At 31.1% G+C, this 72,089-nt stretch overlaps 8 protein-coding genes across 10 annotated transcripts; 3 read left to right on the top strand and 5 right to left on the bottom strand.

The window, feature by feature from the left end:
• Positions 1-10,300: 10,300 nt before the first annotated feature.
• Positions 10,301-12,839, top strand: LOC109810412 (NAC domain-containing protein 73). Its single transcript, XM_020373871.3, has 3 exons — positions 10,301-10,786; positions 10,954-11,146; positions 11,898-12,839. Exons 1-3 carry the CDS (start codon positions 10,673-10,675, stop codon positions 12,428-12,430), a joined length of 840 nt encoding a protein of 279 aa, XP_020229460.1. The 5' UTR covers positions 10,301-10,672; the 3' UTR covers positions 12,431-12,839.
• Positions 12,840-13,284: 445 nt separating this feature from the next.
• On the bottom strand, positions 13,285-16,460 carry LOC109810365 (S-adenosyl-L-methionine-dependent methyltransferases superfamily protein). Its single transcript, XM_020373809.3, has 2 exons — positions 15,709-16,460; positions 13,285-13,995 (listed from the first exon to the last, which is right to left on the bottom strand). Exon 1 carries the CDS (start codon positions 16,392-16,394, stop codon positions 15,726-15,728), a length of 669 nt encoding a protein of 222 aa, XP_020229398.1. The 5' UTR covers positions 16,395-16,460; the 3' UTR covers positions 13,285-13,995; positions 15,709-15,725.
• A 3,348-nt stretch (positions 16,461-19,808) lies between these two features.
• Positions 19,809-22,952, bottom strand: NUC (C2H2-like zinc finger protein). Its single transcript, XM_020373852.3, has 3 exons — positions 22,464-22,952; positions 21,815-22,211; positions 19,809-20,846 (listed from the first exon to the last, which is right to left on the bottom strand). The coding sequence occupies exons 1-3, from the start codon at positions 22,585-22,587 to the stop codon at positions 19,970-19,972; spliced, it is 1,398 nt and encodes a 465-aa protein (XP_020229441.1). The 5' UTR covers positions 22,588-22,952; the 3' UTR covers positions 19,809-19,969.
• Positions 22,953-32,857: 9,905 nt separating this feature from the next.
• LOC109810424 (glutaredoxin-C9) lies at positions 32,858-33,650 on the bottom strand. Its single transcript, XM_020373891.3, has one exon. It carries the CDS (start codon positions 33,563-33,565, stop codon positions 33,092-33,094), a length of 474 nt encoding a protein of 157 aa, XP_020229480.1. The 5' UTR covers positions 33,566-33,650; the 3' UTR covers positions 32,858-33,091.
• A 12,076-nt stretch (positions 33,651-45,726) lies between these two features.
• Positions 45,727-52,506, bottom strand: LOC109810422 (prohibitin-1, mitochondrial). 3 transcript variants are annotated; one of them, XM_083065296.1, is made up of 8 exons: positions 52,355-52,489; positions 51,883-52,023; positions 49,671-49,717; positions 48,821-49,010; positions 48,205-48,321; positions 47,114-47,284; positions 46,490-46,702; positions 45,727-46,104 (listed from the first exon to the last, which is right to left on the bottom strand). In XM_083065296.1, exons 4-8 carry the CDS (start codon positions 49,001-49,003, stop codon positions 45,913-45,915), a joined length of 876 nt encoding a protein of 291 aa, XP_082921422.1. In that variant the 5' UTR covers positions 49,004-49,010; positions 49,671-49,717; positions 51,883-52,023; positions 52,355-52,489; the 3' UTR covers positions 45,727-45,912. The 3 variants fall into 3 exon arrangements, with proteins under 3 accessions (XP_082921422.1, XP_020229476.1, XP_020229475.1); XM_020373887.3 differs by lacking the exon at positions 49,671-49,717 and having other exon boundaries at positions 52,355-52,488; XM_020373886.3 differs by lacking the exons at positions 49,671-49,717; positions 51,883-52,023 and having other exon boundaries at positions 52,355-52,506.
• A 6,517-nt stretch (positions 52,507-59,023) lies between these two features.
• On the top strand, positions 59,024-62,019 carry LOC145952505 (uncharacterized). Its single transcript, XM_083064876.1, has 3 exons — positions 59,024-59,141; positions 59,241-60,210; positions 61,179-62,019. Exons 1-3 carry the CDS (start codon positions 59,024-59,026, stop codon positions 62,017-62,019), a joined length of 1,929 nt encoding a protein of 642 aa, XP_082921002.1.
• A 5,072-nt stretch (positions 62,020-67,091) lies between these two features.
• On the bottom strand, positions 67,092-68,234 carry FLA13 (FASCICLIN-like arabinogalactan protein 13 precursor). The gene has a single exon (XM_020373869.3). The coding sequence runs from the start codon at positions 68,113-68,115 to the stop codon at positions 67,372-67,374; it is 744 nt and encodes a 247-aa protein (XP_020229458.1). The 5' UTR covers positions 68,116-68,234; the 3' UTR covers positions 67,092-67,371.
• A 1,084-nt stretch (positions 68,235-69,318) lies between these two features.
• On the top strand, positions 69,319-71,507 carry LOC109810368 (proteophosphoglycan-like protein). The gene is made up of 2 exons (XM_020373811.3): positions 69,319-70,000; positions 71,037-71,507. Coding segments are annotated over exons 1-2 (564 nt in total). The 5' UTR covers positions 69,319-69,437; the 3' UTR covers positions 71,038-71,507.
• Positions 71,508-72,089: the final 582 nt, after the last annotated feature.

Below are 72,089 nucleotides of genomic sequence, written 5' to 3'. Positions count from 1 at the left end.
TCCCACGTCTTTAGTCATGTGAATGTGGTAGTCATCTTTTTTTTTTGTAAGGCTTATACAAAAGTTATATTAGTATTGTTTCAATAATAAAGAAGCTTTGAACTTCAATCTTTGTGCATCACATTTAGAGCTTGGGAGTTCAACAAATGGTATCAGCCCAAGATTAAAAGGGACCTGGTCAAGTAAAGTTAGGAACTACAATCTTCTCACGAAAGAAAAAAGTGTGAAAGAGCAACACATTGTAAGATCAAAAAGGGAGGAGAGATGGCAATGGAAGGAAGCAGTTTTGTGCAACCTGCCATACCCAAGTTTGATAAACATTATGATCATTGGGCTATGCTCATGGAGAATCTTCTTTGATCTAAAAAGTATTGGCATTTGGTGGAGACAAGAATTTTTATAGTAGCAGATGGGGTTGAGCCAACAGAACACAAAACTAATTGAGGAACAACGACTAAAAGATCTAATGGTAAAAAATTACCTTTTTCTAGGTCATTGATCAAAGTATCTTGGAAACTATCTATGATAAGGGGAGTTCGAAGAGCATATGGGACTCAATGAGACAAAAGTATTAGGGTTCAACATGAGTAAAAAGGGCTAAATTGCATGCTTATAAGAAGAGAATTTGAAGTACTTCAGATGAAAGAAGGAGAGATGGTGGATAAGTATTTTGCTCGGATGTTAAGAATTACAAACAAGGTGAAAGCTCATGGAGAAAAGATGGGGAAAATTGTAATTATTGAGAATATTTTACGATCAATGACTTCCAAATTCAATTATGTTGTATGCTCAGTGGAAGAGTCAAATGATCTTGATAAGATAACAGTAAATGAACTCTAAAGCAGCCTACTTGTACATGAGCAGAGAATGAACAATCACAATAGAGGAGATGAGCAAGCCTTGAAGATCACTCATGAGGAAGGGATAAGAGGAAGAGACAAAGGTGGTCGAAGTATAGTATGAGATTATGGAAGAGGTAGAGGCAGACACGCTTTCAACAACTATAGAGTGCTACAAGTGCCACAAGCTAGGACACTTCCAAAATGAGTCTCCAAGTTGGGAGAAATGTTCTTATTTAGTAGAACTTGATGAAGAAGAGATGTTGTTGATGGCTCAAGTGGTTCCTCAAATTTCTGAAAAGAAAAAATAAAGCAATGTGGTTCCTCGACTTAGGTTGTAGTAGTCACATGATTGAGAATATACATTGGATGCTGCATTTAGATCAAACCTTTAGGAAAATTGTAAAGCTTGGGAACAACACCAAAATGGTAGTCATGGGGAAAGGAAGTATCAAGTTACCAGTTAGAGGAGCAAATATGGTAATCAATGATGTGTTTTATATACTAAAGCTTAAAAATAACGTATTAAGTATTGGTCAACTGCAAGAATGAAACTTAACTTTTCTAATACAGTGTGGAGTATGCAAGATTTATCACTGAAAAGGGGTTAATTGTACAAACTCACATGTCTAATAATAGGATGTTTATATTACTTGCCTCAATGTCAACTCAAGCATCAACTCCTACATGCTTTCAAACTACCTTTGAAGATAAAACTGATCTATGGCACCATAGATTTGGACATTTAAATTTCAAGGGTTTGCAAACTTTACCGTACAAGAAGATGGTGAAAGGCATCCCCTCCCTCAAAGCTCCCTCAAAATTATGCAATGTTTGCATAGTCGGCAAGCAACATTGAGAGTCTATTTCAAAAATGGGTTTGTAGAGAGTTTCTAAAAGGTTGCAACTTGTATATGTGGACATTTTTGGCCCCATCTCACTTGAGTCTAACAGACATAAGAGGTACATAATTACATTCATAGATGATTATAGCAGGAAATTATGGACTTATTTCTTGAATGCTAAGTCATAAGCCTTTATTGTGTTCAAAAGGTTTAAATCTTTGGTAGAAAAGGAGTTTGGAGATGCTATTTGTTGTCTTTGTACTGATCAAGGTAGGGAGGTCACCTCACTTGAATTTAATAAGTTTTGCAGCACAAATGGAATTCGAAGGCAACTCACTGCTGCCTATACCTCATAACAAAATGGAGTTGTAGAGCAAAAGGACCAGGCAATCATGAATATAGTATTTGCGTGCTTTTGGAGAAACAAACCCCTAAGGAATTCTGGCCAAAAAATGTTAATTGGATTTCTCATTTAATCAATCGATGCCCCACACTCACAGTAAAAGACAAGACCCCAAAGGAAGCATGGTGTGGCTTCAAACCATCAGTGGATCATTTAAAGGTGTTTGGTTGCATTGGGCATATGCATATCCGAGACAATAAAAGAAAGAAGCTTGATGATAAGAGTTCAGGTATGTGTTCTTAGGCTTAAGTGAGGAATCCAAAACTTATACATTATTTAATCCTGTTATAGAAAAAAATAATTATAAGTAAGGATGTGGTGTTTTAGGAGGACAAGAAATGAGATTGGGATAAAATAGTTAAAGGAGTTGAGTATGAAAGTCTCGAGTAGGGAGATGATGATAGGCAACAAGAGAATGCAGAAGAAAAGGCTTGTGAAAATGAAGAATAAGTTGAAGATGGTGCTACCAGTTCATCATCAAATATTCCAACTGAAGGCAACTATCTATTTCTAGTTTAAGGTAGGATAAGAATGTAGCCAGCTTGAATGGAGAATTACATTAGAGGTGAAGGAATATTTAAAGATAAAAAAGTAATTTTATGATGTTTACTACCTCTAGTGATCCTGTGTGCTTTGAAGAAGCTATTAAGAGTCCAAGATGGAGGGAAGCTATGAAATTAGATATTAAATCCATCAAGAAGAATGGGACATAGGAATTAATTACCCTACCAATTTAAGTAGAAAAAAAAGAGTGAAATAGATATTTAAGACCAAGTTAAATGAAAAAGGGGAGGTGGATAAATATAAAGCTTGACTTATGGTGAAAGGATACACATATAGGTTTGGGATAGATTACATTGAGGTATTTGCACCAATAGCCTATTGGGGTACTATTAGAATGATTATATCTTTTGCTGATTATAAAGGTTGGAATGTTTATCATCTTGATGTGAAGAGTGCCTTTTTGAAGCAAATGGGTCGGGGAGGAAGACAAGGTCTATAAACTAAAAAAAAGCCCTTTACGAACTCAAATAAGCTCAACGAGCTTGGCACAACAAAATTGAGTCCTACTTCATCAAATAGGATTTTGAAAGGTGTCCTTCTAAACATACATTGTTTACAAAGGTAAAACAAGGAGGGAAATTTCTTATAGTAGGTGTGTATGTTGATGATCTGACTTTTTCTAGGAATGATGAAACATTGTTCGAATGGTTCAAAAATTCTATGAAACAAGAGTTTGACATGTTTGATCTTGGGAGGGTAAAGTACTTTCTTGGCATGGAAGTGATTCAAGGCAATGAGGAAGTCTCATAAATAAATAAAAATATGTTGATGAAGTTCTTAAGAGATTTGGCATGAAGTAATGCAATCCTGTTAAAAATCCCATTGTTCCTGATTTTAAAATTGGAAGAGATGAAGGTAGTACTAATGTTGATGCAACTACCTATAAACAAATGGTGTGCAACCTCATGTACTTCACAACCATAAAACCCGATTTAGCATATGTGATAAGCTTATTCAGTAAAGGGTTCATTCTCTGCTCATGTACAAGTAGGCTGCTTTAGAGTTCATTTGTTGTTAGCTTATCAAGATCATTTGACTCTTCCACCGAGCATACAACATAATTGAATTTGGAAGTCATTGATCGCAAAATATTCTCAATAATTACAATTTGCCCCATCTTTTCTCCATGAGCTTTCACCTTGTTTGCAATTCTTAACATTCGAGCAAAATACTTATCCACCATCTCTCCTTCTTTCATCTAAAGTATTTCAAATTCTCTTCTTAAAGCATGCAATTGAGCCCTTTTTACTCATTTTGAACCTTAATATGGAGAAGAGAAGTTGATGGCCTACTCAAATAACAACTATGTAACGGATGTTGAGGATCAAAAAGTACATCCGGATATATGTTCTTACTTAGATCAAGGGTATCCGCTTGGTCCTCAAAGAAGTATCTAGTAGTTACACTTTCCACCACTAAAGTTGAATTTATAGTTGTAGCCTCTTTTGCATGTCAAGGTGTATGGATGCGTAGGATATTAGAAAAGCTTGGTCATGAACAAAGTAAATGCACTATTTTGTTTTGTGACAATAGTTCAACCATTAAACTATCAAAGAATCATGTTATGCATGGAAAGAGTAAACACATTGATGTTGGGTCCACTTTCTTCATGATTTAACAAAAGATGGACTAATTAAGTTGAAGCATTGTGGCTCAAAGGATCATATTGCAGACATCATGACCAAATCGATTGGGAAGCAAGCTTTTATTAGATTAAGAGAGTTGCTTAAAGTTTGCTCAAAACTAGAAATAAACAGATAACAAGTCACATTTTAGTTTAAGAGGGGATTTGTTAGGATTGTTTGCTATTTTTGGTGACTTAGTCAATTACAGTTGTTTATTACTAGTTGTTGCTTACGTTTTCTTGCATTATAGGGGCTCTAGTTTATGTTGGGTTTTGTTACTAGAATAAACTCTCCATGTCTTCAGTCATGTGAACGTGCTAGTTATCTTTTCTATTTTGTAAGACTTATAAACAAGCTATATCAATATTGTTTCAGTAATAGAAAAACTTTGAACTTCAATCATTGTGAATCATGTTTAGATCTTGAGAGCTCAACATCTCAATCATCACTTCCCGAGTCCCCACAACTTTTTTATGCAACTTATCCTCCTTACTTGTGTCTTCCCACCATCTATCCCTCTTTCCTTATTTGTCTTCTACAACCATCTCTAAGTCCAATTGAAAGTATTGTAGATGATAAGATAAATGCAGTGCTATAGATGGAAATTTAATGGAATTCTTGTATCTTATTTTGTGTATTGCTTATCAAAGAATATATTATCATAAATTGTCCCATTTTATAACCAAAAATTTTAAGTAACATAGGCTATATGGTGTTGCTCACAATAACATGCTTTTCATTATTGTGAAATTTAAGGGAGAGAAAAGTGTTAGATTCTAAGATTATAAACATCAATTAATAATGAAGAAAAGCTCAATGTGTATGGTTAATAACTCACTATTCCTTAGATCTTGGGAATCTCTCAAAGTATTACATGCAAAAGGGATGATTTTTCAGCTCCAAATGACTCACAAATTACATTTTTTTCCCTATTTGATTTCTACATTCACTTTTCTTAAAGTTGGGGCCATTGATTCATGATACCAAATGAAGTTGCATCTCTAAACCAAAATGAAAGTGTTGTAGTGTTGTAGATGAGATAAGGGGCGATGACGGAGGCAATAATTGTAGAAAAATAGTAAAAAAAAATTAAAATAATGAAGAGAGTTGAAAGTGATTATACTTAGAAAGTGTATGTTAAAATCCCATGCACTCACTTGATCTAACAATGAATTGAATTTGATCATGGTAGACCACCTAATAGAGTTGTTAGCCCTAGAATTTGTCTTGAAAAAAATATCTCATTTAAAAAGTAAAACGCATCAAAAGTTTATATTTTTTTAGTTAATAGGGGGTCTAAGAAGTCCAAACTAGTACAAACACTCATAGAAATTTTATTGCACACAGTGGCTCAAAAGTAGTTTAAAATGATTACATTTTATCACTCAATTTTGGATTTTTTTTTTTTACTAAAGTACTATTTTTGTTTCCAATTATAAGACATTTTCAACTAAATTATACCATTTAAGAAAATTAGTTAATTTAGTTAATAACATTAAATTTCTCAATAATTTAAACTACTTTTTCAAAATTAACATTCTCTCTCCAATTAATCATTTTCTAATCAGTTAATTAATATTTAGAAGAAAAATATGTCTATATGTCTATTTATTTTTTCTAATCCTAATAAGAGAGAATTTTTTTTATCTAATTAATTTTAAGCATTTATTATATTTTGTCTAGTTCAATTTTAGTTGGTTTAAGAGATCAAATTATATATTGTTACAAGTTACTCTAAAGTTACACTAGAAAAAGTACGATATCAATAATGATTTACAGAATAAATTTAATATAAAAGTCCATTGATGAATTGAAAGTTTTTATGATACTAATAATGTATACAGAGTTATATATTAATTTATGAAATTTATCAATTCATTAATATATATACAAATTGATAATATATTCTTTTAAAATATTTAACAATAAAAATTATTTAATTATTATTTTTTATTTGATAAAAAAATATAACTCATTTCAAAAATTCAAATGAATTGAATGAGTAAAGTGATATTTTCAATCGTAACTTTATGACTAACACGAAAATAAACTTTTAATTAGTTTATAATTAATAAACTTAAACTAGTGACTTTTGATATTTGTTTAGTTATATATTTATAATTTTTAAGCTTTGATAAATTTTGATAAAATACAATGGTCGTAATAAATAATTATAATTTAATAATTGGATTCATAAAAAAATCATATTCAGCATGTATAATCAAAATCATATTCATAAAAAATTTAATAATTATAATTTAATAGTTGAATTTGAATGTATTAAATAATCACCATAAATATTTGTAATTTTTAACATAAAAATTTAATCTTATTATTAGTGGGAAAATGATATATTAAATAATATTTATTTCTGTAATATAATTTTATAATTTAATAATATTAAACATCAAAACGGTATTTTTTATTATTGCAAGATAGAGTATAAAAAATAAAATATAAAATTAATATTACATGTTGTGATGTAGAAATTAACACATATTGATAGAGTATGTACATGAATCAATTTTATGTAATCTTATAATAGAATATTTCTTATAAAAGGTTTGGTGTAAAAGATAATATTATTATTAATATATTGCATATATTAATTTATGAATATTATATAAACAAAATTTTCTATTCTTATAAAATAAAGATAATAATTTTAAAATATAAATTAGAATATACTTTAAAATATGTAACCAATAAAAATAATTTATTTTTTAAAATATATTTATTATTATATAAAATATATATTAAATCAATTATCCATACATCGCACCTAGTTATTAATAATTAGATAATAACATACTAGTTACACCTAAAAAAAAAATTTGTAAATTTTTTTTCATAGTGTTATATATATGCCAATTTGTAGCCTGAGATTTGCCACATTCACGCAATCAGTCGTTCAAAATTGTTGAATAAAGATAAAAACATCTCAAATTTATCTCAATAAACCCAAATTAAAACATGTATTAAATCATTTGATACTCATGCAACAGTGGTCATTTGCAATTAAAGCAAATATTAACAATGTATAAAAATTAAAACATTCATGATAAACTTACCAATTATATGGATTAGTAACATTAATCATTTTTTCTTTTTTATATTACATTAGACATTTCAGTGGATACTCCAGGAACGAAAAAAAAAAAAAAAAAAAGACATTGGAGACATTTGTTTTAAATTATCAACTTTCATTTCTGAAAATAATATTTTTAAGAGTATAATAATGTGAATGACACTTCTGGATATATTTAAAAATGTGTTTAATTAGTGATGAGAATATTTTTATGAAAGGGGTATGATAAAAATTAAAACTTTAATTATCATGTCATGAGAATCAACATATATTTACCTCTTCTCTTAGAATAAAAATATAAAAAAAAAATATATATATATATATATAAGTTATTTGATTTTTGGGAATACTCTATGTCCGAAAATAAAATTTATAACTGTAACAAATATGAAAACACATACATTCTTTACTTATGTATTTTAAAAAATATCATAAGATAACTTCAAATAAACACTCATTAGTTTTACTTTTTACACATATAAATTTTTTTAAAAAAAAGTTCTTGAGCATGACCTCCCTCAAACACAAAATATTCCCCATGTCTAGCTTTGCTTCAGCAAGTATCTATGGGTTTAGGGCTTCATATCATTAGCCTGACTAAAAGCCGGAAAGATAGAACAAATAAAATCGAAGTGATGTGCTAATCATTGAGGTCTTGTATCACTTGTAAATAATTAACAAAAGATAATAAAGGTAAAAGAAAAAAGGAACTCAATCAAAAAGATCCTCAACTGAATTAAGAGTATTCGAATTGTCCAATCCTTTTACCCTTTCCAGTTTGATAAATGATGTAATCCCACATAATATGTAGGGCAGGGCTGTCGTACAGCTGCAAGTTTATGCATCCATCACAATTTTTTTAAGACCCTTACTGCAAATTCATTTGCACGAAAGTCGTATACAATTTTTTTATAGGTACGATACTTATATTATCCAGGAAATATTATTATTAATAATATTATTGCTAAAAATATTTATGAATGTGTTTAGTACGTAGAATTTTAACATTCTTAGGAAAATTTTTAAAATTTAAATTACTTAAAATAATTAAATAAAAAATAAGAATAGAATAAGTGAGTTAAAATATATAATTTCTTACATTTTTATGTGAATACAACTTTTTCATCATCTACATGAGAAATAAAAATGAAGTAAATTATCTTGTAACTACTTTTGAAATGAATGATACCAAATAATATTTATTTAAAACCCAAATGAACATGGGAATATGATATTTTTATATTCATATTTTCAAGAATGAGTTTTTATATAATTTGGGAAACAAACGCTTCTGATTCAAAGGGAAAAAAGAAATGTGGTTGTAAGCGAAAATGTCACCGAAAGTAATTAGACTTCTCAATAGAGATTAATTATGATCAAGGTTAATAGAAGTTTTATACTAATAAGTTAATTAAAAATAATAGTAATAATAATAATGAAATATAAACAGGTCTATTCATAGTTTTTGTATGAAAAGTTTTGATATTACATGGCAGTGCTATATATATATATATATATATATATATATATATATATATATATATATATATTATTTTTTTATCACCAAGTATGACAAACTTTTGTAATTAATTAAAGCCAAATATTAATAATAAGAGATTCTTATATTTTGTACATAGGTCCCATTTGGCATGATACACGTTCTTTTGATACTTGTACCTATAGTGTGCAATGGCCCATGCAGAATAAGTTCTCTTGTACTAGCGTATGGTCTAATGTTGTCGTAAAAAAAATTATGATTAAATATTACTATTGCTAAATGCTGAAAATTCGTTCTACTTATGAAATAATATTTTTTTTGGAAATTTAAATTTATTAGTCATTTAAATATATTAATCATGCAGTATGAATAAATCTAGTCATCAACTAATCAAATTTAAATATTGTGTATGAAAAAAAAGTATATTTGAGATGAAAGGTGCAACCTAAGATGATTAGTTTTAATTTTTTAATAGAAATTAATCATCGATGAAATTAATAAATATTAATGACATAATTAAAAAAAATAAGTCTTTTTAAGCTTCAACAAATGCTAATTCTATTATAAGTCAATAGTATGTACGATTAAGTATGTTTAAAGAGTTGAGTTGTTGAGTATTAAACTATAAAAAGGTTATCGGAAATTTAGTAACGGTTGAAAAGGTTTAGTATGTTAAGTTGCTGAGTTATGCATATGCTGAGTATTAATATATTCTTTCAATATATTAAGATCTCTCATCTTGGTAAGTGAAGAGATCAAGAAGAGAGATTACAGTTTGAACAAATTAGAATATATATCACATATGTTGAGATAGTCAGATAGAAGATACTTATCCAAACGTGTCATATAAATAATATAACAACTTCTATATGTGAACACTGTTTCCAATATATTTCTTATTTTCCCTTTCCTTCACCTAGTACATAAATATTGACATACGGTGGCGTTTGCTTTTGCCACGTGGCAATAGATAGTGTGCTGCAACTATCAATGATGTTGAAGGCCAAGCCTGTCTAGTTACATTGAAAGAGAGAGAGAGAGGAAGAGTTTCTTGCTATGCATGAGAAGTCTACGTGAAGGAATGAAGTTATGGTTGGCTCAAAAATGTTTTCTTCAATTTTCTTCTTAGTTTTCTGCTATTAATATTTTTAACTTTATCTATACTCCAGGGTGACACCAGACCTAAGTTCTTACATTAGGTTGCCCCAATCCCACTCAACTAACCCTTCAATCCTTATATTAATTGTTTCTTTCCATCTTAAAACTGGTTTTATTTTATTTTTAATTAAATTCAAAGCTACCTTTAGTCAGACTATAAAGGACAAAAATCTACATTTATTCCTCTACAAGTTTTCATACAAATATACAAAGCAAAGCAAAACTTGAGATCAAAGCAATCTTATATCTTATTTCTTTTCATCCTGTTCAACTAACCCCATCACTTGTTATGAATTCCACTCTCTATATTTAGAATTTTTAGGTATCGCTCTCTCCTCTTCCTAAGAGGGAGGTTGGGAAAGACTTCCATATTCACTCATGCAAAAGAATAAAGCACCAAAAAAAGTGAGGGAGAATTTAATTCCTTCCCACCCCTCAACAAAAACTAACATGAGGGGAGCAAACTTTAGAAGAGACAACATTTTCTTTTCCCCTTCTATTTAATTATTACTACTTTAAATTCATCTCTTAGCTCAACCCTATCTCTCAGTCTTCCTTGGTCCTTCTTGTTTCCATTTCTTTTATAGCAGCATACGAAGACACTAGAGAAGAAGATATCCAGAAATGGAATGAGGGATAAAAGAGAATAACAATGACTCAGTGCAGTTACCCTGAAAACAACCATAGCATCATTGTGGAGAGGCACAAGGATAGCTTAATCAGAACATGTCCTACATGTGGTCATCATATCAAATGCCAAGAACAGGTTCACATAAACTCCATAGTTGGTCAATGAATATTTATCATTATCCTTTTTGATTTTTTTCCATTTAAGTTTGAAGTTAATGATATTAGGATGTTTATTTTTACTATTTTATTGGGGTGCTCATTCAAGAACAAATATAAGTATCGTGGTATTGATTATATTATTAGGCTGCTGGAATTCATGACTTGCCTGGTTTGCCTGCTGGAGTGAAGTTTGATCCTACTGATCAGGAGATTCTTGAACATTTGGAAGCAAAGGTGCGTTCTGATATTCACAAGCTTCATCCGTTAATCGATGAGTTCATCCCTACTCTTGAAGGAGAGAATGGAATCTGCTGTACCCATCCAGAGAAGTTGCCAGGTCAATTATACACAAGCCACGTTGATTTTCATTTTCTTTTACTCTTTCTAACGAGGAATATCATCTCAGGTCTAATAAATTGCATTTCAGTTTTCATTATCATATGCTATTTTCCAAACATACCCTACATTTGAGTATTGAGAACATTATTGGATAAATTTAAAAGAGTTTAAGAGAATTTCTCTATCGAAAATATAGAATATTTTTTAGTAAAAATATTCATCTAAACTGTATTTAAACATGTTTTAAATAATTATCATGTATACGTTGGATTTTTATAGTGTCATTAATGATAAACTTATGTGTATGTTTAATTTATTGATTTTATAATAATTATTTGAAGAGTGATAACAACTATTTCATTGATTGACGATATATTTTTTTTACAATGTCTGTCGATACATAGAAATTAAAGCTTATACGTATAATTTCTGCAAATATATGGTCAGATGATTGTTTCCTTTACACTTCAGCAACTTTAAATGAAGAAAGCATGGACTTTGCTGAATTCATACTTTTCGACAGAAGATGTGACGAACTGACGCTTTACATCATTGTAAATTAAATTATGTTTACCCATTTTGTAAATTGTAACATCTTTGATTTCATTATGCATGCAATGCAACCAAACCTTGCGTTTACAACTGTTTCTATTTCAGGATCTGTCCAAGAAATCTCTTCATATTATAACAAGTTATTATTTGTAAAACTAATATCTAACTTATAAATGTTTGGATGAATTTTACTGCAGGAGTCGGCAAAGATGGGTTGATCCGACATTTCTTTCACCGACCTTCGAAAGCATACACAACTGGAACTAGAAAAAGGAGAAAGGTGCACACAGATGAAGATGGCAGTGAGACTCGGTGGCACAAAACAGGTAAGACTAGGCCAGTCTTCATCAGTGGCAAGTTAAAAGGGTACAAGAAAATTCTGGTGCTTTACACCAACTATAGAAAACAAAGGAAGCCTGAAAAGACAAACTGGGTCATGCACCAGTACCACCTTGGCAACAATGAAGAGGAGAAGGAAGGGGAGTTGGTGGTGTCCAAAGTTTTCTATCAAACGCAACCTAGACAATGTGGTTCACTCTTGAAAGACTCATATCCTGCAAAATTAAACGGTGAAGGCGTGCATGAGATAACTAATCATAAAAACACAGGGTTTGTCGAGTACTACAATAATTCTTTTGTATCCTTTGATCAAGGGGACCAGCATAGGTCTAGCACTGCCCAAGTAATCTCCCATTTCCCTGTCCACGATGGTGCTACTTTCATTCCATGAATGGTAGCAGAAAGGTGATATGTGTTATGCACGGAAAGGGGAAGGAACATTACCATTGTATTCTGCAATGAAGAAATAAGTTAATAACCATCTATATATATAGTTAGGAGGGAAAAAGAGGAACAGAATAAGGAGAAACTGCTTCATCTGAAAGCTAGTGGTCAGATACTTCAATTGAGGGGGGAAAAGGGGTGAGAGGGGCAAAGTAAAGAAAAAAGACAAATGATTTGGCTGTAACTTTGTTTTTTCTTTTATTCTTTAAAATTTTTTGAAGGGTAGCTGTTTTCATGCTTTGTACAGTGACAAGAAAACGTGTCAATTGTCCTTACTTGGGTAAATACTAACCATCAATCTGTACAAACATGACTTTTACCTAAAGCATTATTGAACTAATGATTCTGTCTTCTTACTGTGAGTTTGGATTTTTGATTATGTATACTCTTATTGGGAATTTATACGACCTCTCTTACAACAGTGACGAGAAGAGAAGAAACAGGAAGTAAATTATAATAAGCGTTGTGAGAAAAGGGGGAATATAAATAATATAATTTATATGATTATTTTATGAGTGAATTATGATCGACGAAGAATGTCATTCAAGGTTGTTAAAGATAACAGCAAATTAAACCATCCTCGTTATGGGAATATCAGTGACAATAAAAATGCTGATGATGGAATTGATGCGTGTTTTAAATGAGTACATGACGTTCTACTGTTAGATCATCCATTGGCACTCTATTTCAGTGAGAATATATATGAAAAGAACTCTCGATAGAATATTAATTTACTTAATCGGGAAGTACATATATGAAGGTCAACAACTTCGAGAACCAAAGTGTTGGAAAGAGACAATATTGCCAATGCTAATGAAGTCACTCTACTTTAGACTGAACAACAACTGTTAATGGATATGGATTAACTTATATTCAACGATGCAAGAAAACAAAATTATTTTTGCATACAGAAAGAGCAAAGTACACACAAACAGTCAACACTCGGCTTCTCTTCATCTTGGTCGTCTTCTGAATCTGCCATGTCCTTGAGCACCTTTTCTTAGGTAGCTACTAGCTAGTTTGTACTAAAATAAAATAGTCGAAATCTGCGTAAATACTGAGGGCGTAATTGACTTGTAGTGCAATCAACTCTGCTAACTTTAAGCCACCAAACCAAGTCTTGCAGAGCCATGATACCTTCAACCATAAGAAATTTGTGCCTGCCTATGAATTACATATTCAATTATTTACGATAAAGTGTATTGCAATTTGCAAACCAGGTATGCACACTCCTACTCACGCATGCGATGCGACACATACCAGAATCTGAATATTAATGTATAAAAAAAAAAAGTTAAATGAGCTTATGATTAAATAATAAAAAGTATGTAATCATTAGATACAGTCATATAGGTTGTTTTATCTCATAATTAATCCCCTCCATTCACTTCCTTTTTTCCCGTAAGACATTTACAGCTGCAAGAACACGCCTCTAAGTATTCAAGGATCTCTTTTTGGCAACCATTTGGAGGATCAACATAAACACCAGCGCGAACAACATTCTATGATACCCTGTTAACAATAATCCATTTCCACAATAAGTTTCTTAAGGCCGTCGCATATAACACGCAAAGTAGAAACAAGAAAAAAAAAAAGCCATCAAACACCCTGAGAATGCTAGTAGACAGACTTTCAGATGTAACTTCTTTATAGACTAATTTTAACTTTTTAAATGAATAAAAACAATTTTTTTCGCAACAACAAGAAGAAAATCAAAACCAAAACCAAAACCATATACCACTTAGTATGTGTTTGGTTTGGATAATTGAACCCACGTTCAATTCAATCCATTACTCATACAGCTTTTCCGTTTATACATTGGAAAGTGCAAAACTTCCATTCAACACCATTCAAACAAATTTCCAAATACACCCTCAATTTGTATTCATTGAGCTTCAGAATTCAGATGACATGGCACCTATATTATCCTGCAGCAGGACTATGAATTTTTTACTGGAATAATATTTTTTTTAAAAAAAATTACAAGAATGATCACTGTGCAGGATTATTTACCAAGATAGAACCATTTACTGTTCAAGCTCAGAATTCGGTTCCCCGGGAACCGAATTCTGAGCATCAAAATGTAATTTTTTTTGTTTTTTCAACTCAGAATTCGGTTCCCGGGAAACCAAATTCTGAGTTGGTTTTAAATTTTTTTTTTTTTTTTCGTGTATGGGGCAAATGTGGGCTGATCTGGGAAGCAGAACGGGCCGTTCTGCTTAAAGAAATAGAGTGCAAATTCTTTAAGCAGAACGGGCCGTTTCACATTCAGAATTTATACTCTGTTTTTTTAAGCAGAACGGCCCGTTCTGCTTTTGGAACGGGCCGTTCCGCTTCCCAGATCAGCCCACATTTGCCCCCATACACGAAAAAAAAAAAAAAAAAAATTTAAAACCAACTCAGAATTCGGTTCCCCGGGAACCGAATTCTGAGTTGAAAAAATAAAAAAAATTACATTTTGATGCTCAGAATTCGGTTCCCGGGGAACCGAATTCTGAGCTTGAACAGTAAATGGTTCTATCTTGGTAAATAATCCTGCACAGTGATCATTCTTGTAATTTTTTTTTTAAAAAATATTATTTCAGAAAAAAATTCGCAGGACTATTGCGTCTTTCATTTCATTTACCACTAGCCAATTCCAACAAATTGTCTTTATCTCAATACTTATCTATCAGAATGAAATCACAAGAGCAAAAACAAACCCATGAAAACAATCAAATGATCAACCCACGCATCAACCTATCAAAAACATAAGCGTGCTTGTGCGACCAACCCACCAATAAAACGATGTATTGAAACACATACTTAAGCTGTAATCAACACCAAAGTGTGAATATACACATAATTTTTCCTCGAAAGATATTTATTTGCGTTACTCTGCTTTCCAAAAGTATATAAATAGATCGACAAATTTGTCAACTTGATAACAAGTTCTTCCATTAAGTGATGAGTTTGTCTGACCAAAAACTAAAGGAACAGAAATAGAACCTTTCACCCAGGCATAAAAAATTAACCTTCCCCAATCCCCACGATTCTAAAATTCAGTCAACAGAGGATGCCAAATCAAGTGATTAATGAAATCATGACAAATGAAGGTGCGGCTGGTGACCCCAATTTGTACCAAACTAAACAAACAAGGAAAAAGGCATTTTAACAACCAACAATCTCGAAACGCTTCCATTCCAAGTTGAATGAAAAAATTAATTAGATAAAGTGAAAGATTACCTATGTATGAGAATGAGTCACTGTTTATTGTTCTTCTTTCTCAAAAAATAAACATGGGTCTCCTCGTAAGCGTAATCGGGATGGAGATGCTCGTGAGGGACATTCTGGACGTGGAAGGTGTTATCGCAGAGTTCCCAGAAAAGGTGGTGCGCTTCGGGAGCCCTAAGCTGGTAGCCGAGCAAAACGACGCCGTCGTCGGAGACGAGGGCTTCCATGGCGGAAACTAAAGAAGGGACGGACTCGCGAATGTAAACGACGTCGGTTGCGATGACGAAGTCGAAGGGAGGGTTGAGGGCAGCGATCTGGTGCGCGTTGTTCCAGTAGAGAACGGAGTGCTTGAGGGCCTTGCGGAGGATGGGCTTGTTCACCTTGAGGTTGCGCTTCAGGGCCGGCATGACGGGGGCGATGTCGGTGAGGACCAGGTCCGTCAGGCCCAGTAAGTAGAGGCCCATTCCCGCCACGCCGCATCCCGTGCCCAGTTCCACGGCCCGTTTCGATTTGAAGTCGAGGACGTGGGCGTAGGGGTTAGGGTCCAAGGGTGGGGCCCAGCGCTCGGCGAATTTCACGAGGACGAGGGAGCAGGGCCACACGGTGCTTCCCACGTGCATTGAACCGTTGTCTTGCTGCAAAGACAAAACGGCGTCGCCTACTGGAAGCTCGATCACCGGCGAGTCTCTGAACTTCATGCTCTCTCTTTCTCTTCCTCTTCCTCTTCGATTCTAACACGCAATGACGCAACCTAGGTTCCGTGTTTCATTCTTCTTTGTTTTCGCTTGTGGGCGGGCCTGCTGCCTAATTGGGCTTTCGATGTTCCCATTTTCGGGGCCCAGTCTACAATGAACGGGCTTCAGATTCAGATTGAAAGATAGACATTAGGTCCAAACCTATATCAATCTGATTCCTCTACAGGTTTTGTTTTCATGACAAGATAATGGAGTAAGCATTAGGTTTTGCATAGAAGTCCTTGTAAAACCAACAAAGAGATTTAGTTGGATATAGAAGATTGAGAACAATAGAGATCAAAAGAAGAAAAAAAATAGAACTTCATTAACGATTAAAAGGACTCAAACTATTGGGAGAAAATCCAATACTATCACAACAACTTAATGAAAGAGATATAAGTAATGCAATTAAGTTTCTCTTGACTTGCAAGAATCAATCGGAGCAAAAAAGAAAAATCAAATGTGCAAGAGACATGAGAATTTTTAGAATGAAAATCCCTTAATACAAGGGTAAAAATCACATGTTGTTTAGACCAAAAAAATAATTTCATCATGTTCAACATGGTACAAAAGAGTTGTCAATTAATACACTAAAATAATGCTTACAATCAACTAAAGTAAACCAAGCAAAGGCTCTCTAATGAGAAATAAGATTAAAAAAAAATCCAAAAAACAAAATTACTGATATGAATAACTTTTCTTGTGCTCTAAACTTGCAATTGACAATCCAATCAATGAAAATAAAGAATCATTTGTTGTCCAAAATTTAATTGGATCCAAATGGTGAACAAATTTTTTGTTACAATTCAAAAATTGTTGCTTGGTAAAAATGCGAATTGTCCAATGACTTTTAATCTTCTTTTTTTTTTTTTTTTTATGTTGTTGTTTTGTCTCGATTTGATCTCTCTCTTATGAGATTATACATTTGGACCTATTTTCTATATAGGAAAGGGCCTCAAAATCTAACACAAAGTTCCACTCTACAATTATCCTCGTAGTGCTCATAGAGTTCCTTTATTAAGAGAGAGATAATGTTGGTGACAATTCAAGTGTAGAATAGAATGTCATATCATATTCTTCTCTTTATACATGGGTTGGGTAGCTTTTAAGAGACCTAAAAGATCTTTTATAGTCTTTCTTTGTGTTTCTTAGAAGAAAATAAATAAATAAATGATAATAATTTAAAAAATAAAGGCAAATAACATCTTCCACTCAAATTTTTAATTTCATTTATTGAGGAGAAAATAGATTTAAAATATAATAAGCTAATTAGCATCTCCTAAAAATAATAATAATAAAAAAATAATTCAAAATATTATCAATACAAATGTTTTATTTTCAAATTTTAATTTGAAAATAAAAAACCGACAACTCACTTACTCCCCCTAAATCTATATATAAGTAAAAAAAAAAAAAAAAAAAAAAGATGCTTAAATTTTTTTAATCCAAAAATATTTTAGTATATATATTTAATTATAAAAATAAATATATTTAACTATTTTTTTAATAATTGTGAAATTAGTTTTTTATTTCAATAGCGAGAACCTTATAACAGTTTTGCCGAAACATATAACATAAATATAGCAGGAAAAGAGATTTACTCCTATACGTGTCTCCTTGGTACTTGGGTACTGACCCAGAAACCTTAATTTTCTATCACCAATGTCCGATGAAAAAATTGGTGTTCAGAGGGATCTAAATCTCTATATTGTGTTGTCAGATCACAAGAAACTGAGAAAGTATCAAAGTGAAATGCGATACGTGCCATGAGAAGATCTTACAACTAGAATTCATGCATGGAAATTATATATATACCATTTACATTAAACTTTATCATTATCAAAGGCTGTCAAATCTTTAAACATCAGCAACGTTTCAATTAAAAAGAAAATGTGGTATATAATCACGAACAACGATTTGATAACTTGTTCCACCCCACCACGTACGTCATCGTGTGACCAAAAGTTAAAACAAAATCATAACGTGGTGAGTGAGTGCGGGAGTCAAAACTCAATAAAATGGCTTCTCTTTTTTACTTTTTCTTTTCATCCATATGTTTTCTTCCCATCCCGTTTGATCGAACATTGCAATTTGCAACCAAGCATAGGATTATTCACTATTAAGTCTTGTGCAGAAACAGTGAAGGGACGTGCTAATACCATGTGAACATGTACCCTCTGTTTTTCGTAGCTATAGCTATAGGGAGAGAAAAATGCTAATAAGCACCAAAATAATCAACATAAAAAATTTACACTTTTTTCAACTTTACGCTTTTTGTGCAATAGAACATTTGCTAGAGTCGTTCAGTATTTATAGTAATATATAGTATATCCATAGAAGAATTTGATCATTTAGGGAAAAAACCTAACCTATTTATGTCATGATGAATTAGTTCATCTAGAAATTTAAGCTGTTTGAGTAAAACAATGTAAATAATTTTTTTAAATTAGCATGCCTCTCATTAAGTTTTTTTTTTTTTTTTTGCCTTAACAATATGTAACAAAATTATTTAATTTATATTATATTTAACTTTTTATTATAAAAATGGATGAATAAACTAAGAATCTAACTCGAAACATTTTCACAAGTAAGAATTTTATTATTCATGATAATTTTACTCCGAACATATTATTGTCTTTCGTGAAATATATATAGTATTTGCCTGTCTAGAAAAAGAAAAAGAAAATTATAACAAGCGGCGAACCTCTTTATTTTGTGGAAGTTTGAAGCCTAATTAGATGAAAAATATAAATGTGTTTTAACATCATTTTCTAACTGCCTCTTGTTGTCTACTTTTATTTTTTTTTTTGGTTAAATTTTCTTTTGACATGCATAGGAAGAAAGATAGTATTAGTAGATGTATGCACGTTGTTGATGGAATGAAAGGGTACATGAGCTTATTTTATAATGAACAGGCTAAAAAGGCTATTTGTACTATAGAATCATGCTTTTTGGTCATTGGAAATCCTCTTTCAAGTCCAGTTTGAAAGGCAACAACCACACAACGGAGATGAAACTGAGCAATAATGGAGTCCAAAAGCGGTCCTATCCTTTGCCCCCACTACTCCACAAAACCTTTATCAAAAATTAAAGCCCCCCATTTTTAAAAGGACTCAGCTTTCAGGATTCAAAAGAATATGCATGTATATCTCTCCTTTCACCCCCCTTCATCTGGTTTTTGTAACAACTTTTAAGCCTTCATCATGCACTCAATTCCCACCTTTTCCTCCTTGCAAAGTTTCAAGATATATATTCTTATTTCCTCTTAATCTTACTTATTCCAACCACATCACCACATCCTCATTATTTATTATTATTATTATTATTATTATTATTATTATAGGTTATATGTATCGTTTAAACTTTTACAGGAAACAATTATATTTGAATCAGATAACACTGTTATAAATCACAGTTTTTCGTCTAAATATTTAATATAGTTATATGTTGAAGACTCCAACTCTTCCTTTATTATCACATGTTCCCTTGAGAAAAAGAAAAAACTAAAAAAAAATAAATTGACATTTGAATGCGTGATATCAAATCAAATCCATCCGTTGGTTGATGAAGGGTGGCAAATGGTTGACACCACCAACACCGAGAAAGTCCCTAGTTTGTCCCCATGCAGTCTCTTCATTCTGTACGTGCCGTCGTTTTGAAGGGGGCATTTGTGACAAATCACCAGAATAATTATTCTCTGCCTCACTGCCATGACTTGTGAGTACTACTGAACTTGAACCGTACATGCCACAAAATTTGTTCCCATCTTGACCTGGACTGTTGCATTTCAAACCTATGTTCCCAAGGAATAATGATGGGTCCGATGAAGTTGTCCCAATTTGTGCAGCTTTTTGCAACAAAGCTGTGGCTGACATGTTTGCTGAATTTGTTTGATGGGATTGGTGTTGTGAGCTATACAAGGAAGGAACACTTATGAGCTGAAGGTTTGGGTTATCCTTAACAATGTTATTCACAAGTGGAAGTGAAGCAGTGCTAGTTAGCTCTTGATGACTTCCATTTGAGGAAAGTTTATTTCCAAACACCCAATTTAGATGATAATTAGAGGGTGGTGGGTTTGAGCATGAAGCAAGTGGATTCCCACCATAAATTGCTGTTGTTGGGCTTGAAGCAGACCCAAGTTGATGAAACTCGTGCAAATTGTTGTTAGCCATTATTGGCTCATGAGCCTGAGATGTTTGAGTCATCCAAAGGGATAGGCCCTTGGATGTTTGGTTATTAACTGTTTCCTCAGTGCATGAGTTTGGCTTGAAAAATGATGAAAAATGGGTTGTCATGTTAGGGCCAAGGGAATTTTGCATGATGCTGTAGTTACTTATGTTTGATGCTGCGTTCACCCTTGCTGTTTCTTCTGCTAAGGCATCACAGAAGGCCCTATGAGTGATAAAGCTATCCCTCCTGTTCCACAAAAATTGACAACAAACAGTAAATTAATTGATTATTTAAAGGCAAACATGAAAGAAAGCTACTTGTACCTCTTCAGCCGTAATTAATTTGAAAAAGAGATAAAGTTAAACGCATAACTAAGGTGGTACAATTTCATTTCTTGCCCTTTGTGCCTCAAGAATTTCTCCAGTGAGACTGCAGCATTATTACGACTTGTAACACTTAGCTTTAGATGAATTACATGAGTAAAAAAAATAAAATTTTAAACGGTGCATGAGCTGAAAAACCTTGAAGTTTTGACACCAAAATCGCGGTCACAAAAATAATGAAAAACTAACTGCCGAGTAGAGATGTTAATATTTTTAAACCATGTTTCACTTTACAATGGGAACAAGAGAAAGGAGACAAAAAATTGTGGACAAGTAATTTCAATCCCTAACCTATAGGTGAAACCCCAGTCCCATATTAGTCAATGATATTAAAACTACAGAATTAATATAAAAGGAATATCATAATAACAAGGTAATCTAAGAACTTTTGTCGTTTAAGATGATTGCAAAAAAGGTAATAAAACTTGCAAGTGTGGGTTCTTTCAAGTTCTTTTCACTGCACGAAGACCCATTTTTCTCCTTTTACTACTCCTAAAAGCCAAATAGACAGCAGCCACACAGCCACACAAGGATGAGTCAGAGACAAAGATATCACAGCTACAGTTTATGGACTTCAGTATCATGATTCATTTTTTTCACATCTTTTTCAGTTTCATCTTACCACTAGTGCATGAGGAAAGCGATGCTCTTTCTTTTTGCCACAAAGATAAGAATAGTAATCGCCTGTTCCATTTTTTATTTCTATTTTTTTTCATACATACATACCACTAGACAACTTACCACTTTACACAAAAATTGATTACTATGTGAGATGGATATAAACGTAACAGTTTGCGATCCACAAGATAAGATAGAGAGATAACAACGTACCGTGAAAAGATAGTGCCACAGTCACATTTGTATTCTCTGGTTCCACAGGTTTTTGAGTGTGCTTTCCAATCTGACTGCACAGCATAACGCTTTGAGCACTTCTCACACTTCCACTTCTTCTCACCGTGCTTTCTGCAGAAGTGCTTCTTTATCCCAGTTAAGTCTCCCAGAGCCCTTGAGTGATGGTGGTGGACACAAGTCTTCTCTGGACACACGTAGACTCGCTTCCTCACTTCTTTGCTTGTTCTCTGCTTCAGCTTCCAAGGAAGGTTGTGCCCTCGTCGGTGGAGTTGAAGGTTTTGATCCCTTTGGAAACCCTTCAGACAAATTTCACACACGAATCTGTTTGTGGCCATCAGTGTCTTTGGTGATAGGGCTATAACTTCAGCTTCAGGATCTGTGCATGTACAAGATTATTCATTAATTCATTCACACAATAATAAACCATTGGCTCTTTCAGGTCATACTTGACTCGAACAAGATTGCCTAGAGGATACTTTTTCCTAGACAAAAAAAAAAAAAAAAAACCATTGCCTCTTTTTTGAAAAACAGGAAAAAGGAAAATAGCTTTGAATATACCTACGATGATGAGAAAAGGTAGAGATAAAAGAAAGATGGTGAGAATGATAAGGCATTGAAAAAAACTTGCCTGGGTTTCCAGGGAGGTTTCTCTTCCTCTTCAAGACAGGAGGCTGGTTATTTGATGCAGCAGTTGAAGTGTTGTGGTGAGGGAAAGCATTTGAAATTTCTCCATCATCCATCCTTTCTAACATATCTTAGCGAAGATGTTTCTTGAATCCTAAGTTTGACACAGTTTGGAAACAGTTAAAGCTGACTAAGGTGGGAAGAAGTATATTAGTGTTTGAATTAGGAGAAAAGCAAAGGGAATGGGGTAGCTTAGCTAGCCTTCTTAATTATATGGTTCCAACCCTAAACAACATGAACTGATCATATATGCTAGATGGGATCTCTCTGTCCCTCTCTTTCTCTCTCATGTGTTGCAGTCAATTTAATTATCTACTTTTTAGGTGGAATAAAAAACTAAGATGCTATGGGAGGCTGAAAAGCAAAAGAGGAGAGAGAAAGAGAGAGGGAAAAGAATGGGAAGGTGGGGGTCAGTGATCAGGGAAATGTAGAGAGAGTAGGAAGTGAGGCAAAGTGTATGATGACACATATGATGAGGTCCTAAGAAAGTTATCTTCATTTGGAATGATTATCCCATAATTTGTTACTTTTTGTTTTCTTATTTTTCAAATCATTTCTCATTCAATGACATTTTTTTTATATTTAAGCTTACAGATTAAACAGTGAGGAGCCCTTTTTGTGTTCTCCAGTATATAAACGTTTATAACAACGTGAATTAAGGTAAGAGAAATCACTTAGAGTACTCGTTATTTTCAGAAAAAACTTTATCTAATAGTCATCCCGACCTGATGCTAATTCTTTTAACTTAGCCTATAAATATTACTGATTAAAGATAACAGAAGTTACCAAACATATGAAGCTTTATCTGATAGAGTAATAATACTCAATTTGAATGTAAAAATGTATTTAAATGTCATATTTCACGCGTAATTATCATTTAGTAAACTTTGTTAAAATAAGATGGTCTACTTATGAGTACCAACAAATCTTTGGGAATGGATTAAAAATCTTGGTGATCAACTGACATATTCCTTTATGCATAAATATATATATATATATATATATATATATATATATATATATATATATATATATATATATATATCACTCTGGTCATTACATCCAAATCATTCTGACTTTACATATGCTATATGTAGTTTTTTTCTTCTGCCATATATATGACCTAAGAACCTTTGTATGCTTCATAGGCTCGTATAGTATAGGTTTGCTTTATGTATAGATTGTCCAATTACATGAAACAAAAAAAAAACAATGCTATTATCCATACTAGTGCTACAAACATAACCAAGAGTCTATTAAAAAAATCTGGGTACTTTTTCTTGATTAATGTTTCAACTCGTAATACTCCACTTACAGCCATTTAAATCAAAGCAAATAAAACGCTGTTTCTGTCAAAAAGTGAAAATCATTATGTCTCGTGTGAGTGTGACTGGAAAAAGAAAAGCCAACCCAAACGCCTTCCTTAATCTTTATTTTCCGCAAAAAGCAAAATCTTTCGAGTCTTTGAGGCATAGTCAAAGTGAAAGTGCAGGTCATTTCCCCGAAGAAGATTGATAGATGCCAAAATCTTGTAAAAATTATTAATGTCTGAATTGGCTACAATAATGGATTAAAAGAAAAGAGTGAGAGGTAGCTAGCTAGTTTGCCATTACAATCCATCACTTGTTAATTGATTTGGCATTCTTACTCTTATTAGTAAACAGCCATGCACGTGTGTCCATGCTCTCACCAAACTGTGAAGCAAGGGTTAATCCAAAGCAAAAGACGAAAAAACACATAAAAGGGAATAATCGTCCGGATGACAACATGATCATGTCTCACGTACATTGACAGGGTTTCTATCCCACTTGGCTTTTATATATACACATAAAACTAACTCTTGTTCTTGTTTTTTTATTATTAGTATATCAGAAATAATTATTATTACTAACCTCATTCATCACATCGTGATTATGATGATGCAACTGGCAGTCAAACGTGCTTTTGATTCCTTAACACAACTTGAAGGTCAGTGCAGACCTTAATTGGGTGGTCAAAATTTGAGTGGTAGATGTGTGTAGCAAACCTTTTACCTTTCGCCCTTAATTTTTTGGATGGTAGATAATTTACTTTTTAGCTTTTCCTCAACATCTTTCGCGTGCATTGGTTCCTTTTCTTTTAAATAAAGCTTCTTCGTTTCGGTGAAAATGTTTACCTGTGGATTGTTTATGTTACGTGGCCTATCAATATATAGGATTTTTTTTTTCTTCTAGTAATAATATATAGTATGTGAGGTATATACTACTGAAGTTATTCTTGAGAGAATGAAGGCAGAATCTTCCCCACCACCACAAAAGAAAAAAAGAAAAGAGATAAAGAAAGTAAAAAGTTTGCTTAGCCTCAACGCTAATATTTTCTAGGGTAATATAAGTGTTGTTTTCTTTAGACTCGCTTGAAATATGATATATGTTAATCTAGGAAATACTGTGTACTAAAATTTGATGTTGATATAAGATTAGTGTATTTTTTTCTTGCCATGAGTATCTTTAATTTATTGGACTGAAATTAATCTCACTTTACAATATTGACTACTATTATCTAGAATGATTTTCATACACAAAAAAATTAAACACGAAATTTTCTGTTACAACATATTAATGCAGAGTATTTAACCACAACACTTATCTATAAGTTTGTAAGATTAGTGTTTAATTATTAAGTTTGAGTAAATACTAAGATTAACATGAAAGAGAATATGTTAGAAGACAGCCAGCTGACAAAGGCAGTGAATTTTTGGAAATGTGAGTAGGCGTCTCCTTGTGGGCTGACTTTTCCTGCTACTTTGCTAATCCTTAATCATAATCTAATGATGTTTTTCCTTTCTAACATTTTTTAAAATAAAATTTTGGAGTTTAGCTGTTGAACTCTTTTGGCCTTAGAATATTCGATCTCTACCCTCCATCACTCTCCCCAAAGGCTGCAACTTTCAAGGCCTTGTGAGATTCCTATTCAAACTCCACCCTGCCAGTTGCCACAACCTCTACCTTGACATGGTTGGAAACAGACATTTCAAAGCATATATATGAATTTAGGGAAAAGCAAATTGTTGTCACCAAGGATGTGTTCGTTTCTTTCTTTGTCCTCTTTTTACACAAACTGAAAGTAAACCATTAGTTATTTTGGAATTCATTTGGCTAATTTGAGTAAAACCAGAAAAGTGGTGTTAGTATCAACACATGTACAGTATTTGTTGTAGGTGACTGTCAATTTTTCATCTATAATTATATGTCGCTCTATTACTTCTTTTGGAAAATTTACTTAATTTGATCGTTTAATGCAAGTTGATTTATATATTACTTCAATGACATCCGATTTGTAAAAGTATTCCAAGTATATGTGTTTAAATTCTAAACAAAAGCAGCTTGAAAATAAGTTTTAAGCTCAAAGTAAATTATACAAATTAAGGGTGATTTTAAAGTAAGAATTTTCAACAAGTTGATTTAGCTTAATTAAATTGAAATAATTGCCCGAAAGTAGAACAGATTTAGATCTGGGATTCCATTACAGAAACCCACATGCTTCTGATTATCAAAAGCTGGAGAATATTTGCCTTTTACCATTGAGCAATTGATAACCCTTTTCTTTAATATTATGTTATTTTATTTTATTTATCAATTGCTGTACCAATGCATGATATGCTACAAGATCTTATTGAATTTAACCAAATCAACTTTACGGACACAAAGAAAGAACAGCACTTGACATGAATATTCCCTTTTGGATTTGCAATTTGTACTTCACTTTTTCAAAGGATATGCACGGTTTCTTTGTAATGCATAATTGCAACAGTACATATGTTTCTTCAAGAATGAATGAATGAATACGTACATAGCAAAGTTTCGTCATTTTCTTTCATGTCACGGATATCACAAAAGGAACAACAAAGTTACAGTAAAAGCAAAACAACTCAGCCACTATCTGTTGTCTCAAATTTGTTAGCTACATAAAAAGTACCTTGTCTGTGATTTAACGAAGGACACAGTGCACTACAAATTCGGATTTTCAGTGTTATGACACCATCTTTGCATACGCATTCAGGTATATGTGTACAAATTGTTGTGTCTAACACACGTCTCGGATTATTTGTTCGTTGATTTCCAACCAACAACAACACAAATTTCATGTTGATTAGCATCTGCACACGCCACCGTGGTTTTATGATTATGACTTCCAACTAACAATATACCGGGAGAAGTGTTAACGACGTATTTTCTATCACAATCTTTTAAACACATTTTTATTGGTTAAAATTTATTAAAAAAAGTATTAAATAAGATGAAAGATTTACTAAATTTTATATTTTTTAATAAAGTTTAATCAATTAAAGAGAATATGTTTGAAAGAGTGTTCTAATCCTATCATTTCTCATATACATATAACTACTTTCATTTTATAAAATTTATTTGATTGGTGACAAACATTATCTATAGAGTTCTTTGTAATATTTGATAGTTTTCTACTTTTCTTCACTTTTCCTTTTAGTTGGGTAAAAAGGGTCAGACCCAGAGAGATCCAATAATCAATTCTAAAATGTCACAACAAAATTCAAATGATTCAATAGAAGTGGTTGTCATTATCAATTATTATTCCATTATAAGATTACAGGATAAAATATGGTGTTATTTCAACGTGATCTTGATCGACACTATTAGTTTATTTTATTTCGATTTTAAAAAAAATATATTAATCTACGACTCTACATGACCAAAAAAAAGTATTTGATTGGGACTTCTAAACAAATATAAAAAGGTTTTTTTTTCACCAATTCACCTCTAAACTATATTTTTAATTAATTATTAGGATCAATATAATAGTAAAGAGTTATAATAATATATACAAGATTTTATATTTAAATTTTTTTGTCCTTCTAATTTTTTTATAAAAAAAATCCTAAATTTCATGGCTTTTAGTTGTCTTTACATGAATTGTGTTTGTGTTTGATGTCATAACTTACATGTACTTACTCTCATCTGAATTCAATTTTGATGAGGTAAACACTACAATAAGATCATAAATTAATTATTGTCATCGCACTAATTATTAGATATGAGTGTTTAGAAGTGGTTTATTTTTAGATTTATTTTTAAATCAACATCATTTTATAAAATTAATTTCAAGGAAACGTGAGATTGTGGAAATTTTTGCCTTATAATGTGATTTTTGTTTGAATAATAAATATTAAAAAAATTAATTTTGACATACATGTTAGTTGGAAAGTTGCAAACAAAATTGATTTTAGATAGATAATTACTAACATAACGTGAGTCTAATTAAAGATATACATTAAATAAATAACATGACTCAAGTTGGTATTGATGAAAAATTACTTCTATTAATTTTAACGATACTCGACTCTAAAACTTGAAATCAAATTTTAAACACAAATCAAATATCACGGTCAATAAAAAATCATATATTTGAGTAACCTTAAATATTATATATTTCATGCAATAGATTTTGTGTAATGCTTCCTATCGCGGCTCTCTCTCTCTCTCTCACTCGTTGATGTTAGCTTTTTGTGTATGCTAACTTTTTGTATCATTATTGGTAACTTTTTGGTCAAAAAAAAACATTTAAAATGAATTAGCTGTCACTTAATGGGTGCAACACTTGCATCAGTTTGCTCATTAAGAAATTACGTACGACAAAGAAACACAAGCACAATTTAATTGTATATTGCAAAAAAAAAAAAATTTTTGATAAATTCCATAGAAATTAAATCTCCCTAATTAACATGTATGCGAACATTGGAATTGATAATTGACTCACTTAATTTGTCAATCCACTCATGATAGTTCCATAATTTGAGTTCAAATTAAAAAAAAAATTAATAGATATTTTATAATTTCATTGTGTAAATCTCGGTTGGGATTGAGAATTTTGTGTGTCGACCCTTCAAACTTAAAAAAAATTTCCTGACTATATGGTTGAAGATAACAGCCACTAGATATGTGAAAATGAGCTTGACTCGATGGTTTACTCAAGTCGGGTTAGAAAAAAAATATTAATTAATTCTGGTTAAATTTTAATTCGACTCATTTAAATGAGAGTCAAACAAGTTTGAGTCGAATAGATCCCTTTAATTTCTTATAATATATATATATATATATATATATATATATATATATATATATGGATGTTTTATATATATAATTATCATTTAAAATTTTGATTAATATTTTTTTATGTATTTGCATTAAAAATAATGATAGACTTAGTTTCTTGATAAAACTTATAACTCTTTATTTTATTTATTAAAAATAGAAATATGTAATTATTTTTTAATTTAAAAAATTTGGTGAATCAATTCACCTAATTTATTAATTTGTGGTGAGTTAAGTTGGGTTGAAATTTTTTTAGTCCACCAAAACATGAGTCGAGTTAGATATTGATCCATTTAAAACATTAATTTGTGATGAGCCAATTCGAATGAGTATTATTAACTCCCTTTAACACATCTAGCAACTACTAGGTAGATCCTATTCCACCAATTATAACATTAATAATAAAAAATGAAATTAATTATATATAGTTGATGAAAAACAGTTATTGTATTTGTATGGGATTGATTTGTGTTTCTGAACACGCTTAGAGGCAGAAGAGGTAAGCATTTTGTCCTCGTGGATATGGAATAGACCACCACTATAACCTCATCCCACCAACTATGAATTGCCATCTAACATAACAAGATTAGAAGGATTCTCTTTCTTAGCTAAAAGCAAAACTAAAGTATTGAGGGAAAAAAAATAAAAATAAAAAAGAAGCACCCACAGCACTAGTTTCTCTTTTCTTTTAGGTGAATCAAGCATGCATTAGCTATTAATTATCCCCTTTAATAGAGAAAAGGTAGGGACCAAGCATACATAGAGCGAGAGAGAGCAAATAATGCCCAAACGAGAAATTATTTAGTCAAGAAAATCAAGTCATGTTGTATTATTAGGGCAAACAAAGGTCAGCATCAAGAATTATATGAGCACAACGAGAAGTTGCACTAAGGATAAAAGAACAATGTTTTAATATGAGAAGAAACCATGAATTGATGAGGTGTCCTTCGTTTTGCTCATTGAATTATTGGGGAATTTGGATGGGGAAGGGAGCAAAAAGAGAGATATTTTCAAAATTCCCTTCCTTGTAGGAATTGAAAGCAAGGAGGTCCATCTTCCACTCCGATGATTGATAATTTGAAATAGTTAATAAATATGAGACGTTGTTGGGTACATAAAAGTGTATGCGTATAAAAAGGGATCTTTGTTGTCTACCTTAACATCTAAATTTAATTGACGCTGCCCCTTAATAAATTATTGCTACACAAAATACTTTGTCTTTAAGATAACTGCGAGCCCACAAGCTAGAAAGAGGTCTTAATTATTTGGGAGAAGTTTGCATGAAAATTGATAGAGGTAAACCCCCGCTAAAAATGCAAATCAAATTTCTTACTATCTCTAGTCGGTTTACGTAAATCAAGAAATGTTACAAGTTTTCTCGATTTACATATTTTTTTATTATATCTTTTTTGTTTAAATATATTTTTAGTTCCTCAAATTTAAGATAAATTTATTTTTGGTCCTTCAAATTTAAAATCGTTATTTTTAGTACCTGTAATTTTTAAAAATCTTATTTTAGTTCTTTAGATCACCAATAACATATCTGAAAGTAACAAATTAAGACGGTTATACAATATCAATTGAATTTAATGTGATATTTTAATTAACAAGATTACCAATAGGTAGGTTTTATGTAATAATATTTGATAAATTTTTTAACAAAATTTGAATATAAGGACTAAAATAAGATTTTTTAAATTACAAGTACTAAAAACATCAATTTTAAATTTGAGAGACCAAAATAAATTTATCATAAATTTGAGGGACTAAAAACATATTTAAACCTATCTTTTTTTTCTGTTTTACTCTGCAATAAATGCATATTATTAGTTGTTAATATATAAATTAGTTATAATTAAATGAGATGTAAGGTATAATTAATTAAACGGTAATTAATGTTGTTTTAAACTTTAAAAATAACAAGTAAATAAAAATAAAAGTATACTTAAAAAAGGCAATTAAAAAGGTAGGTGGAGTATTTAGATACCAAATTAACATATTAAGTCAAATTTCATTAGGTCAAAGTGAAAATTTAGATAAATACAAAGAGATTTAGTTGGATTTGAAACTTATTGTTATCATTATTTTCATCAAATGGCTAGTTATATTTTTTAACAAAATTAAGTCATTAACTAAATAAATGAATATTCTGCACCATTAACAAGATAAAAATAAATAAAAACTCAAATATCACAAAGTTCATAAATAAATAACACTAAGATCTAAACTATGTGATGCATGAAATATGCTTGTCATTTTTTTAAAAAAAAAAATGCTATTGTTGTTTTATTTTGGCCAATTATTTGACATATTTATTTCTTTGGCTTATGTTTTGATTGAAAATAAGAAATGAAATAAAATATACTTCTCATTACTTTAAGTATTTAAAATAGAATTAAATAGAATAAAATTCGATGAAAATTATTTCATTTTAATTGATTTAAAACTCTTGTTCCAATTTAGAAAGATAAGATAAAATAGCCACATTATTTATTAATTTTCTTATTAATATGTTTACTCCGCAAGCATGAAAAAAAAAACTTCCTTCTTGTTATATCATAAAATATTAAAAATAATGATATAATTATTTTCTTTTTCATATCGTTAGTCAAACATAAGCCAAAAAAAAAAATGGAATGAGTGCTTGGAACTATGGTTACTTCCATTCGCAAGAATAGGCCCATATGCTAAGCTATGGCCCGAGACATAAACAAATAGGCCCGAGACATAAACCAATAGGCCCATATCACGTGAATCATTCAAACTTTTTTAATATAAAATATAATAATCATTAAAATAAAATTTTGGTCAAATTTATATTAAAAGTAAGCTCGTATAATGTCCAAAACCGTTTTAACCCTAAATCCTAAATCTTAAACCAAACACAAGTACAAATATAAATAATAATTTATTAAATTGGATATAAGTACTAGATGAGTTAAAAAGAGGAATGAGAACAAGATATATATGAGAATGGAGATAGGATTGGAATAAAGATAATGAAACTTGTTTCCACATGTTCTTGTTACCATTTCTACCTGATCATCAACTTCGATTTGAATGAATAAAGATTGTGATAATTTACTAGACCCATAAATTAAGTGATAATTGTGTTTAAATTAATTATGAATTTATAATTTTTGTCGGTCTAATGGGTTTAAAAATTTGAATTGGAGTCCATCCAGAATTACCCATATGAGCCCATATTTTCAACTCGTTGAAACTGAAAACCCACCCAAACCTGCTCGAATATTTTTTTTTTTTCAATCCGATTTTATGGGGTCTTTGTTCACTCATAGTAGTTTGGACGAAAATATTGTGCACGTGATATTTAGTTATAGATTTTATTATTATTATTATGGTCACAGTTACTGCCTAACTTGAAAATTGAAAATTTGAAATGTTTGTTTTCCATTGTCGGCCATGAACCGAGTTGAAAAAAACTGACACGCAACTGAACGATGAATGCACCCATTGTGATTGTTAAATTATAAATCCACCTTTTAATACGCTTAATTTGCGAAACAAGTTACGATTAATGTCACAAAATGTTTTCGTGACTATGGAAGAGATATTGCAAAACGACCAATTTAAAACTTTATTCTATGACCAACAGCTAAATAATTTAATATGTTATTGGGAAGATGTAGAATAAAAAATAAATAAAATTGAGAGGGCACACATATATATATATTCTAGAACAATCTTATTTAAGTCCGAAACGGTTGTGCGTGGTAAAATGGCAATTGTGTAATTTAAATTTGAATTCATTAGTTAAGCCAAAACAAAGCAATACTAAATGTTAATCTAAATACTTAATAATTTGAATTAAAATATAGAATAGTGGCAGCATTTATCGATGTAAATCACAAGAAATTTAGTTCTCTTTGCACGGTTTGAAAGAGAAGAGTGGAGAAGAAAGATTTTGTAAGAGAGAAAAAGGAGTTAGAATTTCTCTTCATTTAAAATCAAAGGAGTGACTATTTTCTTGTCCTGTTTATAAGAAAGGGAAAATGATTTTACAAACTAATTTACTTTTACCTTTAATTATAATTATGAACTTTAAAATATAAATAATGAAAAGAGATAAATTTAGATGAAAAGGAATTTTGTTTCCTTCTATTTCTCTCTTTCTTTTTTAAAGTTAAACCAAAGAACAAAAGCTTATAAAAAAATTCTCTTTCTTTTTTCCATATTTTGTCGAATGTGTCATGTGTGAATAAAAAAATAGACATTAAAAAAACTACTCCCCTAAATAGGTTCATTTAAGTTGACTGAAATTACAAAAAGGATCTAAATGAAAAAAAATAAAATGAGATTACATATGATGTTTTGATGAAGGGGAAGATGGAGCACATGAGAAATCATGTATAATAAACATTTGGTAAAAATACAAATGAAGAAATAATAAGAAAGAGCATGAAAGGTAGCTAGGAATAAAAAGAAGAAGAAGAAGAAGAAGATAAAGTCATAGCCACAAAGCCCCAGCTTGTTTGAGGATGGGAACCAATTCCCCAGAAATATGAGTAGCCATGATCCTATCCAAGCCTCCAAACAAGTTACCCCCAATAAAAACCGCAGGAAACTGTAACCCTTGTTGTGATAACGTTGTTGCTTCCAATTGCGTGGCAACACCAGCCTCATCCTTCTCCTCCACCTCGTACACCGCAGGGTTCACACCAAGACCAAGAAGCAAACGTTTGACCACATGGCTCATGCAGCACCCGCGCCTCCCAATCACTATAACCGCCTTCTCATGAACCATCTTCACCACCATTTTCCCCTCCCATGAGGATGATGAAACAAGTGATGATGATGGAGAATCAAGATTATTAACATCATCATGGTTATCACAAGAGTGTGTAATTAATGGGAGTGGGGTGAAGTGGGTGGTGGGGTTATGGAGAGGACGCCATGATCTATAGGGAATTGCTTGATGCATGATGGTTGATGGTTGATGGTTGATGGTTGATGGACAAGTCTTAGTAAATGGGTGGGTTAAGGTTATGGTTGTGGGAGAATATTGGAATGAACACAATATATAAATGGTGCGTGGAATTGAAAGGGTCATAACTCATTACTCGTTGTTACGTCAACAAAATGTATTCTAAGTCACGCGCTGTTGTGGCTGACGTTGTTGGTTGTGTCACTTATTCCTCTGTTTTGCATTTTGTGTACGTATTGATTTGGACGGCGCCCAACTTGTCTCCTACACCATGTTTAATCCTAAATCCATGCTTTTTCCTATTTCTTAACATTCCATCTATTTCCTCGCCTAAAGATATTTTATATTCCTCCTTCTACACATGCTACAATTCCAATTCTACCATTCTTTTTTTTTTTTTTTTTTTTTGGAAAAAACTAGGGCGTGTATGTATATGCTTAATCTTTCGTGTACAATTCAATTTTTTGCACACCGCTGCTGGTAACTTCCGTATATTAAATGCTATATTGATTTTTTTGTTATTTCTTGGTGCTTAGAATTTCTTCTAGAAATAAGGGTTTTTTTTTTCTTGTGGAAACGTGAATATCAGTCTTAGCACTATTTAGAAAAAAGAAAATTGATTAGAAATTATTATTTATATTGAAGATGCATTTAAAATTATGGTGAGGGTACATTAATATTTAATAATATGTTTAAAGAAAAATTTCCACTTTTGATTTCTAAATTTAGTATATTTTTGATAAAATCTTAATTAGGACACTCAATAAAAAAATCTAACATTTTTATTACAAAGTGAAATATTTAATTTAACTAATATATCCTCAATATTTAATGTAATCAAGATTTTAAGAGAGATTAATTCCAAGGAAGACAGGAGATAGTCCTATTAATATCATGGTATATATATATATATATATTTTTTTTTTTTTTGATTGAATAAGATTTTTAATAAAAACTTTCAAGTGTTGTAAAAAAAACTTTTTATTTGAAAATTTATTAATTATTAATTTAAAGAAAAATACGTGGTTATGTTAAATAAATTAAAAAATGGTACACGTTTTATCGCCCTTAATTTTATAACTGTTCAAGTCCTTAATGGTACAGGTGTTCTAACTATAAATTCAACTAATGCTTTGTTGAAAACTAAAGATTCCGAAGGAAGATGACAAAAAGAAACTATTATTCCACATGGGCGTAGTTGGACTAACCCTGAAATTAAATCCTAGCATATGGATTCACTTCTTATTCCTTCTTCTTTGCCTCATATATGGTGTATATAGAAGAAAAGAATCCAGCAATATTACGATCCATTCGGTAAGATTAATGAAATTAACACTAATGATGATTATTAGAATAGCCTAACTTAGTCATAAACCTGGTTTTAAAAGAGACTAAAATATGTTCACTGAAAATAGACTGCAAAAAAAAAGTTATTTGAACTTTGATTTTATATTTATTAAATAAATAAACTTATTTGATGGTGATATATACATAGTTTGAAATTCAATCGTATAATTAGCTTGTTACAATTTAGTTTAGAAACTAAATGAGTTAATTTTAAATTAAAAAGAATAATGAAAAAGAATATAAAAGTTATTTTTAATGAAAAAATGAAAAAAAAATTTATGTCAATGACCGAATTCAAACATAGTGTTTTGCAATACATTCTCATACAAGGTAATTAATAAGTTATATTAAATAATTTATTAAAATAAATTCAAAATATCTCATAAATTATAAATAATATATCTTATAAATTTGAAAAATACACTCATAAACACTTAAGATTATTTCAAATGTCTTTAAATAAAAAAAAATATAAATAAATTGTATATAAACTATTCCAAACAAACTTTAACATTTAAAAATATCATATTGATTAATACGAGAAAAAGACGCACTAATTAGGGATGGCAAACATACTCGTACCCGCGGGTAATACCTGAACCCGTCCCGACTTTGACGGGGAATACCCGGTTTGACCGGGTACGGGTACGGGTATGGATAAAACCCGATATATTAAATCGGGTACGGGTACGGGTATGTACTTACCCGCCCCGTACCCGTACCCGTACCCGTCTCCGTTCTCATTTTTAATTTAATACTAACTTTCAATTTAATTATATTAAAAAAATTTAATATTTTTTTTTTTATGTATGATTATTTATTATAATATAAGATAAAGAAATAACTTAATTATAATTATAATATAATAAAAAAAATAATTTTAAAATATCATTTTTTATAATAAAAAAAAATTGACGGTATAGGTACGGGTACAGGTATACCCGATACTCGACGAGGACAAGGATGGGGATGAAAATCTATACCCGACGGGTATGGGAACAGGAACGAGAATGAGTTTAACTTGCGGGAACGGGACATGTATCATGAAACCCGTACCCGTCCCGCCCCGTTGCCATCTCTAGCACTAATAATTCCATCATCTTCGTCCTACTCTTTTTAGTCTTTATCTTAATATCTCTTACTTATTTTCCTTATAATAAATTTGATAGACTTCAAAAATATCTATTCAAAAGAAATAAAAAGGAGATATCTATAAAAGATATTTCAATATTTAAATTAGTCTTTCGATTCAAACAAAATAATAACAATTAATCTTATAATAATTATGAAATTTAGTAGACCTAAAATCATAAGATAAACATTCTAATGACTAATTACCTAAAGAATTCTTTGACTTTTTCCCTTGGCTATACCTCTCGGTATAATGTTTAAAATAAATGAAATTGAAGGGTAGAAAGCGCGTGCAATGATTAATGGAAGAAAGGAAAAAATAGTTTGAATAATAAGAAAGGATGGTATGCACAATGCACGCAGGCACACGCAGGTGTTGTGTTGTGTCGTTGACGGAAAAAGGGTAACGAGTATGACGTCATCAATGTCAGGATCTATGGCCAGGATAATGCTGTGACCTGTTCTCGCGTCACCGTCTCCTTAATTAACAATCAATCTTAGCCCCTAGTATTGCGCCACGTAACTACCAACTTTACACGGTCATTGTGTCATGCCTACAATAGGGGTTGATCCACGCTTAAGCAAGATCAGGAGTTCGAATCTTGTCTTGTGTATGCAGTCGCGTTAAATCTTGGGGCCAGCTATCCCACTCTTTAAAGTACCTCCAACGTAGTGAGAAAATTAATCACTGTTATCAGTAGTGGATACTCCAGAGACAAAAAATAAAAATAAAAAAAGTCATGCCTGCGGTGGAATCTTTGGCCACATCGTATCACCTGTTTGTTTGACACTAGTAAAAAATAGGGAAATACGTAAGATACTATTTTTTTTTTTAATTTAATCCTTGAGATGCCGCATGAATTAAGTATTATAATTTTTTTGAAATCTTAAATTCTTTTTTGTTAATTCTTGGACTTATAAAATAACATTTAATGTAATCAATTTTTTTTTACAATGTCAATAAAAATTAAAGTAAATAACTAAAATGAATACCTTTTTACAAAGTTGGAGATTTATTAAGTTTTCTTAATTTAATGCCTATTATATACGATATTGAATATTAATTTAGAAGTTTATTTCAAAGAAACATGATGCAAAAATAAATATTTTAAATATAAAATTTATTTATTGATAAAAACATATTACAAAGATGTTACTGACAATTTTTAACCTTTTTAACAAGAAAAAGGAAGAAAAAAAACATTATTTTTTTATTTGGTATCATCTGATAATAAAGAAATAAAGTTTTTTTCTTTAATCATTCTATAAATAAAAAAAGCATATTTAAATAAATGTCAAATTATCTTATTATTTTTATTTATTAAAATATTTTACTTAAAATATATGTAACATTGTCTCCTCATAATCCTGTTATTTGATTTGACAGTTGTTGCTAAGAGTTCGGGAACTGAAAGACTCTAAGAGCATGCTAATCTCTAGAGGGTTAGATCATAGATAAGTGGAGTGGGTTCAAGAAAGATATAAAAGGAAGTTTTTCAAAAGAAGCTCATAATTCAAGTTTTTTTTCTTTTTTCAAGAACCCCAAAGAGAAGCTAGAGAGAGGATTCCCTCTTCCTTCTCCCCTTTTCCTTCTTTCTTCTTCATTTTCTCTTGGACCCTTCTTTTTCTATCATTTTCTTAATTGGTTCAAGTGGTAGCAGTGGAGATTTGAGTTTCTGAGCGGATGGAGCTTAGGCGCTCGAAGTATGGAGTCATTTTTTTTCTTCTTCTTTATAGATCTTCTCTAAGAGGTAAGGGAAGTTTTGATTTTGAATTTTCGAGTGTGCATTCTATGGTTATGATGATTGGAATGAGTTGGTTGAAGTTGTTGAGTTAATTAAAATATGAAGTTGAGAGGGTTTCATGGTTTTTAAGAGATGTATGATAAATTGAGATGATTTTTGTTTGGATACTTGTTGCATGTTGTTTTTAATGATGAAAGTGAGTTGTATATAATGTATAAATGTTATATGTTGCAATGGAAGTCCATGGGTTGTTGATTTTTGGGTGTTTTGGGTTGAAATTAGTTTCTGCATAAGCATAGAATTAACTAATTAATATCGCATTGGACACGTCTTTAAGGCATCGAACGAGGTTCCAAAGAGAGGTCATGTCTCACTCGCATTGGGCAATAGGTTGGTAACATCGAGCATGAGTTGAATGACATTGAGCGTGAGATGAAAGGATTGTCTCTATCTAATATCATGTCGAATGTTGGTGGAGTGGCATCAGGCATGAGTTAGATAGAGAGCTATCTACCTGATTAGGGTTAGGCATAAGTATTGCCACACCAAACGTGAGACTAAGGGGCACTCTCTACCTCAATCATGTTGGACACAAATGGTGTAACATCGAGCATGGATGAGATGGGTAGGTCTCTACCTCAGTGGCGTTGGATGCCCAATGAGTGGCAGCAAGCATGAGTTGTATGATTAGGGGTTGTTATTTAATGTTGTTTATAGTTTGATCAATGGTAAATGAATGGTATGTTGTAGCATCGATGGCTTAAGTGTGTAGCATTTGATTTATAATGACATAATAATATGAATGATGATGTAAGATGTTATATGAGCTTATATGTAGTAAGTTGACCATGTTGTAAGGTTGTGTATTGTTTAAGTTGTCTAAGTTGATTCTTGAGGTTGTTTTGAAAAGTTTCTCATGTTGTAAAAGTTGTAAGATTTTTTATGTTGTTTAAGTTGTTATATTGTAAAGTTGAAAGTTGAATGTCGTATAAGATGTATGTTGTTAAAGTTGAAAGTTGATATTTGTTAAGTTGATAAGTTATAAATATGTGAGTTAGATACATATTTAAGCTACAATATATAGAAACTAGAGGAGAATTAAAAAATGTGTTCAAACTTAATATTCCATTGTACAAATATACATTGCGGTGCTCCGAGAGCCTAGTTGAAACATTTCATTAGGTAAGTTGGCCTCTGAATGGGTAAATTATTTTTTAGTTGCCCCCTCTAGGTTCTATGTAGTATCTGTGCATGGACAAAGTTGAAACATACATGTATAAAGTGATCAAATCAAGTAAAGTACCAAATTGAGGACTTAGTCTCTAACCTATAGTATCAAAGGATTGTGATATTTGGAGGTAGTCAGTAGACTAATCCAATAGGTGGTTTAGTGTTATAGACTAATATCGTGGTAGGCTCATACCCAAATTTTTCTATCTCGACATTGTATTATACTCCCTTGTTTAAGTGACAAAATCTAAGAAATTAATATAGCATATGCTAGTTGTTGTTTTTGGCCTTAGTATCAATCGTTGTTTTTGGTATTATATCAATTGTTATAATTTGGTATTGTCAAATCACTTAAACTACTCATCCTAATTAAAACGTAGGAGATCTCCATAGTTGATATGTGTGACAACATATTAGATGTAATATATATTATATATATGTTTTTATGCTAAACATGTAAAATGTTACACTATTAGGATCATTATGTTGTTTATAAGTTGTTATTTTGAATTATTCTTTCACTAACTTATTCTATGTTTTCCTTATAATTGAAACTGTGATAATCATACTTGATATGTGAGTATGACAGAATTAATAGGATGGTTTGCACAATTGAAGGATAATCACTCTAGAGGTGACTAGTTTTGATTGTTGGCTACTCCTATATAGTCTAGTTTTGTATAAATGTCGACTAGCATTTAAGTTTATTTTATTCTTAGTACTATATTTTATATATGACTTCTATGTACAAGATATTAGTCATTGATTGTATTATAAATTTTTATTTTGATGCATGTTGTTTAGTCTTCCGCTACATCGTAGTTGTTTAATAGTATGTATAGTGATCTGTCAGATTGTTACAAGATACATATATAACTGGTAAATCAATCTCCTATAATAATGATGTAAAATATTGAAGTCCACAAAAAAAAATATTTTTTATCTATATATGAGGGTATACTTTTACTGATTTTTTTCATTAGTATTTTAGTTTGTGTATGTAATAGGTTAAATATATATTATATATAACTAAAATTTATAATAAATACTATATATATATATATATATTTAAAATTTATATAAATAGGTATTATTAAACATAAAAATTATATTAAATTCAAGAAATGTAACTTATATTGAGCATAAAGTTATTTTTATTTATTGATAAATTATTTTAAAAATATTAAAATTTAATTTATAAATAAATATAAAATTGAATTAAATAAAAAAAATTAAAAGGATTTCTAAAAATTCTTTTGTTAAAGAATAATATCCCTAAAAATGATCTTGTACAAAATAACAATCCACGTTTGAAATATTGAAATTGATATAGTAATATTTTACTGTTAAAAAAATGTATTTATCAAACTTAACTTTTTTTTTCCTAGTTACTATTAATGCTATATTTGTTCTAATAGAGAGAGCATTAAACATAATGCTCGGAGAATTTCTTTTTATTTATTGAAATCATAATATGATATAAAAAATTTATAATAACTTATGGACTGCATCCAATTAACTAAGTTAAACTCGTTCATATAAATTTGAAGGAAAAATATATAACTAGTGATAATTTGACTGAAACTGTGAGAACATGATGAAAAGAGAAAAAATATGTTATACCTAAATCTTGTTATATAAAAGTTAAAACTATAAACTTTTTAAAAACTAAAATTCACTTATTTTATAAAAATCGAAATTATGGTCTTTTTGTGTTTTACTCAACAAATTACTCAATTTAACAAGAAAATAATTAAAATAACTTGTCAAATAAGTATCACATGCAAATTTGTGCTAGAAATACAATAAATAATCTATAATTTTATTAAAAATTATTAAAAAATTAATAATTAATTTTGATCGTATACATAAAATCGTGTCTTATATTAATATAAATTTATATATGTGAAATCATGTTATAGTTTTATACACGTGACTGTGTTCATGGACTTGCATTAGAAAGAAGACAACCCACAGCATATATAATTGATTTGTTCATCCATTGTTTCAAAACGACATACATAACCACAAATCTTTTTTAGAGAAGAAACAAAAAGATAAAATAAATTAAAACTAAGTTATTCACTTTACCTTTTAGAGAATTATAAAGATTAAGATGTGTATATATGTTGAATTTAAATGATAAAATAGAATAATTTTATTTTATTATATATTTATCCTTTTGTAAGTGCTTGTTGAAAAATTGGTTTAAATTAGAGCAGGGTTCCTTTCATTACGATTGCAATGACGCAGTATGAGAAGCTTATCCAAAAGATTAAAAAGGTATATCTGAAATCCACATGGCACATAATATATAGCATATAACTTAAATTGATTAAATTCAATACGTCAAAGCATGACGCAGTGCAACATCGATCATATCAAATAAATTGCCAATTGGCCAATATGCCCATGCATGAACAGCTTAAAAGAACAAAAAATTAATTGAAACTTTCCTTATATGACGTTTTGATTTGAATATGCAACGAATCAAACAACTCAAGAAGCGGCATCAGCTTTTTATTATTAGATTTTTATGTATCATAATCTTATTGACATCGATTCTGTATCAATTAACAACTTACAACTATCGTTTAGCACATATGAGGGGGCCCTAACATCATAATATAGTAATATAGAAGCAGCAATATTTTGTGTTTGTGTTTAATTTAACATTTTGGCAATATTTTATAAAGTGGCTAAGTTGAATTGCATTTGGTGGATGGGTAGGGATGACAAATAAATTTGTATCCGTGAATAATACATGAATCCGTCCCGACTTTGACATGAAATATCTAGTTTGATCAGGTATGGGTAAAACTCGATATATTAAACCGGGTACGGGTACAGATACAAGTATATACTTACCCGCCCTGTATCTATCCCCAATCTCATCCATGTCCCCATACCTGGTTTAATATGCATTCCTGATTTAATTGTGTTAAAAAAAATTAATATTTTATTATATGTGCTTGTTTATTATAAAGTGAAATATTTATAATTTTTTAATTATTAAGAAGTCTCTTGATTAAAATATGAGATAGAGAAATAATCTAATTATAATAATAATTAATAAAAAAAATAATTTAAAAATATTGTATATTTTTTTTACAAACAGATAAATAAATAATTTTTTACAAGTACAGATATGAATCGGGTATACCTAATATCTAATAGGAATGTGGATGAGAATGAAAATAATATACCCGACAAATACGGGTACAAATACATAGATAAATTTGAGTTGTGAAAACAAGAACAAAAGCAAGTACAAGTATTAAAAAACCATATTCAATCCGTCCTATTGCTATCCTTAGAGGTGATAAGTGACATGGCAAAAGGGTGGGTGGACACAGGTTTTCTTTTTCCAGTTTTGACAGACACTTGCACTGTATTAATGTATTTGTTAAGACAATAGCTGAGAAATTAAGCCGAATAGGTAAAATTATAGGTGATAAAAATGGTTATATATATATATATATATATATAAATAAATAAATAAGTTAAATAGAATAAAAATAATTATAAAGTTGGTGGAATCCACAATTGAATATCTTCACTTTTCTTTTTTAACTAAATATTAGAATATTTTCACCCTAAAACAAAGAAAAAGATAAACAAAATTTATATGTTTAATAAGAATATATGTCTATCAAAAATAAGTCTTAAATAAGGAAATTAGATATTACTTTTTAAATAATCACAATGAATGTAACATATCAAACTTTTTTATAATATATTGTTTTTAATTTTTATTTACATAAATAACATATCCTCCATTTTATTTATCTAAATATATCGATTTATTATACATGATGAGAAATCGGTTCACTATCCAATTTCTCAACTTAAAAAAACTTGAAAATTTTGATATGCTATATGAAAAATTGGTTTTCCGAAACTCGATTTTTCATCATGGATTTACCTTTTTTTTAAAATCTGTTTTTTTTAAATTTTTTTAAACTATTTAAATTATAATTGAAATTTAAAATATAATTATTTTAATATTTTTAATTAATTTAAGTATTTAAATTTTATTTAATAAGTATACATATTTTAATATTTTTAATTATTTTATTTTATTTTAATAAGTATACATATTTTAATATTTTAATTAATTTAATAATTTATTTTTATATTATAGATATAATTTAATATTTTAATTACTTAATTTTTATAACAATATTATTTTATAAATAATATGTATTTATTTAATTTTTAAAAATTATTTTATAAATATTATTAAGAAATATTATTATTAATTTAAAATAATGTTAATTTTAAATTAATAATGTAGAATCATAATTAACTTAAATATTTGATGTTAGCAATAAAATATTTTAAAAAGACAGAGAATATGTTCATAGCATATTCCCCTAAAAAAAAATGTTCATAGCATATTGTAAAAGTCATTCAAAAAAAAAAACTAAAGTTTCTTATCAACATTGATTCATGTATAATACAAAATTTAATGTAAATATTTATTGTTATATAACTTAAATGTTTAACATAAATTAATTTAGTTTAATAAAAATTTGAAAATTTTATTTTTTTTGAGTAATTTACAATTATTTATATATATTTATTAAATAAAAGTTAAACAATTAAATAAATTAAACATATTTAAAAAAAATTGTCTATTTTATTTATTTAATTATTTTAGTTATTATATTTTTTCTTAATTTATTTTCTTGCATTAAAACTAAAATAAGTTTTTAGAAAGATTAAAATATCTATATCTATAATAGAAAAATAAATTATTAAATTATTAAAATATTAAAATATTAAAATATGTATATTTATTGAAATAAAATGAAATAATTAAAATAATTAAAAATATTAAAATATCTATATTTATTAAATAAAACAAAATACTTAAATTAATTAAAAATATTAAAATAATTATATTTAAAATTTCAATTATAATTTAAATAGTTGTTTAAAAAATTAAAAAAATAAGAAAATCATATTTTTTATAAAAAAAAAAAAAAAACGTAAATCCATGATGAGAAATCGGTTTATGAAACTTTTCAAATTTTTTTAGGTTGAGAAATGAATTGGTGAACCAATTTCTCATTATATACAATGAATCGATATATTTAGGTAAATAAAATAAAAGATACGTTATTTATGTAAATAAAAATTAAAAATAATATATTAAAAAAAATCTAACATTTCATTAATTCAAATTCAAATACTTGTTAGATCATTAGTGTTAGTCTAGCAGTGTTAAAAGAAGGAGTTGGAATCATTAGAAATATAAAGGCTTAAGTTTTTTTTTTTTTGCTAGGCATATAGAGATTTAAGTTTGATCTCAATTATATTTATATTTATAATATTTTATATTTATACCCAAAAAATTAATAAAATACACAAGTAGTCTTTTCCATAAAAATAAATTAAACTGATCATTAAATTAATTTTTTATTTATTAATTGGTTATCGACTCAATAATAATTATAGGATTAATAGTAATTTTAATTTCTGAAAGATGATCAAATTTTAGTGCTAGTTCTCAACTTTTAAAACATTAGTTTAATCCCTTTTTTTAAATAAAAAAAATCAAACTTTAATCCATATATAAAGAGAACAGTATCGATTTTAGAGACTAAAATATGAATGTTTACAATAAATTAAAATAAAATACAGCAACAAAAACTATAGATTTTTAAAAAATTAAGGACTAAACCTAAAACTTAAATTTTTCCAGAAACTAAACATAACTATCCCTTAATCTTTTTATATTATATTAAATCACAAATTCATAAAGCTTAAAGCTCAACAAACTATTGAATTAATTAAAACTTTAAAGTAATATAAACCAATCATGTTAAATATCTTGCTAGATAAAAGATAATGACTAGAGGTTAAATAATATTTGCGTGGACTTCATATTTACTTATTTAGACCATCATTTGTATAAAAAATAAAAAAAAGAAAGTAAAAATTTATAAATATACAAGTTAAACAAATTTTTCGTCACTAACTTTTGCCGATTTCTGTCAGATTCTCATTTTTCTAAAATTCCTGTTATGTTTACATTACAATTTATTTATAATAATAAAATTTGAAAGAATGATGTTAGAAAAATATGCTTCATATCTATAACTATAAGAAGATTTTGATCATCACTTTTTACTATATTGTTTTACCCTTTAATTATTTTCTATGTTACTCTATTGTATCTTTTTTAACTTGCATCTTTAAACCACTCGTTATATTCTCTATAATCTCTTTCATTTCATTTTATTTGTATTTATTTTAAAACAAATGACCCCTAATATAAATAAAAATACTACATGCTAACGTACCGAAAAACCATATACATGCTAATGTCAAAGAAAATCATGGATCGAACCGTGAGGCATTGCAGATGGTATTTAGAATTTCCAATCAGAAAATTCTTAATTTAAACGATCATTACCAAACAGGCCGAAGAAATATGCCCTCAGCTGTAAGCTATGCAACTAATAATAAGATAAAACAATCATCGGGTAAAATTTCTCTCAAGTGTTAATGGTAACAGGTTGAGTACGATCCATTGAAGATGTAATAAGATAGAGAATTTAATCAAACCCTTTGGAATGGATCATCATTGGGAATATGTTGATGAACGCATCAGTCAACACTTTGTAAACAGAAAGAATAAAAATTCCACAATCAAACTTGTTACTGGCAGCAAAATAAAATCAGGATGGCGGACTCTAGCTGAAATTATTTCATTCATTTGGATCTCAATTAATCCTCTGCCAAATATTTAACAGTTACCGCTCAACTGTCTGATCAAGCCAACTATATTCGAATTTGCTACAACGTATCAAAAGAAAATGCAGCCTGGAATTTATGTTTACTTGTTAGAAACAAAAGAAAATCACAAACAGGCTAACTGGCTCACTTTCGGCTTGGGTCCAAATTCATCTCCTGAAGATTCAACAGCAGATCAGCGGAATTCAGGTAAACCTTATTTGCTGCATTTGATATAGTATGTGCAATCTCTCTTGCGGCTTCTATCTTCCTCAGTGTGATAAAAGCTGGATTGTTAGCAATAGCTTGCCCAATCAGTTGGGCACTTTTAGCTTCACCCTGTTCATTAAAGATGCATAAGAATGGTCAGAGGAAATTTGGTACCTAAGGAGCAAAAATGATCTGATATGCAAAACAACAATTAACAAACTGTGTGGGCTAAATTTAAAGCCCCAGTCTGAACATGAGATGCATATTTACAGACAAGGTCACTTGTTACCAAAGAAGAACCAACACCGTGATCAAGAGTGGCAAAAATCACCAATCTTTCAATGAGTTTCAGGGGTTGTGTTTCGGAAGAAGACTTGGAACAATGGCAGTATAGTCTAACCCAGCAAATAACACTTTACTTGATATACAAGCTGAATTGGAAATATAAAAACTGCAGAAATTTGTACTAAGCACCAGAGTTAACTGCATCTAAGCATTAGTAATTTATCATTACCTGTGCTCTAATTACAGCACTTCTCTTGTCTTGCTCAGCTTTTTCCACAACAAATTTAGCCCTCTCAGCTTCTTGGGCAGCCACCTGCTTAGCTTCAATTGCAGCTGTAAACTCCTTGCCAAAAGTCAAACTAGTAATTGACACATCATCAAGGGCAATATTGAAGTTAGCAGCCCTCTCAGTCAAAATCTTCCGGATTTCCCGACTAACAGCCTACAAATATTACAGTTAATTTAAGTATTAAAGTTTAAACACACTCCATTGTACTAGAATTAAATCTTTCAACTCAAATAAGTAAACATTGCGTGAAAATTAAAGACATTGGAAGGGATGTGATTCATGCAAACAAAACAAAAGGAAAAATATTTCTCTAGTTCACCTAACAAAATAAACCATCCTTATGACTTGATTTTGATAACATACACATGGTGCTATTGAGTAATGATAAATTGATTTCAGCAGAATATTACTAAGGTCAAATCACTAATATGTATCCATTGGGCTTCCAACATAAGTTGGAAAAAGAAAATATTCAACTTTTTTACACCATCTCAGCAACTAGCAATTTTTTTAAATAGTTATATCAGCTTTACATGTATCTTACAGACAAGGTTTGCTCCTTACCTCTCGCTGAGTAATAAGCTGGCTGGCATTGTACTGAGCAACCACAGCTTTCAACGTTTCATGTATGATTGATGGCAAAACCCTTTCATTATAATTCTCTCCAAGGGTCCGATAAACAGTAGGTAGTTCGTTAGGCAAAGGCCGAGTAAGGACTCGAAGTCCAATTTTCACCTGTATAACATGCATGTGCAAGTAAAAAAAGGTCAATATTGTACATGTTAAAATCTTTAAAACATGAAATGTTTGAAATCGGTTTCTGGAAATCAAACATACTTTTTGACTTATAAAGTATTACTTGAAACTTCCAACATCCTATCTTTCACAGAAAAAAAAGGGCACAGAACAGCCCAGGAAAATGGGGAGGAACGAGGAAGGACAATGTGCAGATTGTGATGGAAAGAGTACGGAATTATTAATGCAGAAACCTTCACACATAAGAAACAAAGGCTAAACTTGAAAAGGCAAATTGGAGGCTTAGACTTTATAGCAACAATTAACAGTGTCAAAATTAAAAAATAAATGATTTTAAAACACCAAATGGGAAGTAATGCAAATCTGTTTACATCATTTCATATTAAGGGGCACCTGTCAGGTTCTAAAGTAGTTAAGCCTATATGAAAAGTAAGATACATTAAAATGAATGCACTTTTTACGATCTGAACGAAGTTATGTTTCACGCTAGTGGCAATTATGTCAATGGTGAAAACATAATGGAACAAATCACAAGTGAGAATATTACTTTGTTAACTACAATTTGATCCAGTAACAATGATGCAATAAACAGAAGGACACAACAATAATAATGCCCACACAAACATACCATCAAAAAGGGAATAAAGGGACAAAAGAAGAAAAACTAACGTCAAAAAAAGTCCTACTGTAAATCAAGAGGAAAGTTGATAGACTATGGCCACAAGTGGTTCCATCAAAAGTAATAAAGATACTCAAATCAATTTCATTTCAAAGAATACAATCTTATAAAGATTGGAAGCCATTTTTGGAGAAAGGGGATGAGGAAAAGGGTTATTAGAACTTGATATCAAAACCATGTATCTGTGACAAGAAGCAAATCTTTAGCAAACTGTGTTTACCATCTGTAGATCACGACTCCCAGATGTACTCTCAACTAGATGGGGTCGTGCACGGACATCGTAGATTACTGGCCTCTCAAACCACGGAATTACAAAGTGTGTCCCTTCAGGATAGACCTGGACATTAACCAAAAGATCAATTTTACTGCCAAAACCATAACAAAACTTGGAGCATGTATGGATAAACTTCTCGAGAAACACTTCTGAAAGGAAAAAAATATGAAAGTAAAATAAAATAAACTTCCCCATAAACTAAAACTAGTTTATGCATAAGCTTATTTGTAATTTTTTGTAAAAGCTATATGAGAGAGCTTCTACAGATTAACTTATGCATAAACTAATTTTAAACTATGGAGAAACATTTTATTTTTCCTTCCTTATTTTTGCCTCATAGAAGTGCTTTTCGAGAAATTTATCCAAACAGACTAATAATTATTAAACAATGACTGCACTCATTACAAATCAAATGAAAAGGTAAATAGCTCTTTCAAAGAAACGTCAACCATAACAGAAAGACTGCAACAATCATAACCAAGTATCAATCATCAAACACTGCAATACAATAATTAGCAAACCATTTTCAATTCTTTTTCATACAATATGGTGAAAGAAAAACCTTGTCTTTGACACCGACTAGACGGTTGAAAACAATAGCTCGCTGCCCTCCTTCAACATTGTACAGACTGTTAGAAGCTGCATACAAACCAATTCCACCAACAATTCCAAGCTTCAGCAGTGCAGAGACCGCGCCAGAACCACCACCAGGAATGTTTGGAACCTTCATGTTCTTGAAATTCATCTTTTCCCTAATAGTGTGTTTGGATGAGGCATTTTAGAAATTCAGGAAATTTCAAATTCTTAGAATTTGAATTACTCTCAATTGAATTCCCTTCCTTTTCTAAATATTTTGTTTGGATAGAGTATTTTTCAGTATCTTGCATTTCAATTACCTTGTTTGTTTAGTAGTGTATTTCAATTTCTACCAAGAAAATTTTCATTTTTAAATATTTAATAAAAAATTAAAGTTTTAATATTAAATTTTATTAAAAAAAGCTTTAATAATTAGAAATTAATTATAATATTAGAAAACTTTTAATAATTAAAAAATTATATTGGACATTATATTTAATTAATTTTTTCTTCATAAATTTACAATACATTTTAAATTCACAATATATTTAAAAACTTCAAAATACGATTAATACATTGATTCATGGTACAAAGTGAATCCATTTTAAACTAAGAAAAAAAAATAGGAATCTTTAACTTTGATTAGAGATGGTTCAAAATTACAATATCACTTATGATTCAAAATAAGCACAATGAAATTCCAATTGTATGTATGTCCATATCAAGAAAAAAAATATATTTTACTTATAATCTCAATTATAACCAAGTATTGCTGGAATACATAAAAGCCCCAAACCCGAAATAAACAAAACACATGAAAAAGTTAGAAAGCTAACTTGCAACAATCATTTGATGGTGTTACAGCATAATAGAATATGCAATGCTGAAAATGACACAATGATAGCACTGGCTCAGAAAAAATAATGTAATCTAACATAGAAACAAAAGCAATGTAAAGGGGAGAGTGAGTCCTTGGTTGGGGTGCAGGCCACGAAATTCAGAAATTCCACGGAGACAGGCTGGCATGAGTAGGGTGACATAGCAGGGTGTGGAGAACTAAGATGGGAACATGAATTGTAATATAAGAGATTGTAGGCACTGCACCAATATATGGTATTTATAATGGTTCAAAACCTCATGATGATATCCTATTCTCTTGTGTACCATAATATCTACTTGTCAAATTTTAGCACAAGCTTTTTCTGGTTCCTTGTTTTAGAGTAAATTGCAGTTATAGAGCACTGTGTAAGAGATATTTTACATCAACAGAGTAAGAGATGTTTTAGAAACTCTAACAAACAGCAGCTGGAAATCTTGCTCACTGTGTATTAAAACCACACATCAACAGACAGATTAAATCACAAACAAATATTGCAATATAACTTTTTTTTTTTCATTTTACCTTCTAAGCTAGCATATGATAGCATCATACAAAAATTCTAATTTCCTAGATGGTAAATTGCATGGGTTAATTTCCCTTCTCCAGCATAACCTTTACAAGAGATTCAACAAGTCTCAGGGTGAATGATCAAACACCCACCAAACATGACAAACCAGATATAGCTAACTAATTCACCAGAGAGTTGGCAAAGTGAACCAAGTTTCAAAACCACAGGTCAAAATAACCAACTCATCTATAACAGTGGAGAAAAATTACATGATGTCATAGTTAGAGACAGAGTAAATGCTTAAGGAGTAAACAGGAACATAAAGATACTACTGGGCCATCATAACACAGTTCAGCTTTTCTGGTTCCTTGATTTAGAGAAAGTGAGATTTCACAAATACCTTTCAGGATAGGAATAAAAGGCTGAAGTATTAATGGCAAGTAAGTAAGCTGTAGATAATTCAATCTAAAGGATATATAGACAGAATGACATTGTAGAGACAAGATTCAAAGAGATCATGATAGAGGGAAAATGAATTTCACAAAATAAGCATGAGTTCTAAAGAAACAAATCAACACATACTGAATAATTTGAGATGATTTATATAGGTACAAACAGGTGCCTTAGGACATTGTTATTGATTGAATTTAATTTCCTTAGAACATTAATATAAAAATTATTATCTCGAAATAAACTAATAGTGGGCAAATCATGATAGATGAGCAGGTTAGAGTACTTGAACTTGAATGAAATATCAGAACACAATATTAGATTATGTCTACCTTTTCCTGTTCTTTTGTTTTAGAATCCTTTACCTTTTCTTTTATTTCCCTAGACAAATAAATAACAACCAAACCTTTTCCCATTAGTTGGGTTGACAACATATATAGATGAGAAGATCCTATTATGCTCTATAGCAAATCATGTTTATAGTATAACTATTGAACTCAAAATCCTTGTTAATGATTTTGCTTATGATTTTTGTTGGTTTCTTTCTGCTTTAGTGTATTCTCTGTTTGATCTATTCTTCTTATTGCAGTTTCTACAAATTTTCATTAGAGATAGAAAAAGTCAGTTTTCTCTGTAAGAAGTCGTTAGAAGTTAACTTTTTCTATCTCTAATAATTTTCTTCACACGTGAAAATCACTTGGGATGGGTTTCTACCATCGTTATTACCATATACTATCTTTTATTCACAAATGTGTTCAATTGTAACTTCATCTTGTCTAATACGTTTACTCTTCCAACAGGACAAGAGAACAAAATTTACAATGCAACAATTGAATAAACTTTTTCTCTAATGGATTAATTCCTTGATACATACATGCATTCATTCCTAAAACCTATAAAACAATTGCAAAGAGAATTTTCCTTATTTCTACCTGTAACAAGATAGAAGCAAAAACATGAAAATGAATAAAATACAGTCCACAAAATCTAATCAGAGAGACTGATACATAACTGCTATTCACTTTATGTCTCAATCTTTAATCGGCAAACAAGCTTACAGAATCAATATATGAAGTCAATGTAATCAAACAAATGAAAATGAAACCCCGATCAATAAGAAATCAAAGAAAAAATCAAACAATTGAAAATGAAACCCTAATCATCAAGAAATCAAACGGAACCCTGGGTCTAAAAGAGAAGAAAGGCAAACCTGAAGTAGAAAGAGAGAAGGAAAAAGCGAGCGAGAGAACGAGCGAGGGAGGGAGAGAGAAGGTTCGCAGAAAGAGGGGTAGCTGGGTCACGCAGAGAGAGTTCGCGAGCGAGGGTTGCACATTTGCTTGCAATTTATTCACTTTTCAGTAGAACCAGAACGATTGCATGCGTTATTCATGTTTTTAGGTACGTTAAAAACACATTTATTTATAAATAAATTATATTTATATATTCAGGAAAATTACATTTATTAAACAAGAAAAGAATGAGATGTTCATATGTTGATAAAAAAAAAAAAAATTGAGAAAAAGGAAAATGTTGATCAAAGGGAGAAGATTAATCGAATGTAGTGAAAACTATAAACAGTTGGCACATAAATAGAATTGAAACATTGCCTTATCGAGAAATGGCCTAAAGTACTTTGTAGAAAATATTACAGGGAAAGAAACGGAAAATGGAAAGGGGAATACCTTGCAAATTCTGATGACGCCCAATGAGAGTGAAGGGTTTGTGGTTGTCGAGGGGTTTATGCAGAGGGTTTAAACTTTTTCAACAAGAAAGGAAAACCGAACTGTGTGACGTGTGAGAGAGAGAATTAATTGGGTTGGACCATTTGTTCTATGGATCCCATAGGCCCAATGCACAAAAGGAGATCTTATCATTTTGTTCCAGTCCATTTAGTTTTTCTTATTTGGCATTGAGTGATGATATTTGTACACCTCATTTTGAGAGGATTAAGGTGAAAATAAGAGATAAGAAGAAAAGAGAAAAAGACAAAAGAGAAAGTGATAGATGTCATCAATAATAAGGAGAAAAAAAAAGATATATATATGTATATGTATTTTTTTTTTAATTTGTGAAATCAATGGTATATACTAGTTTTGTACCTTTTTTTCTAAGTACAATTTTCCTATTCTATAACATTATATAAAAGGGATACAAATCTTCGTAATCACCATTTGGTTTCCATTTTTATTAGGACCTTTTTACCCTTAATAACCGTCATCTGAACACAAGTAATTATTATATGAATTTTATCTCTAACTTTAAAATAACGCTCAAGTTGAATAATTCATTGTTGACATATAATTTTACAAATAATTTTACACAATATCTATAACATTATATAAAAGGGATACAAATCTTCGTAACCACCATTTGGTTTCCATTTTTATTAGGACCTTTTTACCCTTAATAACCGTCATCTGTAGGAAAAGCTTCTCAGTCTTTCGAGGAGATAAACAACAACAGTGAGAATTTTTTTTTAATTTTGTTTTTCACGTTTGATGATTGCGCCTTCACGATTATGGGATTTTCAATTCCATGCTTCTTAAATTTCGGATTCAATTCTGTCTTTTCTGTTTTGATTAGGGCTATTTCATTTTCATTATTGTAGTTTTCAGATCCTTTACCGCGTGTTTGAATTCGCGTCAGGAAACCACGTCTTGATGAATTTGACACGGAAGTAACATATAATAGTTTCTCATTTTTACGTTTTGGACGTACGTTTTGGACGCACGACGTGAATCCAAACACGGGCTTAGTAGCAGTAAATTCAAACTCTATATAGAAAAATCTTCGTTTTCACGGTGCCATTTTTGTAAATTTGAAAAATAATAAGTATATTCATTGTGATAAGCTATGTACGAAGTTTTAGTAGGCCATGTTTGTGAATATTATGTAAAATTTAAAATTTAAAATTTAAAATTTAAAATCTAAAATTTAAAATTTAAAACTTAAACTTTAAACTTTAAAATTTAAAATCTAAAATTTAAAATTTAAAATTTAAACTTTAAACTGTAAACTATAAAATTTAAAATTTAAAATTTAAAATTTAAAATTTAAAATTTAAAATTTAAAATTTAAAATTTAAAATTTAAAATTTAAAATTTAAAATTTAAAATTTAAAATTTAAAATTTAAAATATAGTTATTTTATACATGTTTTTAACTAAATATGTAAGTTTAGTATCAAATAAATTTAGTCAAAAATTTAAAATAATAAATTAAAGTTATTAATTATAAAATTTGATTTAATAAAAAAGCTCAAAATTAAGGTTCAAAATATTTGTACAATAAATTACTAAGTTTACCATGGAAACTATGTTAATTCCTGAACTTATGTTTTTAATATCACAACAATCGTTGCTTAAATTTAAAATTTAAAATTTATAATTTAAAATTTAAAATTTAAAATTTACAATTTACAATTTACAATTCAAATTTAAAATTTAAAATTTTAACATTCAAAATTTAAAATTTAAAATTTAAAATTTCAGAATTCCAAATGCAAAATTCAAAAATTTAAAATTTAAAATTCAAAATTTAAAATTTAAAATTTAAAATTCAATTTGAAATTTGAAAATTATACACTAAACTTTAAAATTTAAAATATAAAATTTCAAATATAAAATATAAAATTTAAAATTTAAACTTTAAACTTTAAAATTTAAAATTTAAAATTTAAAATTTAAAATTAAAAATTTAAAATTTAAAATTTAAAATTTAAAATTTAAAATTAAAAATTTAAAATTTAAAATTTAAAATTTAAAATTTAAAATTTAAAATTTAAAATTTAAAATTTAAAATTTAAACTGTAAACTTTAAAATTTAAAATTTAAAATTTAAAATTTAAAATTTAAAATTTAAAATTTAAAATTTAAAATTTAAAATTTAAAATCTAAAATTTAAAATTTAAAATTTAAAATTTAAAATTTAAAATTTAAAATTTAAAATCTAAAATTTAAAATCTAAAATTTAAAATCTAAAATTTAAAATCTAAAATTTAAAATCTAAAATTTAAAATCTAAAATTTAAAATCTAAAATTTAAAATCTAAAATTTAAAATTTAAAATTTAAAATTTAAAATTTAAAATTTAAAATTTAAAATTTAAAATTTAAAATTTAAAATTTAAAATTTAAAATTTAAAATTTAAAATTTAAAATTTAAAATTTAAAATTTAAAATTTAAAATTTAAAATTTAAAATTTAAAATTTAAAATTTAAAATTTAAAATTTAAACTCTAAAATTTAGATTTTAAAATTCAAATTTTAAAATTTAAAATTTAAAATTTAAAATTTAAAATTTAAAATTTAAAATTCAAAATTTAAAATTTAAAATTTAAAATTTAAAATTTAAAATTTAAAATTTAAAATTTAAAATTTAAAATTTAAAATTTAAAATTTAAAATTTAAAATTTAAAATTTAAAATTTAAAATTTAAAATTTAAAATTTAAACTCTAAAATTTAGATTTTAAAATTCAAAATTTAAAATTTACAATTTAAAATTTAAAATTTAAAATTTAAAATTTAAAATTTCCGAATTCAAAATGAAAAATTCAAAAATTTAAAATTTAAAATTCAAAATTCAAAATTTCAAATTTGAAATTTGAAAATTATACACTAAACTTTAAAATTTAAAATGTAAAATTTAAAATTTAAAATTTAAACCGTAAACTTTAAAATTTTATATTTAAAATCTAAAATTTAAAATTCAAAATTTAAAATTTAAAATTTAAAATTTAAAATTTAAAATTTAAAATTTAAAATTTAAAATTTAAACTGTAAACTTTAAAATTTAAAATTTAAAATTTAAAATTTAAAATTTAAAATTTAAAATTTAAAATTTAAAATTTAAAATTTAAAATTTAAACTGTAATTTTTAAAATTTAAAATTTAAACTATAAACTTTAAACTTTAAAATTTAAAATTTAAAATTTAAAATTTAAAATACAAATTTAAAATTTAAAATTTAAAATTTAAAATTTAAAATCTAAAATCTAAAATTTAAAATTTAAAATTTAAAATTTAAAATTTAAAATTTAAAATTTAAAATTTACAATTTAAAATTTAAAATTTGAAATTTGAAACTTATACACTAAACTTTAAAATTTAAAATATAAAATTTCAAATATGAAATTTAAAATTTAAAATTTAAAATTTAACTTTAAACTTTAAAATTTAAAATTTAAAATCTAAAATTTAATATTTAAATTTTAAATTTTAAAAGTTAAAGTTTAAAAATTGTAATGTATAATTTATAATTTGAAATTTAAAATTAAAAATTAAAAATTAAAAATTAACAATTAAAATTAGGCGTATATTAAATTTGAATTCTTAATAAAATATGGTTATTTTATACATATTTTTAACTAAATATGTAAGTTTAGTACTTTTTAACAATGAATTCCATTTTTCTTCATTATTTTTTTTACAATTTTAAATTTACAAAACATATTAAAAATATAATTTTAAATTATAACTAAATCTTATCTGTATTTAATTTTTAATAGTGTCTAAATTTCAAATATTCATTTTACAACTTTGAATCAAATAAATTTAGTCAAAAATTTAAAATAATAAATTAATGTTTTTAGTTTGAAAATTTGATTTAATAAAAAATTTCAAAGGTTCACAATATTTTATTAAAAAAAAAATTTGGCCTATCTATTTTTTCGGTCCTATATTTTCGTAGAGGATGATACGATCACTTTCATGATGTGTAGTTGTAAAAAAATATTTAATGGATTATATGATTTTAATAACTATTATATATTCGTATGTTACGATTTCCTTATTACTTTTTTTACTTACAAAATCATCGCATGTACGGACTCAAAATGATATTTTGTTAATTTTGTAGTTTTTTTTCCAGGTTATTGTCTGTATGATTTTCTTTCAAAATAATAACCATAAATGTAATTTACACTTAGCCTAATGTTTGTTTGTGTCTTGAACCGTATCCAGAGTCCACATCCGATTTCTTGAAGACAAACGGAATTAGGCTTTATTAATTCCAGATCCACGGCTATAAGGTTTGTATTATTCCTCTCTTCTAAATCTTCATTATTGTTGGTATTTTTATGGGTATTTATTAATAGTTGGTATTTTGCATACTAAAGACAAACCAATAATTAACTATAACTTCTAACAATTAATTGTTTTATACATTTACTTAACTATGTATGTAAGTTTAGTCCTTTTTAACAATGATTTATATTTTTCTTCATTATTTTTTCAACAATTTTAATTTTAAAATAGCTATTCAAAAGTCAAATTTAAATTATGCCAAACACGAAATTTTATTTCAATTTTAATAGTGTGAAAATTTCAAATCTAAATTTTAAAACTTTGAATCAAATAAATTTATTCAAAAATTTAAAATAATAAAGTACAGTTATTAATTTTCAAATTTCATTTATTTTAAAATTTTTAAATTTAAAATACAAAATAATTCTACAATAACTTATTAAGTTTAGTCATTTTTATACCATGTAATTATCTTAGTAATTTTTACAATAAATATTAAATTTGGTCAATTTGTTAAATAAATAATGTTAACTAATTATTTTTATTTAACTAAATAAAAAATAAATAAATAAATATATATATATATATTATTTAAAATTAAACATAATAAATAAAATGTTTTTCTCACATTTAATCCGTTTTTAATATGAAATTTTTGAGGTTGTGGTAATTTTTTTCGTAACCTATAAAAATTTACATCAAATATTAAATCTCTCTTACTGATACTTGACACTATATTATTTGTTTAGGCAGTTTTTTAAAGTTAAAGAAATTATGGACGATGTATTTTATAAAGAATTAAAATTTATTCTCGAAAGGTATGACATTATGCAATTTAATTATTATTTATTTAAAATGTTGTTTATTATTTATTGACATTTAATTTCGTTAATTTCGTTCATAATTTGCAGGGAAGCTATAAATCGTCCTGAAGCGAATTCATTATTTGATCTTCCTATTAAAAAAAATTATGATGGAAAAATTGCATTTGATTATTATATATATTATTTTATTCCATTATTGCAAATATAACTATGTAGAACATAAATTTTTATTTTATATGAAATGGCCTTCTATCATGTTTTGATTATTATGCACTTCATCAATGAACAATGATTGAATTTATCATATTATATTGTGTAAAATTATTTATAAAATTATATGTTAACAATGAATTATTCAACTTGAGCGTTATTTTAAAGTTAGAGATAAAATTCATATAGAGGCACGAAGTGCCTCGGCCCCGCTAGTTTTATATAAAGGAGATAATTTTTTATTGATCCATATATTTCTTATCTTTTGTTCCATTTTTAACTTTTTAAAATCTTTGTTTCATTTAACTAGACATTTCATTTTACCTCACATTTTAATCCTTCCCATGATAATAATAATAATATTAATAATTTTTATTTTAAAAATATATTACTCTCACTAAATCAGGGTCTTAAATATGCCACAATGTATGTGTGAGAGGTTAACTAACTCATTATAAATGTTAAACCTATGGATAACCATAATATTTGTTAACCTTGTTTGAATGTCAACAAAAGCTACAACCATTAGACTATTAACCAACTTGCATTGTGGATCATTGATTTCTGGGTAGATATTAATTAACTAATTTACTCACATGTAGCGGAACAACTATAAGCACTATTAAGTGTTTGTTAATTTAATATTACATTTTTGGTGGTGATGTAGTTAATCTAACAGCTAGTAGTAGTATTCCTTCTCTTTACAGTACTTCATCTTAGCTAAGTCGAGATGTATCCTGATAGGAAGCGGGCTGGACTGAAGCATAAAACAAAGTTGCCAGAGTGGACCCGAGACTTAGTGCAGTAAATATTTGGATTTTCATGTGTTGGGCCTTGTGTAAAGCCCATATTAGTCTTGTTATATTGTTCAGACTTCTTTTGGAAATGGCATGATGAATTTGGATTTCAATTCTTGTTTAGCATTCCCTTAGGTTTTGGTTTCTTTCTATCTAGTAGCGTAACAATTGGTGCTTTCATCTAGTCCTCATGCCTCCCCGATCTTCCAAAGACTCTGACCCTAAACCTCATAAGGGTGAGGAAGATCCCATTTCCATTCTCACTGCACAGGTAGCTTCCTTACAATCCCAATTTGATTCTCAATCGCAATTACACGCCACCAATCACGAAACCCTCACCTCCATTTTATCTACTGTTTTAACTCAATTACCACATCTTTCAACTTCTGGCCCTACCCCACCCACCCATTTCCCCTCATCTTCGTCTAATCTTACCCTGCCTGTTTAGTTACCCTCACCGACTTTGCACTCCACACTTCCACCCACAATTACATCGAGCATGTCATCTCCGACTTCTATACCTATTTCCATCCCTGGTCCAGGTTACCTACCCCCACAGATGCATTTTGCTAGTCCTCCTTTGGGGTTATCTATACGTCCTCCAAAATTGCAGCTTAGTGAGTTTACTGGATCTGAGCCTGTTGATTGATTATTTTAGGCTGATTAATATTTCTTGTTTTATCAAGTTCCTTGGGAGCAACATGTTTCCATTGCAGGTTTTTATATGCGGCGGGAAGCCCTGAGTTGGTTTAAATGGATGCATGGTAACCAACAATTGCGCGATTGGTCACACTTTGCTAATGCTTTGCAATTGCGTTTTGGGTCATCAATCTATGCCAATCATGAGCAAGATCTGTATAAGTTACGTCAGGTGGGTTCTGTTGCAGACTATCAGGCTGCTTTTGAAAAATTGTCTAATCAGGTTTATGGTTTATCTTCAACTTCCTTACTGAATTGTTTCATATCGAGGTTAAGCCCTGCTATCAAATGTGAATTGGCTATTTTACAACCGCAATCTATTACTCAAGCCATGGGGTTAGCAAAATTAATTGAGGATAAATTGCAAGATTCTAAACCTCGTTTCTCTCGTTCCCAAACTTCATCCAACTCACCTTCTACAATTTCCAACTCACCCACCCTAATACAATCACATAAGCCTACTCCTCCAACCACTCCCTTACCCACTTCCTCCCCTATACCAATAAAAAAATTGTCCCAACAACAGCTCCATGAACGACGTGCCACTGGTTTGTGTTTTCATTGTGACGAAAAATATTTTTTTGGCCATAAATGTGCTACTCCAAAGTTTTTGCTGTTATTGGATGATGAAGATTCTTCTATTCCCATTCCTGAGGAACCTGGAAATGTTGAGGAAATCATAGAGGATTCCACCCCCTCTGACCCCGGCATTCATTTTCAATTATCTACCTATGCTCTTACAGGTCAACTAACATCCCAGAATCTGAAGTTTCAAGGTGAAATTCATGGCCACAAGATTCATATCCTCATTGACACCGGCAGCACGCACAACATTGTGCAACCTCGCGTTGCTAAGTTCTTGAATTTGGTTACTATTCCTACAACTCCATTCAAAGTTATGGTTGGAAATGGAGAACATATTTCTTGTTCTCATGTTTGCCCTTTAGTACCTATTATGATTCAAACACATGAGTTTGCTGTTTCACTGTATGTTTTACCCATTGAAGGTGCTGATATAGTTTTGGGCTTGTCTTAGTTGCGGACCTTAGGCCTGGTAACTGCTGATTTTTCCATTCCTTCATTCTCCTTTACCCACCAAAACCAACAACTTACCATCACTAAAGACTCTACCAGTCTCAGCCCCGCCTCATTTCACCAATTTTGTGTTCTGGTTCATCAACAATCAATATCCCAATTCCATTTGTTATTTATCACCTCCGTTTCCACCTAGCTAGATTCTACGACCTTGGACCATCCTCACCCCGACATTTCCCACTTACTCCACTCCTACGCCTCTGTGTTTGCCAAACCTTCCGGTTTACCACCTACTCGACCTCATGATCATCATATTCCCCTCACCCCTAACTCTAATCATGTTAATGTTAAACCCTACCGTTATCCTCATTATCAAAAAGACATTATGATTCAACTTATTTCAGACATGCTCACACATGGCATCATTCAACCCAGCAATAGCCCATTTTTCTCCCCAGTCCTACTTATTAAAAAGAAAGATGGAACTAATGCACTACACTTAAAATTGGGTCAAGTTCTAATTGTTCAAATGGATTCTGTAGGGATAAGATTGGCTAACCCTTATTTGGCGACTCCAGGAGCAACTGTTCATGGCCATTATGGAAAAATACTTTCTGAAGGAGATATATTAGTTACATTTATATATGAAAAATCTAGATCAGGTGATATAACACAAGGTCTTCCAAAAGTGGAACAGGTATTAGAAGTTCGTTCGATTGATTCAATATCGATGAACCTAGAAAAAAGAGTTGATACTTGGAACGGGCGTATAACAAGAATTCTTGGCATTCCTTGGGGATTCTTGGTTGCTGCTGAGCTAACTGTAGCGCAAAGTCGTATTTCTTTGGTTAATAAAATTCAAAAAGTTTATAGATCCCAGGGAGTTTACATCCATAATAGAGTTTTTGCGTTGATTACAGAGCTCTTAATGCATTGACCATTAAAGATGAATTTCCTATCCCAACTATTGATGAGCTACTGGATGAGTTAGGCCATGCTAAGGTGTTTACTAAGCTCGACTTGCAATCTGGGTATCATCAAATTCGTCTTTACCCACCAGATATTCCGAAAACAACTTTTAGAACATTTGACGGCCACTATGAAATTTTAGTAATGCCATTTGGTCTGTCAAATGCTACTTCCACTTTTCAATCGGCCATGAATGATTTACTTAGACCATTTTTACGAAAATTTGTTTTAGTATTTTTTGATGATATATTGGTCTATAGTGAATCATTTACGGTCCATTTATTTCACTTACGTTCTATCTTGCAGTTACTATCAGAAAATCATTATCAGGCCAAATTATCTAAGTGTGTTTTTGGAGTGCAGTTTGTTGCTTACCTAGGTCACATTATCACCGGGATAGGGGTCCTCCCTGACCTTGAGAAGATCAAGGTCATTCAAGACTGGCCCGTGCCACACACGTTAACTGCTTTGCGTGGATTTTTGGGGCTTACTGGGTTTTACCGGCGATTTATTCGCAGTTATGCATCGTTAGCCTCTCTTCTCATCGACCTTCTAAAGGCTATTACATACAAATGGAATGAGACAGCCCAGAAGGCTTTTACAGAGCTTAAACAACAAATCACAAATAGTCCTACACTAATTCTTCTAGATTTCAACCAAGCCTTTGTCCTCGAAACTGATGCTTCAGCCGTCGCCATCGATGCCGTATTATCCCAAAACCATCATCCAATGGCGTTTTTTAACAAGAAGTTGGGGAAGAAAATGCAAACAAAATCAGTTTACGTGAGATAAATGTATGCTATTATTGAATCAGTAAATAAGTGGAGACAGTACCTTTTGGGACGAAAGTTTAAGATCATCATGGATCAGCAGAGTCTCCAACATTTGCTCACTTAGGATCTACACACACCAGAACAACAGCGTTGGCTATCCAAGTTACTTGGTTTTGATTTTGAGGTTCTGTATAGGCCTGGCAGACATAACCTTGCTGCTGATGCATTGTCCCGACCTCCACCTCCATTTTCGAATGTGATGTTGTTGGCCATTTCCTCGGTCATTCCTTAATACCTCCAACAGTGGCGTGAGTATTTTACACAGGACAAGGCAGGCAAAGATTTAGTTAAACGGTGTTTGGAGTCAACCGACAATAGTGATATCTATAGAGTTCAAAATCACTTACTCTATTTTCATCATCGTTTATATGTGCCTGACCACGCTGATTGTCGAACAAGGCTTATGGAGGAATTCCATAGTTCCCCAATGGCAGGACACTCCGGATACAAGCCCACCTTGTATCGTATAACAGCTTCATTTTACTGGCCGACCATGGCTAAAGAACTTCAAGAGTTTGTGTGACACCCTTACTACCCCAACACATATATTGTAATAATGAAAACTTACAAATAATTTTTTTTTTAATTTCGGGAAAATGGTTCACATGAGAATCTTCAAAATTATTCTTCAATAACCACAATAATAAAAATGAAACGCAAGAGTTTACAAATTGTTTTTAAAAATAACATTTACAATTCCAAATCCATATAAAAACCTATGTTCTAAAAAAATCCTATGCCCCGATGTCACAATATCAGAGCATCCCCACAATTCAACTGTTGGCATTCTAGATGTCACTCGTAGCCGGATCTTCCTCACCTAAAACATCCACAATTTGCACGGTGAGAAAAGAAAACATTTATATATACTGCACACGAGGAAATCCACAACATCATCTCATCATAACATGAAATATTAATTACAAGCATTTCTATAGATATATCATCATTCTATCAATCATTCATCATCTTCACATCACAATTCATAATCAAACTCATTCATCTCAAATCTTACAATTAAAATTATCATTTTCACATTCATAATTCACACAATCTTACAATTAACACTATGCCAAGGTCACGCCACAACTGACATAAGTGATACAGGTTAATTGCCTCGCTCATCCCATACCATGCTAGGGTCACGCCCTCCCTGTAGCATCACTTACCCAGGGGCTGTGCCATCCCTAGTCATTGATGTGAGGAACCACAATCACATCACAATCCACACAATCTCTTGCAATTAATCCTATGTCAGGGCTGCCATATTTGACATAAGTGATACGTGTTAACTGTCTTACTCATCCCACACCATGCTAGGATCACGCCCTCCCTGTAGCATCACTTACCCAGGGGCTGTGCCATCCCTAGTCATTAGTGTGAGGAACCTCAATCATAATCATATTCACATTCATCACATCTCATCTTATAACTCAATAACATATCACATACACACAACGGATAAGTCCAACAAAATAAGGGTTTCATACACCTCAAGCAATTCACATATAAATCATCAATTTTTATCAATTGATATAACAATAATATTAATAAATTAATATAATACTCAACAGAATTACCAATTTAATATAATTTCAACATAAACAGTAAAATCCCCAATTGTTCCAAAACCTAGCTCATAGGCACTTTTCTACAATTTCGTTCTCTCTCTCATATCATCATTCTTACAAATTATTAGCATATTTATAATCCTCAACACATACAGAATCTAATGGGATCATCAATTCCTCAAACAGAAATCATCCAATTTTTCACAACCTAACTTACGGGCACTTTTCTATAATTTCGTTTTCTCTCTCATAGCATCATTTTTACAAATTAAACATATATTTTTAGTCCTAAATATATACAGAATCAAATAATACTAATAATTCTCCAAATAGAATAAATTATAAAATTACTCATAGTCCTAAGAGATTCTTCCTCTACCCAATTCCCTCATGTAACTCTACATATAAATAATTCCTTTTTCCCCCGTACCTGGATATGTAGAAGCTGAATTTATACGAGATCTAGTTGGTCTCCCTCGCTGGGTTCCCCTCGGTCTGAAGTAGAAAGTAGAGGGAAAAGAAGAGAGAGCAGAAGAAAAGAAATCAGAAAATGAGAGGTGTGCTTTTTCAGAGTGGCAGACAGCTCAGTTTATAGGCCTCAGACTTCGCCAGAACGACCCGTTCCAATTTCAGAACGACCCGTTCTGGACCCCAAAATCGTGGGCAAAAATCACACCCAGAACGGCCGGTTCCCAAACCAGAACGACCCGTTCTGGTGTGCATTTATTACTCAACTGCCATAGCCCGTTCCAAGCCCGTTCCCACTTAGAGTTTAAGACAGCTTTTAATAGTCCGGAACGGCCCGTTCCAACTTGAGAACAGCCCGTTCTGGGCTATTAACTCACATACAATTTGGTAGTTTGGAACGGCCCGTTCCAATTCTGGAACAGCCCGTTCCAAGCTACTAAATCACACACATTTTGGTAGTTTGGAACGACCCGTTCCAATTTCGGAACAGTCCGTTCCAAGCTACTAAATCACCCCTAAACCTTTATAAATTTACCAAAATACCCTCAATTAAAAAATAAATAAATAAAATGAAATAAAAACTGGGGTGTTACAGTTTGTCCGTAGATGCACAGTTTGTCAGCACATGAAGATCCCTACACAGAAACAGATGGGGTTACTCCAACCTTTAGCTATACCTCACAAAATTTGGGAAGATCTTAGTATGGATTTCATTACCTGTCTTCCGTGTTCTCATGGTTATACTGTCATTTGGGTTGTGTGCGACCGTTTAAGCAAGGCGGCTCATTTTGTTGCCATGCCCACTCACTTCAACGCCAACCAGCTAGCCCACCGCTTTATGCAGGAAATTTTTTGACTTCATGGCTTCCCTCGCTCTATTGTATCCGATAGAGATCCTATTTTTTTTAGCACTTTCTGGAAGACCCTCTTCAAAGCTGCTGGGACTAAACTTTGCTTTAGCTCTGCATACCATCCACAAATAGATGGCCAAACCGAGGTGACCAATCGTACATTGGAAGGCTTTCTCCGCTATTTTGTAGCTGACAGTCCACGTTCGTGGTTTGCTTATCTTCACTTAGTGGAGCTCTAGTATAATACGACCTTCCATTCAAGCATCCGGACTTCGCCGTTTCATGTTATGTATGGGCGCCATCCGCCTACCACGGTGGATTTCCTTACAGACAACCCCTCTTCGCCATCGGTGGCTGAGCTCCTACATCTCCACCAGCAAGTGTTATCTGACATCAAACATGCCTTGCGGGCAACAAGACAAAGAATGAAAAGGATGGCTGACCAAAAGCGGAGGGATCATACCTTTATCGAATGGGATTGGGTGCTGCTGCGACTCCAGCCGTACCGCCAAGGCTCTCTTCGCCACCGTAAAGGTCAGAAGTTGGCTCGTCGACTTTATGGGCCGTTTCAAGTCTATCGTCGGATCGGAACTGTGGCTTATGAGTTAGATCTGCCGACGACTTCGCGACTCCACCCCGTGTTCCACGTTTCTCGGTTGAAACCATATGTGGGTGACGATCCGATGCTCCATCACACACCTTTGCCATTAGATAAAGAGATTGGATTTTAGGGGGAGAACAACGTTGATGATACGATATCTCCTCCGTTTCTAGTTCGTTCAAATGAATTCAAAGAGGGGACCCCTTCACTTACACGGACTTCTCACGTTCCGTCTTCCAATACACTTGCCACGCGTACTCAAACTCTTCCCAAGACAACCTCGTCTGTGGCACTTTCTAATGACTCACGTGTTGTTGTTACCACGTGTTTGCCTCACCCGTGCATTGTGGGAGCACCATTGGATGCATCACAAGGAAACACAAATGCATCACCAGCAGCCACGTTAGCGTCAATCCATGGCTCTACCCAAGCAACCAATCACGGGGTTCCTATGACTGACCTTGAGGACAAGGTCCACGTTGGGCCGGAGAGTAACGATAGGAAGCGGGCTAGACTGAAGCGTAAAACAAAGTTGCCAGAGTGGACCCGAGACTTCTTAATGCAGTAAATATTGGGATTTTCATGTGTTGGGCCTTGTGTAAAGCCCATATTAATCTTGTTATATTGTTGAGACTTCTTTTGGAAATGACATGATGAATTTGGATTTCAATTCTTGTTTAGCATTCCCTTAAGTTTTGGTTTCTTTCTATCCAGTAGCGTAACAAATCCATTCTCAATTTGAACAAGATGCGAATATTAATGTCAAGGGTGGGTTAAACAACTCAGGAAAATAGTGCATTATTCTTCAACCATATAATTGAATTTTGGTCCCATCCTTTTGTAATTAGGACATCACATCTTGACTAAATTGAATTACAATGGGGTTGTGTAAGTTATATTCTGATGTTAATTTTACCATCCATCTCGACTAAAAATAATGAAAAGTGTCTTCAAAATGCTTATTAGATTATTCAAAAATAATATATGTATTTTTTTTTTAAGAAAACATGTTCACAAGAAACTTTATTGTAATTTTCAGTAAAAAAAAAGTTGGTTAATTATTATTTTTAATCTGTACCCTTACCCCTCGAAGAAAAGTTCTTGAAAGACACGCATAATTGTAAATTGAAAAACGTTAGGAAACAAAATTTATACTTACTTTTTTGTCCTTTTGGAATTATATAATAACATTTTATTTACAACTATGTATACATTGTCCCACCATCCTCTTGTAGTCTTGTGTCAAAAACTTATTTAGCATTCGCTTATTTTGTTCAAAACCCATTCGTACCAAACACGGCGTTGAGCGGATAATTTGGTTAATTTCCTCCACCCACTGAGATTTCACTAATCAGTACTGTAATGTAAGTGAATTACATTAAAATCAAATACTACTCGTAGTTCATAAGATTTAGAAAAAACAATATATAAAAATGGAAAATTAACAATAACGCTAAAAGCTGAATCAAATTAAAGGGAACGCAGCATGTTGGTAGCATTTAAAGAAGAAACAAAGAAAAGAAAGCATAACACACAGTGGTTGAGCATCAATTTTTATTTATTTATTTACGTGTTTTGGATGTGAAATAAAAAACAAAAAATTAAAGTAGGTGTTTTATTTTTCCTTACAATCAAACAAACTCTTCCCGTGATCCAAAATATAAAACAAGCATTAAACTAAATACATGTGAAAAAGAACACAAAAGAAGCATTAAATACAAAGAATGAGTCTGAAGAAACAAACGGAAGCCCCATGCAAAAGAGAAAGAAGAAGATATTGGAAAGCAAAAGATACAGAAGTTACAATGTACGTGTGATGATCAAGAGAGAACCCCCATGCAAAAGAAGGCAAGCCCAGCAAGGACGAGCCCAAGAGCCAAATTCCTGGGAGGCGCAGTGTCCTTCTGGTCACCGGAAGGAGAAGGAGCTCCACCAGCCTTGGCGGCAACGGTGGGAGTTTCCGGCGAAGTTTTGGAAGACTTGGGAGAAGGAGCAGAGGGAGACTTTTGGTTTTCTCCGAAAAGCTCCAACGGCAGCAGCACCTTGTCGACCTGGTAAACGGCGAGCGGAAACTGCTGCCTGAGGGCGTTGTTGACGGGCGTGTCGACGACGCCGGTGGAGACGTTGAGTTGTTGTCCCTTTCCGGTGAAGTTGAGCCCCCACGTGCCTTCTTTCTCGGTGGCTTGCGTCCTCACGGGGTTGCTCACCGTCAAGAGATCGGAGAGGGAGTAGTATTTGGGGGTGACGTGGAAGAGGATGAGCTTCACTTTCTGGTCGTCGCTGAGGCCGTTGAGGGCGCCGGATTTCAGGTTCATGAAGGCGTTGTCGGTGGGGGCGAAGAGAGTGAAGCCCTGCGAGTTTGATTTCAGTTGGCTCTCGATTTGGGTCAGTTGTTGGGTCTCCTTCAGGAGCCGGATTAGGGTTGTGTATTGCCCACCTTTTTCCAGGATGGCTGTCAGGTTCAGGCTGCCCGAGGGGGAGGGTGCTGGGGCCTGGGCTTGGGCTTGGGCTCTCAGGCAGATTGTTAGGGTCAGGAGAATGAGAGTGAGAGGGGTGGAGGCCATGTTATAATGTGAAACAACAAGAGAGCTGAGGTGCTGCTAGTGATGATATGTGATCATATGTGTATGGTGTGCTGGTGTGTGGAGGACTGAAAGGGTTTTTATTTGACTAGGCTGTGTGTGTGTTAGGTTGAGACCTTGTTGGCATGAGCTGGCTCATTCATAATAATACTGGTTAATTACCTTACGCTTATACACGTTGTGCAAATAATCTATTTATTAAAGAATATGTATTTCATTTTTATTGAGTGAAAACTTGTCGAATCATATATAACAATTACAATATATAGTATGAGTATAATTAATCTAACATTTACAATAATACAAATGAAATTAGTCTCTAACTCTATAAATCGAAGAATACTTGTGGCATGAAAAAAAGAAATTATATTAACGAGAATTTCGTGTTGGTTGTTGACAAATGAAGTATAAAATGCACAAAGAGTGGTAGGACATATGATGAAGGAGACAGGGAGAGAAGAATATATAGAATAGTCTCGTCTTGTTAAAAGAATGAAAATGAAACCAGTTATTGGTTGGTTCGCATCATGATAAAAAGTTTTGATACTGTGAAAGTCTGAAGCGGCCAGCATGTATATGATCAAGTCAAACCTAATAGTATTTCCAATTACAAAACTTAATGGGCAGCATCTTTTAGGTGTCAGTGATATAAAGTTGAGTTGACAATATGTGCTTTAAAAACATGAAGAGTTTTTCATGGATCTATACATTATTAGGAGATGGGTTATGTTTTTAGTCTTCCTTTATAGTTTCTACAGAATTGTTGATTGTCTAAAGAATTGAAACAATATTGTTGATTAAATGATTACGTGCGAGAGGGCCGTTGAAGAATAAACATCGTATGAATGTACAAGTGGGGAGTTTGGACAATAAGCAACAGTTGTAAAATGGTGGTTGGCAGCCTGGCATGTGTAGACATAACACGTGGGATAACATTAAGCACTAAATAATCAACACATCGAGTATCATTGTCAGAAACACAGTGATGATACGATCTGATTAAGCAATCCATAATTACTTGGCCCAATTTCTCAGGGACCAAGGGCCATGTCCATCGCTCAACATCACAATAGGTATTTATATTTGGGCCTCAAGCCTTAATTTAATAGTTTTGGACTTGGGCGTTGTTTTGTGTAATTGTGGAGCAAGGAAAGAAGAAGGCCCAAATGGCGGTTGGTAAATGAAGGAAAGGAGGAGAATCCCAATCCGAATGACACAAATGATTTGATTGATTGCCCTGTAGTTGGTTCATCTCTGAGAAGTGAGAAGGCATCTTGGATCTGTTCTCTGGAAGGTGGTGGTGGATGGCAAAAAACAACAAATACGCCTCTATTAACTTCAACCACATCTACGAGAAAACCACAAGCACCAACACCAGCCACCCACATAAGAACCCTTCCTCTTCCTCATCCTCCGCCTCCTACTCCGCCGTCTCCGCCCCCAACAAACCCCATGGCCGAATCCTCGTCCTAACCCGACCCACACCCAAACCCAAACCCATCACGCCCCCCACCCCGCAGCCTCAGCCGCCGCCACCCAACCCGGTCCAGGCCCGCCCCGCACCGGGATCGGACGCGATCTCGCTCCGGCCCTTGGGTCGAACCGGAACCACCTCCCCCCTCTCCTCGCTCCCCGTTCCCATCAACCCCGACAAGGACTTGCCCTCTCCGCAGCCCAAGACCAACAAGTTCGTCCCGCCGCATCTCCGGCCCGGCTTCGTGCCCAGGGAGGAGGCGCCCGGGCCCGAATCGCTTCGGCCCAATGGGAGGCCCAAGTCCGGTGGCGGCCACGAGAGGATGAGAAGGCCTGTCGCCTCGGACGCCCCGGGGATCATGGGCCGCGGGAGCCGGCCCAGTTCCAGTGGATGGTATGTTAACTTAATAACGTCGCCTTGCTCTTTTTGATTGCGTCGTTTTGCGTTCTGCCTTGTCGTTTCATGCTCCTAGGTACTAGGTTCCACCGACATCAATTGCCAATATTTTTCAATCCTTGGAATTACGATTTGCCTTTGTGGTTACTTTTTTAGCAATCAATTCCGAGACTTTAATTAATATACTATATTTGGGTTTGTATGATAAAGTGAATTAAGTTGATGTCAATTTATGCGTTTAGTTTTTTTAAAGTGCTAACATCTAGCTTCTTCAAGTGCATAAAATGTATTATATGTCTTAAGGTTGATGAGAGTAATAAATTTGCTTTAGAAGAAAAGCCCAAAATGTTTGCTTTTCATGATTCTTCTATTTATTGTTCTGTCAACGAAAAATGGATCATATAAAAGATAAATATTCGGAGACTTATTTCAAAAGCCATAAAAAATAAGGGATGAGTGGTGTTTGTGGTGTTTTTAATTGAGTCAAAGCCACACTTTTTGAAGGAACAACATACTGTTATGACTTGTTAAATTACTCATTTATTTACCTTTGGTTCAAAATCAATACTTGAGCAATTTAATGCTGCATGGGAGAACACTGTATAAGTGTAGAACCTTTCTTTCTAAAGAAGTGCATGGGTAGAGTAGAGTACTTGATTAAGAGGCTGCACTGTGTATTTTAAGAATAGTTATCCAGGCATTTTGTTAATGTTGATGACTCTTGTCTTACTGTATTGGTAACTGGTTTTTATTCTGATGTTGGTGCATATTTTGGGTAGGTCCAATGCTTACAAGCATAATGAGTTTTTGACCAACCTGTCTTTATGATCTTTCCTTGTCTATAATTTACTTAAAAGAATGAAGTTGGTAGCTGGATTATCTTCTCAGTATGCTGTGTTGAACTTTTCGTATAATGTTTTTTTATTATCCAAATTGTATAAACTCTGGCCATTGTGGTTGAGTCATAGTATATGTGCTTGGAATGAGCTTTTCAATGTATGTGCATGGCTTTGACAAAAATGTCTTTGTGCAGAATTGTTAGGAAGTTGAATTCTTTTCCGAGGACGAAGACAAACACATTTTGCTACAGAGATGGGTTCTCTATACCAATTCAGTGCAAGTATCCTTTGTCTCTTTGGAACTGATATCAATTTTCACAAGATGGCATCTCAAATCAAATCACCGGAGACGTAAGCTGACCAGGTGGCGGATTTTCAACGCCTAACGTCCGAATTTATAGCGAAATTTGTTGTGCACGTAGAAGGCCTTGACACCCAAGTTCTTCTGCTGGTGTTTGGCCCTCTTTAACCACGTGCCAATAGAGTGTAGAATCTATATACATATTTTTAATTCCTAGCTAAACTCTTTTTTTGACTGTTCTGAAAGACATGCCTTCTGCACTTTGAGCATATGTTTGAGAGGAGATCCAATCGTTTTTATCGTTGTATTGTACTTGATGCAGTTTGTTTGTTAATTGAGCCAAGGCCCATTCATTCATTAGTTACACATTGATTCAGTCTTTTCAGTCCTAAAAATGTTTTGCATGTTTAAACTTAGACACAAGGATGTTGAATACAGTGAAAACTGATAGGACTTCATCACGAACAACGCATCGCGGAGAATTCTGAAGTAACAAATAATAGATCAGGCAGTAACTGCAGCAGCAATGTAGTTGTAACAACGTTGATAAAATCTACAATTATTTTTATGACGTTTATTGCTTCTAGAGCATGTCATTGCAGTTTATATATTGTAAAATAACATGGGTCATCATCAGATGTCATTTTCATTTTTCTCATCCGTCCATTTGTCTGCTATTTTCATAACCATTTTTAATTAATGTCAACGAAGGTGCTGTTTGAGATTCCTGAACGTTTTCATGTTTTCTTCTTTAAAACAAAGTCCTGACGCCATGTGTTGAGTGGTGATTATCTTTTAATGTATATTTTTATTAATGGATGTTAGTCTCATCATTAAATAATCTTGGTTTATTCCTTTTGGTAGGGTTAACATATACTATTATCTGCTGAGTAAAAATTAGAAATAGATGCATCTTATCCTCGCAGCACATTGGTGGCAGTAGCAG

This window comes from Cajanus cajan, chromosome 10 (assembly GCF_000230855.2).
Source record: "Cajanus cajan strain Asha chromosome 10, NIPB_CcT2T_4, whole genome shotgun sequence".
NCBI classification, from domain to species: Eukaryota; Viridiplantae; Streptophyta; class Magnoliopsida; order Fabales; family Fabaceae; genus Cajanus; species Cajanus cajan.
Note: the sequence above shows the minus strand (reverse complement) of the source record. Positions and strands in the feature narration are given on the sequence as shown.

Excerpts from the sequence above, each read along its gene's own strand:
- LOC109810412 (XM_020373871.3), top strand. The coding sequence starts at position 10,673 with ATGACTCAGTGCAGTTACCCTGAAAACAACCATAGCATCATTGTGGAG. Across the intron at positions 10,787-10,953 it reads ATATCAAATGCCAAGAACAG|GCTGCTGGAATTCATGACTT; the intron begins GTTCACATAAAC and ends TTATATTATTAG. Across the intron at positions 11,147-11,897 it reads CCATCCAGAGAAGTTGCCAG|GAGTCGGCAAAGATGGGTTG; the intron begins GTCAATTATACA and ends ATTTTACTGCAG.
- LOC109810365 (XM_020373809.3), bottom strand. The coding sequence starts at position 16,394 with ATGAAGTTCAGAGACTCGCCGGTGATCGAGCTTCCAGTAGGCGACGCC.
- NUC (XM_020373852.3), bottom strand. The coding sequence starts at position 22,587 with ATGTTAGAAAGGATGGATGATGGAGAAATTTCAAATGCTTTCCCTCAC. Across the intron at positions 22,212-22,463 it reads AAACCTCCCTGGAAACCCAG|ATCCTGAAGCTGAAGTTATA; the intron begins GCAAGTTTTTTT and ends GTACATGCACAG. Across the intron at positions 20,847-21,814 it reads TGTGGCACTATCTTTTCACG|GAGGGATAGCTTTATCACTC; the intron begins GTACGTTGTTAT and ends TTTGTGGAACAG.
- LOC109810424 (XM_020373891.3), bottom strand. The coding sequence starts at position 33,565 with ATGCATCAAGCAATTCCCTATAGATCATGGCGTCCTCTCCATAACCCC.
- LOC109810422 (XM_020373886.3), bottom strand. The coding sequence starts at position 49,003 with ATGAATTTCAAGAACATGAAGGTTCCAAACATTCCTGGTGGTGGTTCT. Across the intron at positions 47,285-48,204 it reads GGAGTCGTGATCTACAGATG|GTGAAAATTGGACTTCGAGT; the intron begins GTAAACACAGTT and ends CATGTTATACAG. Across the intron at positions 46,703-47,113 it reads AGCTTATTACTCAGCGAGAG|GCTGTTAGTCGGGAAATCCG; the intron begins GTAAGGAGCAAA and ends TAATATTTGTAG.
- LOC145952505 (XM_083064876.1), top strand. The coding sequence starts at position 59,024 with ATGTCATCTCCGACTTCTATACCTATTTCCATCCCTGGTCCAGGTTAC. Across the intron at positions 59,142-59,240 it reads TCCTCCAAAATTGCAGCTTA|GTTTTTATATGCGGCGGGAA; the intron begins GTGAGTTTACTG and ends TTTCCATTGCAG. Across the intron at positions 60,211-61,178 it reads CATGAGTTTGCTGTTTCACT|AGCTCTTAATGCATTGACCA; the intron begins GTATGTTTTACC and ends CGTTGATTACAG.
- FLA13 (XM_020373869.3), bottom strand. The coding sequence starts at position 68,115 with ATGGCCTCCACCCCTCTCACTCTCATTCTCCTGACCCTAACAATCTGC.
- LOC109810368 (XM_020373811.3), top strand. The coding sequence starts at position 69,438 with ATGGCAAAAAACAACAAATACGCCTCTATTAACTTCAACCACATCTAC.